Raw genomic sequence first — 72089 nt, 5'->3', positions numbered from 1 at the left:
AGTAACTAGTTCGGTTTCTTAGTTGGTTACTTTTCAAATGTTGTTTATTTTCACTAGTATGAGTTGTAAGGCCATTTATGGCTGAAAATTTTTGTCAATAAATATCAAGTATTGCTAAAGAAACTCGAAGTTTGAAGCTCGAAAAGGTAGTTTATTTTTCTAGCCAAGCCAAAATTCTAGCTTAAGGGAGACATTCCTTGACTTAACGAAAAGAAACTCAGAAAACAACTGAGAAAAGCACGACAAAGGGAGTCAAAATAATTCGTTGACTAAGACTTGAGACGGGCAAATATCCCTAACTTGATGTCGTTGCGAGAAAAGACTCAAGATCTGTTTGAAGAAATCTTAAGAAAGTGAACAACACACAACTTAAGAGCAAAATTCGACTCCACCAACTAGTTCGGCAAGACGGACTAATATGACTTCGCAAAAAAAAATTATAAAAGAAGTAAACATCTAAGAAGTATTGTTAAACAAATTTTCTTTCATTGATAAGAGTTATGAATTAAAAACTGGAAAGAAAACAAAATTCAGAAGTTCGGCACTATCGAGTTTAATCTAGTGCTAGAGTTGGAGGATCTGTTGGAGCCAATTCCAGTGTAGGAGTGTCCTTCATAGCTTCAAGGTCGTCAGTGAGGACCACAATTGGAGCGGGCAAGGTTGCATCGTCAACCAGGGGTTTTTCCTCATTCTCGTCCCCATCCTCGTCCTTGTCCTCGTCTTCAAACTCAGAGTTGTCCGAATAGACAAACTCCAAGCCCGTTGCTTCAACCTTCATCCTTTCCACCGCCATTTGATACTCCAAAGGAAGGCAGGAAAAGCTAAGAGTGGGATGGGCTTGCAAGGTATGTTGGATGAGGAAGATCGACGTATCCCAGGCATGCTAATCGACCTCTTTTGTCAGACGTGTGACCTCTGCTTTGACTTCCTCGCAATCTACCTTGGTGGTAGAAAGCTGTCTGTCTAGAGAGATCAGGGCTGATTCCAATTTTTTGACCTGTTTTCAAGCTTCATCAAGCTTAGAGGCCAGCTTGTTATTGGCACCTCATTGTTGCTCTAAGTCACTGTTTGCTTTATCCTTTGTGATCTTAATGCTGGAAAGCTTGTCTTCAAACTCCCTCTCTTTAGTAGCCAAGACATCCACATGCATTTGCTACGATTAATCGAGCTCGACCCTCAGCTCTTTGTTCTTGTCCTCTAACTCCATGGTCCTCATTAGGGCCACATCCAAAGCATTCTCTGATTCCATTTGGGCCTTGGTCGAGTTCATGAGGTCGGCGTGAATTTGGTGGTAGAGGAGTTGAATCATCATATAAGTCTAAAGGAAAAGAGACAGGATTAGCTTTAAAATAGAAAGGAAATCAATAGAGTGTAAAGCAAGCAATCTAACCTTTGTAGCCATGCTCGCAGCATGGGAAAGCTAGTCATGAGGAGGGAAGTTCTTGTACAGGCTGTAAACTCTTGCGGGCACCACCAAGTTCACCATATTTGCACCTGCGGAGAGGTGCTTTGAAAGTTAGCTAATCAACCTCTTGACCTCAGGCTCCAACTCGAGATTCCTCAGCTCTTCGTCGCGCTGTTGCGGTGAGCCTATCCTCTCACCCTCTTGCTCAGGGGCCTTCCCAGCCGGAGCTGGTTTATTCTTATCTGAACCTTTCATTAAGGCTTGGCTGTCCGACAAAACATTTTTTGAGCCCTCAGCAGGCTCTACAGATTTCCTCTTCGAGCCCTAGGTAGGCTTGACAGATTTACCCTTCGAGCCCTCAACAAGCTCGATAGTTTTTCCCTTCGAGCCTTTAGTTGGCTTGATCAACTTCTTCAAGCCTCCCTTTGGCTTAAGGGCTTTCTTTGTCAAGCTCTTCTAGAGCTCCAGAGTGCTCTTCCTCTTAGCCAACTTGGTGGCGGTTTTAGGCCTTTTGGAGCTCAGAGCTAAGTTACTTCTTCTCGGCAGCACGACCTGCCATGGTCTTCTTCAAACCTTGGGGTTCTTGGCCCACATCTCTGCAAGAACAGTGAACAAATTGGCATATAACCAAGAAGAAATTCAAAAGGCGAGCTGTTTAACTTACCAAAAATAGTCTCGAAGTTTGCTATATTTGGGCAAAACCTATACGCTCTCAAATAAGGAAGCGTGATTAGCTTCGTTACATTGTGACAGCCCTCAAGAAGGTCATTGAAAGCCGCTAGTCGCCTTTTGTGCTTGTAACTAATGTTGGGTTGCTCGACCTTCTCTGCAAAAGGAAACAAGAGTAATCAGAGGTTGACCAATGAAGTGAAACAAAAAGGAAAAGAGGGTAAGAATACCCATAGGCCTTCTTAGTGAAAACACCATCACACCTAAAGCGATAGAAAAAGTACTTGGAATCGCAACCTCCGAGTTTCTTAGGAACGTTAACCAACCCATCTAAATAGGATGATCTCGACTTGGAGAGATGGAAAGTGTCACCCTGGCCTTTCTTCAGCCTATACAAGTGAACGAGCTCCTTTACAGATAGCTCGCCAATCTTTTCTAAAGTGTAGGCAATATACATGCCTACGATTATTATGTAAGAATTCCCTGTGAACTGAAGGGGAGCGATGTTAAAGCGATCTAAAACATCGTTGACAAATGAGTGAGGTGGGATCGACATACCATACCTTAGGAGGGTTTCAGAGACCACCACCCAACTTGTAGAGGGAGACTACTGCAAGAAATTTCCCAAAGCGAAAAGATGACAGTCAATTGGGATTGCAAAGCTTCCCTTAATCCGCCTCAAACTAACCTTGGTAACCGAGGAGGTCGGATCTTTCCTAAACCTAGTTTGGCGTTGAGAGCTTGCGCCAAGGTTTTCCTCAGCTTGGCTTAGGGAGTTCTCAGCCCAACTACTTGCAAATTGCTCAAGAGCGAAGGTAGTGAGCTCATCATGAGCTTTCTCCCTACTATTAGTCGAAGTTGCTGGGGAGCCCTCTGCGAACAACCTCTCGATTCTGACATCACGGGAATACATTTTGAGTAAGCTCGATCGTGGATACTTGAAACGAGAAAACAAGTGTCAGAGAACGGGCGACCTATCCATACTTGCCTCTAGTTTAGGCATCCAGAAAGCTCACACAAAAAGAAATGCAAGTGAGCTATCAAGATTCATAGTAGCTGACGGAGAATTTCGGAGAAGGATTCTGGCGGCCACTCATCAAGACACTCTTAAACCCAAGGTTAGAGGGTTTTCAAAAACCCAAAAGAACTAACATAGCCGCAAATACGGCCACCCCAATAGTGAAAAATTTAAGAAAATAAGGAGTAGGTGTAAAGAGAACTTACTGAATGCAGTTACAGAATGTTTCGCCAGAATGTTGTCTTGAATGTAGGAAGTAGTGCTTGCAAAGAAGAAGGAGAATATCAAGTGAAAAGGTGGTCACGATTGCAAGAATGGAAGACTAAGGGCAAATAACACCCTTTTATAGTGGCGAGTAAGAAACCAAAACAGCAAGATTCAATCTAGGCCGTCGATTCGAGATGAATCACAACCCTCCATTCACTGAGCAATCTTGACTGATCAATGAGTATAGGTGGCAACCTTCTAGGAAAGGTGATCAATCATCGGATCGAGCAATGAGAATCACCGGCACACGTCACGTTGTTTTGGTAAGTAGTAACACATGTCTTTTTGCCTCTGTGCTTTGCCAGCTGTAATAGTCCATGTGCAGCGAAAAGTAACTGCCAGAAGTCGACTATATTTAATGTGATGTGTTAGTGCTGAAGTTACCCTTTTTGCCCCTCATTTCAAATTTCAAATTCAACGACAATGCAACGTTTGTCTACACCTCAGATACATCGAGTGAAGCTAAGGTTGAGTGTTGAAGCTCGAATAATCTCAGCAACCTATGTGCGAGCTACATCGAAACGAAGAAGTTTGATTTAAGTGGCAAATCAAGCACTTCAGTCTTCGAAGCTCGAAACAACCTCTGAATACTGGGGGGTAGATGTTGTGTGTGATTTTGCCATAAGGGCTCGCAGATCTTGGAAGCTTGTAGAGAGATAGTTTGGCCTAGAACAAGCTCGACCCAAGGGCAAGCTTGACCCAAAATCAGGTCGATTCAAAGTAAGCTCGACCAAGGTGAAGCTCGCCATAACGACCAACCTAAACAACTATTCAACGAAATCAAAAATAAAATCCAATCTCGGATATTTTGGAAGGAATAAAATCAACACTACTGGCAGCGCAATCTCAGCGCACGATCACGAAGATCACGGGATTGCAAACCCACTCTGATTGCAATCCCTAACTTATCTCTCCCCATTAATTATAAACTTGTATAAAAACTCCCTAAAATGAGGGGAGAGGGGTTAGCAAATTATTCTAGGCATATTACATTGTTCTTGTAATCACTCAATGCAATAAGATAACAGTGGACGTAGACTCAAGTTCTAACTTGCCGAACCACTTTAAAAACCATTTGTATTTTTTGCATTATCACGCATATTTACATTTAATTGCTGGTTATATTTAATCACACACACATCATTTCTGGTTCTGCTAAGGTCAATCGGTTCTCTCATGTTAGTGCGAATTTCGTATCAATAGTGTACAATATGATTCATTTTTGGTATATTTCTTATCAATTTAATGACAAATTCTTTGTGTTTTGTTGTCAGTAGGAATTTAAAGAAGATGAATGGAGCAAAATTTGAAGATTTGAGTTGTTTAAGATAAAGTTGTTAAGTTTGTTTTTTATGTAACTTTTGTTTGATATTTTGGGATTATTATATGTAAAAATTTTGACAATATTTTGTAATTTTTCATGTAAAGTTCCTTTTGTGATATATATATTTAAAAAAATAAAATTGAATAGACCTATTACGACCCCGAGATGAAGTCGGAATATGCTATTTATTATTTATTATTTAAACATATAAATATACAAATTTATGTGAAAAAAAATATCTACAGCGACTCCAATGGCGTCGCAAGAGCCTATTATGAGGAGTCTATTGCGACCCAAGTGTGACGTATGATTTTGTATTGCAGTAGGGTTTCTGTGACGCAAATCTGACTTATAGTGGAAGATACTAAATATTGAAAAGATCTAAATGATAATGGATTAGACATCATGACAAACCCAAGCCCAGCCAAAAATAACAAAACAAAGTAACTAAGAAGAAAATATAGAGGAGAGAGAAGGGAATATAGATTCACATTTGATTTAAAATTTTTAAAATTGACAATAACCTTAAGACGGCCAAACGAGTTCCTTTGTCGAGCATGGATGTGATGCTTCCTAATACCATTCCTTTGTCATATTGTAATTTTTTTTATGAGTCAGTTTCAATTATATTCTTGGTAATTATTAATATCATTTAATTCTGTCGGTAAGGAGTAGTATCATTTCAATTAATTAAAATGATATAATAAAATTAATTTCACATTCGTTAGTTCCAGGTTTTTTTTTTTTTTTACTTAAATACTTCATCAATTTGTATACATAACCTTATGTATTTATCTAGTGTATAAATAATAATAGCTGAAAAAAATACGGTATCTAATGTATGAAAACCAAAAATCGTACGTGGCCTTTTGTTATTACATAATAAGAGTAAATATTTTTATACAATTTTAAGAAAGGTTTTTGTTCAATTTCATGGAAGATTTACAGTGAATTTATTTAAAAAAATATAATTAATTAATTTAAAATACCAATTACATGGTGTTTGGTTGCAAGAGTTAGCTTGGGTTGATGCCTATGGGTATTCCTTATTGGAATAGGATTTTAATTAGTTGCACTATATAAATGCAACTTAATTAAAACATAAGTAGAGCTTTTTATAAAATAAAACCCTAGCCACCCTATAGCTCTCTCTCTCTCACGTTTTCTTCTTCAAGTGAAGAAGAAAATTTTTCAATTTTCATTATCTTTGATTCTAGAAGCCGGCAATTGTTCTAGCAAAACAATTGTTGATTCTTCGGATTATCTTCGTGTGGATTTCCATGAGTGCGATCCTACATTAGATCGATTAGTGAAGAAATCTGGTGAACAGTGTTGATGAAACAGTGCTTGATGAACAGTGTTCGTGAGCGATGAACGGTAAACCTGTTAGTATGTGATTAGGTTTGCGCAGCGGAAAAACGTAATTTTAAAAATAAAAGATCAGTTACACATCCAAGATTCGAGTACAGATTATAACGTTTTCATGCATAAACAAAAACGTAAAATAAAATCTGTGTAAAAACAAATCCATACAAGGATTTAGTGCATCCCCATGTTTGGAGGCTCTTTCGAATATCTCTGACTTCGCTTACAAACACTGTTCATAGCACTATTCATTACTACTATTCACCAGCTACTGTTCATCAACACTTTTCACTGAAAACTGTTCATCGACACTGTTCCTCGGAATATCTTTGTGTGGATTTTCATGAGTGCGATCCTACATTGGATCGATGACAACTAGTCGTGCCTTATAGGTATGCACTTTGCCATCCATGTCAGTCTTCTTCTTGAAGACCCATTTACACCCTATGGGTTTTACCCCTTTGGGTGGATTCACCAGAAACCATGACTGTACCTGGTACATGGAGTCCATCTCAGATTTTATGGCTTTAAGCCATTTAACAAAATCTGGATTCATATAGCTTCATCGTAGGTTTTGGGTTCATTGTCTTAGTAGACTAGTACGTCACTATGTTGTGCCACGAGAAAACCATATGTCTCGGGCTCATGACGTACTCTCCCAGATCTACGTAGCTCCTGTGTTACTTGAGGTGGTTCACTTTGATCCACAAGTTGTGGAGTAATCTCCTCCTGATGTTCAACCACTTCTTGTGGCACACATCCCGTCCTTCGTCTAATGCGTCTTATGGTAATAGAACTTCATCGAGTTCTACTTTTTCTCTCACTAGTACTTCTTAGAAAAAATTCCTTCTCTAGGAAGACACCAGTACGAGCAACAAAAATTTTGCGCTCTTCTGGATGGTAGAAATAGTATCATTTGGTCTCCTTAAGATACCCCACAAATATACATTTGCAGGATTTTGGGCCCAACTTGTTCGAAGTCGATTTCTTGACATAAGCTTCGCAACCCCAAATCCTTAGATAAGACAAGATGGGATTTCGCCCACTCCATTGTTCATACAGAGTATTATCTACAGACCTTGGTGATACACGGTCTAGTGTGTGAGTCGCAGTCTCTAAGGCATAACCCTAGAATTATATGGGTAGATTACAAAAACTCATTATGGACTGAACTCCCATATACCTTCAGGTATGTTTAACTCAACTTGCCACATTCGACATAGTTGTGACTTTGAGAATATTCTTATTGTCTATTTTTGAAAACATATTATTATGAAACAGTTCCATAGAATATTATTTATACTAAAAGACAAGAATCCATTAGTAAAGCAATATTCTTACTTGTCCAAAGTGGACACAGAAAATTTATTTCTAGAAACTGAACGAATATCATAATAATCCACAAGTTCCAAGTAACAAGCCCGTAGGCAAAATTAGACAATAAGATCCTACAGCAAATGCAGCATCATGTGTTCCATCTCAAACGGGTAGGTCCACCTCTCCCTTGACGAGCAATCTACTCTGTCGTAGTCCCTAATGAAGAAGTAATATTCTTCTTCCTTTTTGCTAGAAAGGCCTTGCAATGTTTCCTCCAATGGCTGGGATTCCCACAATGAGGACAAACACCCTTCCTATCTATAACAGTTATTCCAATGACTTCTGAGCCCTTACCTTCTCACTTGAGTTGGCTTCAACCAACGTCAATGTTTCTGACATTCTCATGCTTGACTCACTAGCATTCAACATATCCAGAAGCTCGGAAAAAGGTATTCTTCTTATCATTCTCAATGAAGTCATAGACAAATTGAGAGTAAGAATTTGGCAAAGACTGTAATATTAAGTCTATTGCTAAACCTTCATTAACTTTGCATCCCAAAATCTCAAGCTTGTTCAAATACTCGGTCAATTTGAGTATATGATTGCCAATTTTGGTACCCTCTTCCATCCTACATCTAAATAATGATTGAGACACCATATGCTTCTCATTTCTTTGAAGAAAATGAAGAATAGAAGCCAAGTCCATTTTCTGGCACTGTTGTCGTAATAATGGTGTCATTGATGCAAGCACAATGTATCTAGTCATTTCTGCTTTCGCATCATGTGTATGCTTCATATATACATACCCAATCTCATGGATAGAACTATCAGTAGACTCTAGTGACAAAGCCTGCTTAATGGTGTATAATCTATCGCCTGACTGAAGTATGTCGTTTATACTTCTATACCAGTCAATGAAATTCTCACCATTCCATTTCTCTCCCAGTTCAATGATTTGTCGCAGCAATGTTGGGATCATTTTGCTCAATTTAAGTGAATCTACAAAGTGCATAATCAAGCAAAATTATTATCATGTTTATTTTTATTTTAAAAGGCCTTTTATTAAATAAACACTCCCACTATTTTCCTCAAGTCAATAGCCCTCCTTATTAACTCGGGAAAGCCCGTTGGCTTTCCTTGTGGACTGAGATCCCATCTGACCCATTTCAAACCTTTGCTTTGGTGAACAAGCCAAAATGAGTTGATTAGGTAGGCCAACAAACTTACTCCACACTAGTGGATAGCTTCCACTACCAACCTCAAATGTGAAGCAAGCCAACAAGCTAATTACACAATACGATGACCAAAGCCATTGTCCTCATGTGTGATTCTCAATATCAGTAGAATGGACACTAAATGTCACCACGTACACATAACAAGTGTACTTCTCTACTATGCCTATGACATGTTTATCAACCTTTGCTTTGGCTAACAAGCAAAACTGTCATTTTAAGTCGACCCATCACCATTAAGAAAAACTCCAATGAGCTTTAACCTCCCACTGGTAGAAGTGTATACTTCGCTTTGATGAACAAGGTTCTGACGAACAATGGTTTGATTAAAACCATGGTGATGGAAGGCATACGTAACTTAATATACTTCATTTAAGGGTTTTATTTTACGTCTCACCAATTTATTATCTTTGTTAGAATGTCATTTTATCGACATGTTATTAAACATTCAACCTTAGCATGCATTCTAAACAAAATTAAACGTGCCAGTACATGGCCCACTAAAACTGATTTCCTCGAGCCTAGAGGAATTTGTAGGTCAACCTAGGGTTTAAAAGTTAATCTTGGGTCTTCAAGTTATTCCTCTTCATAGCTCCTTCGTTTCTTCTACTTGATCGTTACAAAGAATTTTATTATAACAATCCTATTCTAATTTACATCAATAAGATAGAAACCTCGCATTACGTACGAGGGGAGTGAGATGAGAAGAAGAAATACATGGAGATATGAGAGAGAGAGAGAGAGAGAGAGAGAGAGAGAGAGAGAGAGAGATGCAGGACCGCAGGTCCTATTTGTTTATAAAATTACAAACAAAACCCAATAAACAATAAACAATAGGTCTAAGGCTCATTTACCGGGCACCATGGAATTATCAAACAAGAATATTGCATACATTAAAAAACAATCAATTTTTGAATAGGGTAGGTTGAAATATTATCCTTGACTGGATTTATTTTTACATAGATTTTATTTTACGTTTTAGTTTATGCATGAAAACGTTATGATTTGTACTCGGATCTTGGTTTGTGTAATTGATCGATTCGTTTTAAATCTTTTTTTTTTCGCTGTGTGAATCCAATCAGTTACTTACAGTGCTATAAACACTTCCTGAACGAAGTATACACTTCTACCAGTGGGAGGTTAAAATTCATTGGAGTTTTCCTTAATGGTGATGGGTCGACTTAAAATTAAATGACAGTTTTGCTTATTCGCCAAAGCGAAGGTTGATAAACACGTCATAGACATAGTAGAGTAGTACACATGTTCTGTGTATGTGGTGACAAGTAGTGTCCACTCTACTGATACTGGGAATCACACTTGAGGATGACAGATAGGCCGTTAGATTTTGTGATTGGCTTGTTGGCTTGCTTCACATTTGAGGTTGGTAGTGGGAGCTATCTACTGGTGTGGATTAAGTTTGTTGGCCTACCTAATAAATCCATTTTGGCTTGTTCGCCAAAGCGACGGTTTGAAATGGGCCAGATGGGATCTCAATCCACTAGGAAAGCTAACGGGCTTTCCGGAGTTAATAATAAGGGCTATTGGCTTGAGGAAAATAATGTGAGCGTTTTCAATAAAAGACCATATTAAAATAAAAAAATACATATGATAATTTTGCTTTATTTTGCACTTGTAGATTCACTTTAATTGAGCAAAATGATCACAACATCACTACGACAAATCATCGAACTAGGAGAGAAATGGAATGGTGAGAATTTTGTTGACTGGTATAGAAGTATAAACGATATACTTCAGTCAAGCAATAGATTATACACCATTAAGTAGGCTTTGTCACTAGAGCCTGCTGATAGTTCTTTCCATGAGACTTTGTATGTATATGTGAAGCATACACATGACGCAAAAGCAGAAATGACTAGATACATTGTGCTTGCATCAATAACACCATTATTGCGACAACAGTGCTAGAAAATGGACTTGGCTTCTATTCTTCATTTTCCTCAAAGTAATGAGAGGCATATGATGTCTTAGTCATTATTCAAATGTAGGATGGAAGAGGGTACCAAAATTGGTGATCATTTACTCAAGTTGACCGAGTATATGAACAAGCTTGAGATTTTGGGATGCAGACTTAATGAAGGTTTAGCAATAGACCTGATATTACAGTCTTTGCTAGATTCTTACTCTCAATTTGTCTATGACTTCATTGAGGATGATAAGAAGAATACCCTTTCCGAGCTTCTGGATATGTTGAATGCTACTGAGTCAGGCATGAGAATGTCAAAAACATTGACCTTGGTTGAAGCTCACTCAAGTGAGAAGGTAAGGGCTTAGAAGTCATTCGAAGGAACTATTATAGATAGGAAGGGTGTTTGTCCTCATTGTGGGAATCCCAACCACTAGAGGAAACATTGCAAGACCTTTCTAGAAAAAAGGAAGAAGAATGTTACTTCTTCGTCAGGTATGTTCTTAATTGAGATTAACTTCTCCCGTCAACATCATGGGTCATTGACTCAGGATGTGGTACTCACATTTGTTCTAATGTGCAGGGACTACGATAGAATAGATTGCTCGCCGAGGGAGAGGTAGACCTACTATTTGGAGATGGAGCACATGATGTTGCATTAACTGTAGGATCTTATGTTAGACCGGTCGTCACGGTCACAAAATTAAACCTAAATACCGTAGTTAGCGGTAAGCAGGGTCGAATCCACAGAGAGCAAGACTAATGACCTAATGTATATTTGAGTTAACAAAAGAGAAATTGGCAGAATGATTGATTAAAATTAAGGAAACTAATTACTTGCAGGAAATTAAAAAGCATTAAATAAATTGCTAACTAAAACACAATATTAAAAGCGTTGTCGCTACGGGTTCGGTTTGACTCAAGACCAACTCTCACAATTCCTCTCCTCGCTCTTCAATTTCCTAATCCTACAAGGCTAGGCAAATCAATAGAAATATCTCCCGGCAATCTAGGCATAATCTATCCTGTCTCCCGTTCGTCTTAGTTACAGATCGATTGGTTAAAGACTATCATTGACTAACCGAAAAATGTTAAACCCTTAAACACCACTAGTTGGTACAACGCTAACAAGTACAACCTACTAACCTGTATCATCCAATCAACTAATTACACAATAAATGCATTCCTAGTAGAAATGATATTAAACGCTACTACAACTTGATTGCAATCAGTACCGAATCAATTTAAAGTCATAATCAACATTCAATAATCTCAAACCGACATTCAATTATGCGAAAAGTTATATATCAATAAACGTTCTCAATGGACATTATCAATTCAACATGTCGAGCATCAGAATAATATTAAAGTATCGTAAACAAACTGAAACGAAAACAAATATAATCTGAATACAAGAAACTAAACCAAATGTCCAACATTCGGGCTCATCCAACCAGTCGAGAGCTGATGAGGAGATCAGTGGAGTCAATCTCGATCTCGCCTACATCGTAACGGACAACCGGGAGCTTAGCCGCTCATGGTAGTGATGACGGAGGCTGAAACAGTGGAAACGGAGCTGACCATGGCAGAGAGGAGGTAACCAACAGCGATATGATGCAAAGGAGGGGCGAAAACGACCAACGGACAGCCCAGAATACGAATAGCCGTGGTTCATCAGAAAACAGTGGCAGAAATGGGATCTGAAGGTACCGATGAAAAGCTTTGGTGATGGGGAGTTCAGATCAGGTCCTGGGAAGGTGAGAAGTCGCTAGAAATGAGCAGGATCTGGCCTGGAAGATGAAGAGTCGCAACGGCTAAATCGCGGATTCCGGCAGTTTTCGCGGCGGCTGAAGCAAGGGAAGTGTAGATCCGGTCGTGGGGAATGAAGATCTACCGTTGGGGAGCTGGAACGTCGCTGGAAAACGGCCAAAACTGGCAGGGAAGACGAAACGACACGGTGGCGGGAAGTCGAATCGTCGCGGTGTTGTGTGGCGTTTCACGGTGGCGGCTTACGGTGGCTGATGGTGGATCGGTGCTTGGGAAGATGGATCGTTGCTGGAGGAAGACGAAGGGTCACTGGAGGGAGACAAAGGGTCACCAAAAAACTGGGTGAACAGCCTCCCCATTCACGCGATCTGCACTTTTTGTTTTATAGAATAAATTACAAAATTTCAGTTTAGTCCCTATGTAATTGAAAAGTGACAAAATCAGCCCCTTAAAACATGACATTTTACCCCCTAAACAGCATAAATGAGACAAAATCACCCTTAATCCATAAACCACAACCCAATATCAACTCATATACTTTCCAAAATCATTTCATACATGTTAAATTCATAAGAAAAATATTAGGAAGCGATTTTCGTGAATAAATTCATAAATTCTTTAATTGTCTCAATATACTTCAATTTAATCACAAATGGGGTATTTTTATCACCAAAATAGAGTCACTTTCATAACTCTAACATCTTATTGTTTGATTTTGCCTACGGGCTTGTTACTTGGAACTTGTGGATTGTTATGATATTCGTTCAGTTTCTAGAAATAATTTTTCTGTGTCCACTTTGGGACTACGGTAGCTTATGTCAAAAAATTGACTTCGAACAAGCAGGGCTCAAAATCCTACGAAAGTATATTTGTGGGGTATCTTGAGGAGACCAAAGGATGCTATTTCTACCATCCAGAAGAGCACAAAACTTTTTGTTGATCGTATTGGTGTCTTCCTAGAAAAGGAATTTTTTCTAAGAAGTATTAGTTGGAGAAAAAGTAAAACTCAATGAAGTTTTAGTACCACAAGATACATTAGACGAAGGACGGGATGATATGCCATAGGAAGTGGTTGAACATCAGGAAGAGGTTACTCCACAACTTGTGGATCAAAATGAACCACCTCAGGTAACACAGGAGCTACATAGATCTGGGAGAGTATGTCGTGAGCCCGAGAGATATGGTTTTCTCGTGACTCAACATGGTGACGTACTGGTCTTCCAAGACAATGAACCCAGAACCTATGAGACGCTATATCTAATCCAGATTCTGTTTAATGACTTGAAGCCATGAAATCTGAGATGGACTCCATATACCTGAACCAAGTATGGTCTTTAGTGGAACCACCTGAAGAGGTAAAACCTATAGAGTGTAAATGGGTCTTCAAGAAGAAGACTGACATGGATGGTAAGATGCATACTTATAAGGCACGACTGGTTGCCAAAAAGTTTCAAACAAATTCATGGTATTAACTATGAAGAAACCGTTTCGCTGGTTGCCATGATTAAATCCATTCAGATTATGCTTGTGATAGTTACATATCATGACTGTGATTTAGCAAATAAGTGTCAATGATTCTTTCCTGAATGGAAACCTTGAAGAGGATGTGTATATGACACATCCCGATGGTTACGTTCTTGATGGGCAAGCTGAGAAGGTATGTAAGTTGCAAAGATCCATTTATGGACTCAAGTAAGATTCAAGGAGCTAGAACATTCGTTTTGATGAAGCTGTAAAAGAATTCAGTTTTATTAAGAATGAAGATGAGCCATGTGTTTACAAGAAAGTGAGTGGGAGCGCAATGGCATTCCTAGTGTTATATGTTGATGACATACTTATGATTAGGAAAGTTATACCGAACTTGCAGTCGGTAAAGACTTGGTTATCCAAGTGCTTTTCTATGAAGAACTCAGGAGAAGCAGCTTACATTCTCGGAATGAAGATCTATCGTGGTAGATCGAGTAGGTTGCTTAGCCTAAGTCAGAGTACATGGACAAGGTACTGAATAGATTCAGTATGGAAGAATCTAAGAAAGGATTTCTTCCAGTGGCATATGTTATCTATCTCTCTAAGGATATGTGTCCTAAACCATACAATGAGAGAGATAGAATGAAAAGAATCCCAAATGCTTTAGCAATTGGATCCATCTTGTATGCTCGGACTAATATCTCATGTGCATTGAGCATTTGTAGTAGATATCGATTAGATCCAAGTGAACAATGTGATGTCATGTACTCGGATTGATGTCTTATATGCATTCAGTAGTTGTAGAAGGTATCAATCAGATCCAAGTGAGTAACACTGGATGAGTGTTAATAGACATCTTTAAGTACTTGAAGAGGACTAAAGATATGTTCTTGGATTATGGAGGGGTAGATGAGCTCACTATAAGAAGATACAATGATGCTAATCTCCAAAACAAATAAAGATGATTTTCACTTGCAATCCGGGTTTATATTTTGTCTCAGTAGAGCTGTAGTGAGTTGGAAGAGGTTGAAGCTAAGTATTGTAGCGGATTCTACAATTAATGCTAAGATATCGTATTGTTTAATGTAGCCGTATAGGCGGTTTGGATCAACAAGTTCATTACTGAACTTGATGTGGTTCCAAGCATTGGCGATCCAGTAAAGTTCTACTGCGATAACAATGGAGCCATTGTTGTGGCTGAGGAATCACGGTCTCACCAGTAATCCAAACACTTACTTAGTTGATTCAATCTGATCTTAGTTGATTCAATCTGATGAGTGTTAATGGACATCTTTAAGTACTTTAAGAGGACTAAGGATATGTTCTTGGATTATGGAGGGGTAGATGAGCTTTCTATAAGAAGATACAATGATGCTAATCTCCAAAACAAATAAAGATGATTTTCACTTGCAATCCGGGTTTATATTTTGTCTTAGTAGAGCTGTAGTGAGTTGGAAGAGGTTGAAGCCAAGTATTGTAGCGGATTCTACAATTAATGCTAAGATATCGTATTGTTTAATGCAGCCACATAGGCGGTTTGGATCAACAAGTTCATTACTGAACTTGATGTGGTTCCAAGCATTGGCGATCCAGTAAAGTTCTACTGTGATAACAATGGAGCCATTGTTGTGGCTGAGGAATCACAGTCTCACCAGTAATCCAAACACTTACTTAGTTGATTCAATCTGATCTGAGTAGTCAATCAGAAAGAGAATGTGCAGATTTGCAGAATACCTATAACCCACTATTGAAATTTCTATTGGAGCAGAAGCATGATGGGACCTTGGGTCATTCGATGTTAAATACATGAATGATTGGCTATAGTGCAAGTGGGAGATTGTTGGAGTAGGTGNTCGTCTTCCGTTATATCCTCTTTTCAGGTTCATGTCTTAAAAGAGAAAGAAAACTTAATGGATCTAGTTGATCCAAGATTGGGCTCAGACTTCAACAAGAAAGAAGTGATGGTGATGATCATTGTGGCTCTCCTGTGCACCGTTACCTCTTCTGCTGTTAGGCCGACAATGTCTTCTGTTGTAAGCATGCTTGAAGGCAGGGCTGCTGTTCCAGACTCGATTCCAAACTCAAGTGACTCCGTGGATGAGGCCAAGCTTGAAGCAATGAGAAACTATTATCAATACAGTAGAGAACAATCTAACGAAGGGAGCACGAGCCAAAGCCAGAGCCAGATCCAGAGTATGTCGATCGACGGGCTGTGGACAGGTTCTTCCACATCTGCATCTGATCTTTATCCAGTCAATCTGGATTCAGAATATCTGATTACTAGAAACTAGTTATTAGAGATGTCCAAATTTTCTCCGCTTGGTTGATAAGCTATTATCACTTCAAACAAGTATATTATCTTGTTTTATTTTGTTTTTCTTTTCCTTTTTAATTTTTCTAGTTGATCAAAACTGAAAATAGTTGAAACATGTACAATTGTATAAAACTTAAAGGATGATTCTATGAAAAATTCATATTTATACAATAATAGTTGCATGGAAAATGGTGGATTATTCTTTTGGTTTGAATAATAATAATAATAATAATAATAATTATTATTATATATATTTATTTTACAATAATAAAAAGAGGAATATTTCTTTTCGTCCCTATGTGAAACTGTATAAGCCACACTTTCTAATAATTTTCATACTGATAAATTTATTGTACATACATTTAATTTTTAAACTTACCTTTATTTTTGAATGTTTTATCACTTATTCACTTTATCAAGTTGATTAAACTTATGTGGAATGGGTTAAATATGTTCATTTGTGCTTATGGCTTATTTATCATCAACATAAACTAAACATCCATGACATAATGTAAAACAAGAATCATTTTTATATGGTTAGGCAACTTGCCTATATCCATGGGACCAAGTCCAACGAAGCTAATCCATTATGATGAAAAAAAATTAAAGTTCATTTACAATACCAAAGTTAAGCATCAGTTACAATGTCAAAGTTAAGCATCAGTTATAAAACACTCCTTGTTATAACAACACTTCAAACTTTACCTTTTGGTTGAATTTCGAACTACCATAGCTAGTTTCTCATCATGATAACACTTGGATAACATTGAGCTCCTCTTAAGGTTCAACAATGAAGACCCACTTCAGCTCCAATAGCTTGAAATCCCATCAAACGTCATCAAGGAAACCCACGTTCCAACAAAGGCTCAACAAAACAAATGGTTAACAAGGGTTATAAGCTTACCAAAGCATATGAAACCTGATTAAAAACAAAGAAAACCTCAAAGGATATTTAGAGAACATTCAAAGGTATATTCATGCTCAAACACGCAAGGAAGAAGAAGCTGGAAACAAACAATCTTTGCTTAACAAAACTCAAAGAAATGAGTAATAAAGAAACGGAACCTGAGTAAATGAATAAGCTCTAGAAAAATTCCAGAGAGCACAATAATGAACGCACTAGGCAGTGGCAGATCCAATGAATGACGAGTGAGGACCATAGTCGCCACTCAATTTTTAAAAAAATTCGATTTTAGATTTATTTAAATTTTGCTCCTATAGAACTTTGAGATTTTGGGAATAGAACGACCTCCACGGTAAGTTTGGATTTGTTTTTGTAAAACTGTGTTTTAATCATAATATACATATTTCATATTTTTTGTGATTATTTATTATTATGCAAGGAGATCTGTTAGTTTTTAAAAGAATTATTAGGAGCGAAAATGAAAGGAATAAGAGCTACTAAGTTTGCATGTAACTGAGGGGAGAAATCTAGGCATTTTTACAACAGAATGCTGATGTGGTGGGCTCATGGTGAGAATAAGAGAATTTTGGGACAGTTTCATAATTCAAGGAAGTTGTTTTATATATAAACTGGGTTGTTCGCCCAAAATAAAGAAGAGAGAAAAATTCATAAAGAATAAAGGAAGTAAAAGTAAAGGAAAAAGAAAAAGAGGAGAGAGGGAAGATGGGTTTGACCAGTTTTATCCATCTGATTTTTCTGCACTTGAGTTGATGGTACTTAAGAACTAGGCTGAGACTTATGTTATTGACATGTGTTCTTGTAATGAATTTGCTGAGTTACAAAGAATTGATGATTTGGCTAAGAATTTGGTTCGGTTTAAAAAAGACATCTTATATCCGTTGGTGTATAAGCTTGTGAAAATTGCATTGGTTTTACCAATTGCAACTGCAACCATTAAAAGGGCTTTTTTTATAATGAATCTTGTGAAAAGTCGGTTACGCAATCGAATAGGAAATCAATAGATGAATGATTGTTTGATCACCTATATTGAGAAAGATGTACATATTTGATACAATTGATGATGATATGATTATTTAACGTTTTCAGAATATGAAAACTCGTCGAGGACAACTGTAGAAAAATTGTTATATTTATACAAAAATTGTGTTTTTTAAGATATTTATTTGTACTTTGTAACTTTTTGTTGAAGCTCATCGTAATGAAAAAATAGCATGGCTATGATTGATTTTAATTTTTTTTTTTTTTTGCCCCTACAAAGTGAAATTCCTGGATCCACCATTGGCATTAGGTTCAAAGAAAATGCAAGGTAGAAGATGATAATATATAATCTTTGCCACTAGGTTCAAAGAAAATGCAAGGTAGAAAAGTGGCAGACAAACCCTTCTAACTTTTGTTGGGACCATAAAGAAAACCTTACAATTTTTGTTTGGACCACCGACAACCTTACCAACGTTGCAAGACTAAATTGGGATAGTATAACACTTGTAAAGTTCGCTCTCACAAAAAGTATGAAAGAAAATTAACTTGACAAACAAGTTAAAAACACCACTTGTACAAAATCGCTAAAATCATGAAAGAAAATTAACTTACCAACAAGTTAAAAACACCACCAGTACATAAAGAAATCTGATTGGGTCATTGTCTTCACACTGACACTAAATCTTACGACATTAGAAGACTATAAAACGATTGTACATAAACAATGTCATGTTGTGACATCCCAACTTAGTGTAGCCTCACAGAATTCATAAGTGGATAAAAATACTTACAAATTTTTTTTTTTTTTAATATTTTCCTCTTTTTGTGGATTGAATATTCCATATTAAGTTATTAGTAAAATAAGGGATAGACAAGAATAAAAAGTGAATTTTAAGATTTTTGTTAAAACATTAAGAGATGAGGAGAGTATCAAAAATTAAAATAATAAAAATCCATCAATAAATACTTAGATTTCTGATCCGGATTTTCTAAATATATTTTAAATTATGGTAAAGGATCAAATACTTAAATGAAGACGACAAAAAATAGATAAATAAATAAATAAAGTGGGTCAATTTTAAAGTAAGACATTTTGTAATATGTACTTTTTAAAGGTGAAACGAACGTAACAAAGGGATTAGAAGTGGAAGAATTTTGGGCCACCTTGCCTTTTAAAGAGAAGCAAAAGGTAGACGTTGACGAAGACAAATCAATTCTCTTGCGTATTAAATTTGAACTTAAACCCTAAATTTGAAATTACAATTTAAACCCTCAAATGATAGGTGTCTCTTATGGGTAAGTTTACACCAAATTTGAAAAGATTTTAACATAATTGATTATTTACACCTAAAAAGTGTTAAGCAATTGTCATATCATAGTCGGGGAAAATAGCATTGAAGGTCATAACTCAATAATAATGTGTGTATCTTTCATATGACGTTCTTCGGGTATAGCTAGACAAATTATACATCATACCAAAGGTCATCTTAATTTTAATAAGTTTATCAAATGAATATTCATAAGACAAAAATATTATCTCGTTCTTTTAAGAATGTAAATAATGGATTTACTTCTTAGAATCCAAATACTTTAGTGAGATATAATATAATGATGCTTATTTCTCAAGATTCTTTGCGCGGGGTATCTATAATATAGTAAGAAGAAGATATTTCCGCCTTTCGCCTTAGAATGGTCAATTTTGTATTAATAAATAATAATCGAGTTTCCAAGAAAGCGGCTATGCCTTCACCAAATGTGCTAAGTGAATTGAAGTCAAATGAGAACAACTATACTACCCGTGACTGATAATTGAAATTGTACCGTATCCCGTACAATAATTTTAAGATTTTATATATTAAAATTTCCAAAGTTCATGTTCTAAAATTTATGGCTCCGTTTGACTTATTATTTTTATCCATATTCTCAATTTTATTCCTTAAATATTATTTGACACATTATTCTAGAAATATTAGTATATTTTTTAAATTTTTTAGACCCCTTAAGTTTATTAATTTCATTAAATACCACTAGGAAAAAAGTTTAAAAATTAACAAAAATACCCTTACCCACCAATACTTGCCAGATTCTGACAACCACCAACGGTGGTAGCCAAAATCTCTCACAATAGCCAGAACTCCACTGAAAATGACCGATAATTCATTGATTTGGCCGAAAAATGTCAGATCCGGCCGTCAACGATGGCCAAAGAAATGGTGGTCGTTGACGGCCAAATCTTGGCCATCGTTGTGGATCTGGCCGAAAAATATCAGATCTAAGGCTGGATGTGGCCGTCGACGGCTAGACTGTCGTTGTCTGTCAAGATCTGGCCGGAAAAGGCTATATTGATCGAATACCCGCCAGATCCGACCGGTATGTGTCCTTAAAAAATTTTTCGACTAGATTCTTGCTGTGGTGGCAGGAATCTGGCACTGCTGGTGGTAGGGGTGTTTTTGTCATTTTATAATATTTTAATATATTGGGGTGTTTATCAAATTAGCAAACCTATGGAGTTTTTTTTTTTATAAATTTTACCTCTAAATACTCCCCTATTCAACTATCCAATACTATCCTTAAAATCATATCCAAAATAATAAACCAAATGCACCCTATTTTATTCGGTCTTTTTATCTTTTTTTTTTTTTTTTTNGCTGATTCCGGCGGTTTTCGCGGCGGCTGAAGCAAGGGAAGTGTAGATCCGGCCATGGGGTATGAAGATCTACCGTTGGGGAGCTAGAACGTCGCCAGAAAATGGCCAAAACGGGTCGGGAAGACAAAACGACGGGGTGGTGGGAAGTCGAATCGTCGCGGTGTTGTGTGGTGTTTCACGGTGGCGGCTTGCGGTGGCGGCTTGCGGTGGCTGATGGTGGATCGGTGCTTGGGAAGATGGATCGTCGCCGGAGGAAGACGAAGGGTCGCCAGAAAACTGGGTGAACAGCCTCCCCATTCACGCGATCTGCACTTCTTGTTTTATAGAACAAATTGCAAAATTTTGTTTAGTCCCTGTATAATTGAAAAGTGACAAAATCAGCCCCTTAAAACATGATATTTTACCCCCTAAACAGCATAAATGAGACAAAATCACCCTTAATCCATAAACCACAACCCAATATCAACTCATATACTTTCCAAAATCATTCCAAACATGTTAAATTCATAAGAAAAATATTAGGAAGCGATTTTCGTGAATAAATTCATAAATTCTTTAATTGTCTCAATATACTTCAATTTAATCACAAATGGGGTATTTTTGTCACCAAAATAGAGTCACTTTCATAACTCTAACATCTTATTGTTTGATTTTGCCTACGGGCTTGTTACTTGGAACTTGTGGATTGTTATGATATTCGTTCAGTTTCTAGAAATAATTTTTCTGTGTCCACTTTGGGACTACGGTAGCTTATGTCAAAAAATTGACTTCGAACAAGCAGGGCTCAAAATCCTACGAAAGTATATTTGTGGGGTATCTTGAGGAGACCAAAGGATGCTATTTCTACCATCCAGAAGAGCACAAAACTTTTTGTTGATCGTATTGGTGTCTTCCTAGAAAAGGAATTTTTTCTAAGAAGTATTAGTTGGAGAAAAAGTAAAACTCAATGAAGTTTTAGTACCACAAGATACATTAGACGAAGGACGGGATGATATGCCATAGGAAGTGGTTGAACATCAGGAAGAGGTTACTCCACAACTTGTGGATCAAAATGAACCACCTCAGGTAACACAGGAGCTACATAGATCTGGGAGAGTATGTCGTGAGCCCGAGAGATATGGTTTTCTCGTGACTCAACATGGTGACGTACTGGTCTTCCAAGACAATGAACCCAGAACCTATGAGACGCTATATCTAATCCAGATTCTGTTTAATGACTTGAAGCCATGAAATCTGAGATGGACTCCATATACCTGAACCAAGTATGGTCTTTAGTGGAACCACCTGAAGAGGTAAAACCTATAGAGTGTAAATGGGTCTTCAAGAAGAAGACTGACATGGATGGTAAGATGCATACTTATAAGGCACGACTGGTTGCCAAAAAGTTTCAAACAAATTCATGGTATTAACTATGAAGAAACCGTTTCGCTGGTTGCCATGATTAAATCCATTCAGATTATGCTTGTGATAGTTACATATCATGACTGTGATTTAGCAAATAAGTGTCAATGATTCTTTCCTGAATGGAAACCTTGAAGAGGATGTGTATATGACACATCCCGATGGTTACGTTCTTGATGGGCAAGCTGAGAAGGTATGTAAGTTGCAAAGATCCATTTATGGACTCAAGTAAGATTCAAGGAGCTAGAACATTCGTTTTGATGAAGCTGTAAAAGAATTCAGTTTTATTAAGAATGAAGATGAGCCATGTGTTTACAAGAAAGTGAGTGGGAGCGCAATGGCATTCCTAGTGTTATATGTTGATGACATACTTATGATTAGGAAAGTTATACCGAACTTGCAGTCGGTAAAGACTTGGTTATCCAAGTGCTTTTCTATGAAGAACTCAGGAGAAGCAGCTTACATTCTCGGAATGAAGATCTATCGTGGTAGATCGAGTAGGTTGCTTAGCCTAAGTCAGAGTACATGGACAAGGTACTGAATAGATTCAGTATGGAAGAATCTAAGAAAGGATTTCTTCCAGTGGCATATGTTATCTATCTCTCTAAGGATATGTGTCCTAAACCATACAATGAGAGAGATAGAATGAAAAGAATCCCAAATGCTTTAGCAATTGGATCCATCTTGTATGCTCGGACTAATATCTCATGTGCATTGAGCATTTGTAGTAGATATCGATTAGATCCAAGTGAACAATGTGATGTCATGTACTCGGATTGATGTCTTATATGCATTCAGTAGTTGTAGAAGGTATCAATCAGATCCAAGTGAGTAACACTGGATGAGTGTTAATAGACATCTTTAAGTACTTGAAGAGGACTAAAGATATGTTCTTGGATTATGGAGGGGTAGATGAGCTCACTATAAGAAGATACAATGATGCTAATCTCCAAAACAAATAAAGATGATTTTCACTTGCAATCCGGGTTTATATTTTGTCTCAGTAGAGCTGTAGTGAGTTGGAAGAGGTTGAAGCTAAGTATTGTAGCGGATTCTACAATTAATGCTAAGATATCGTATTGTTTAATGTAGCCGTATAGGCGGTTTGGATCAACAAGTTCATTACTGAACTTGATGTGGTTCCAAGCATTGGCGATCCAGTAAAGTTCTACTGCGATAACAATGGAGCCATTGTTGTGGCTGAGGAATCACGGTCTCACCAGTAATCCAAACACTTACTTAGTTGATTCAATCTGATCTTAGTTGATTCAATCTGATGAGTGTTAATGGACATCTTTAAGTACTTTAAGAGGACTAAGGATATGTTCTTGGATTATGGAGGGGTAGATGAGCTTTCTATAAGAAGATACAATGATGCTAATCTCCAAAACAAATAAAGATGATTTTCACTTGCAATCCGGGTTTATATTTTGTCTTAGTAGAGCTGTAGTGAGTTGGAAGAGGTTGAAGCCAAGTATTGTAGCGGATTCTACAATTAATGCTAAGATATCGTATTGTTTAATGCAGCCACATAGGCGGTTTGGATCAACAAGTTCATTACTGAACTTGATGTGGTTCCAAGCATTGGCGATCCAGTAAAGTTCTACTGTGATAACAATGGAGCCATTGTTGTGGCTGAGGAATCACAGTCTCACCAGTAATCCAAACACTTACTTAGTTGATTCAATCTGATCTGAGTAGTCAATCAGAAAGAGAATGTGCAGATTTGCAGAATACCTATAACCCACTATTGAAATTTCTATTGGAGCAGAAGCATGATGGGACCTTGGGTCATTCGATGTTAAATACATGAATGATTGGCTATAGTGCAAGTGGGAGATTGTTGGAGTAGGTGTCCTAGAGCCAATCAATTATTGTGGAATTGACTCTTTGTAATAATGTTTATTAATTAATAAAAGGCATTATCCACTATATCACGTAAATCATATTATATGTATTGATATATGTCCTTAGGATGGTAGAACCGTGACGAGGGTATCAAGTGTTTCAAATCTTGATAGTGAGAACCCTATGATCACATATGGTGACCATTCTAGAAATGTCTGTAACCCTAGTATTATTTTGACTAAGGACACAGATAATACGATAAGACCATCATAGTGTTGAACGACCCTGTCGAAAGGCAGTAACTTATCTCACTTGTTAAGGTTGTTTGCCGACAACCTGGTGCAACGCATGGGTGCTTGCTAGAGGCAAGTTCATTAGACAGGCCCATCAGAGGATTCCATATGGATGGTAACCCCAGTGTCTATGGAATAAATCCTCTAACGGATGATGGTGCATGTGATCCTTAGACTTGAGATCATCGGAGCGCCTTGTGCACCAATTGGTGTAGTTTGACCCTAGCCCAACGTAGTTCTATTTAGAGTTATCAACACAGTAGTAATTGGCTACATTGAGAAGTGTATCGAGACTATGGTGGATCGACAAAGGATTAATCACTCTCGGGTATGAGAAAAGTTATCTCACGGCGCAATTTAGTGAATGGCAATCACACTAAAGGCATGTACCTTACCATCCATGCCAGTCTTCTTCTTGAAGACCCATTTACATCACATAATGAGTTTTTGTGATCTACCCACATAATTCTGGGTTATGCCCTAGAGACTGTGACTCACACTCTAGACCGTGTATACCGCCAAGGTCTGTAGATAAGACTCCGTATAAACAATGGAGTGGCCGAAAGCCCAACTTGTCTTATATAAGGATTTGGGGTTGTGAAGCTTATGTCAAGAAATTGACTTCGAACAAGCTGGGCCTGAAATCTTAGAGATGCATTTTTGTGGGGTATCCTAGGGAAACCAAAAGGTACTATTTCTACCATCCAGAAGAGTGTAAAACTTTTAGTCTCTCGTACTGGTGTCTTCCTAGAAAATGATTTTTTTCTAAGAAGTACTAGTGGGAGAAAAGTAGAACTCGATGAAGTTTTAGAGCCACAAAATATACTAGATGAAGGATAGGATGATGTGCCACATAAAATGGTTGAACATCAGGAGGAAGTTACTCCACAACTTGTGGATCAAAGTGAAGCACCTCAGATAGTATAGAAGCTACGTAGATTTGGGAGAGTACGCCATGAGCCTGAGAGATATGGTTTTCTCGTGACTCAACATAGTGATGTACTAGTCTACCAAGACAATGAACACAGAACCTACGATGAAGCTGTATCAGATCTAAATTTCATTAAATGGCTTAAAGCCATAAAATCTGAGATAGACTCCATGTGCCAGAACCAGTCATGGTTTCTGGTGGATTCATCTGAAGGGGTGAAACCCATAGGGTGTAAATGGGTCTTCAAAAGAAGACTGACATATATGGCAAGGTGCATATTTATATGACATGACTGGTCGCCAAAGGTTTCAAACAAATTCATAATTGACTATAAAGAAACCTTTTGCCGGTTGCCATGATTAGATCCATCTGGATTATGCTTGCGATAGCTGCATATCATGACTATGAGCCTTTTGTTTACAAGAAAATGAGTGGGAGCGTAATGGCATTCTCGAGCCTAGAGGAATCGGTAGGTCAACCTAGGGTGTAAAAGTTAATCTTGGGTCTTCAAGTTATTCATCTTCATAGCTCATTCGTTTCTTCTACTTGATCACTACAAAGAATTTTATTATAAAAATCATATTCTAATTTACATCAATAAAATAAAAACCTCGTGTTACATACGAGGGGAGTGAGATGAGAAGAAGAAATACATGGAGAGAGAGAGAGAGAGAGAGAGAGAGAGAGAGAGAGAGAGAAAGGCAGGACACGTCTTTGAGTGAGATCCTACATTGGATCGATTAGCGAAGAATCATGTGAACAGTATCAATGAACAGTATTCAGTAAACAGTGTTGATGAACAGTATCCAGTGACAAGTGCTCTGAATAGTGTTTGTGAGTGAAATCAGAGATATTCGGAGGAGCCTCCAAATGTGGGTATGAACTAAATCCTTGTATGGATTTGTTTTTACACAGCTTTTATTCTACATCATTGATTTAGTAACTGAATACATAGATATTGAGGATAACTGAGGTTGACACTATTTCTGTACCTTAGTCTCGATGAGATAATAGTTGATAAAAAGATTTGATTGCACAGTAACCATACTATTGATAGGTTGTGGTTCGCTAAATCCGAATCTATCGGGTGACCATGATGTCTTGCTAGGGGCTAATCTTGGTCTGTGTGTAGTGAGATGATTAATTGGTGTTAATTGCAATACTACAAACTGCCGATATGATGAGGAGCCTACGGGTCACACACTTAGAAGATAATTTAAGAATCAATTTGTTAGAAAGGTATTTCGTGTTTCATGACGAAAGGGTATTTTGGTAATCTCGCAGTGCAATTAAATTTTTTGAGGTTGTTGCCTTTATTTAATTTGATATTAAAATTAAATTAGTGAGATTATATTTTAATATATCTATGCATATATTTAAATGAATTACCATTATTAATTAAATGTTAATATATTATTATAAATTAATTGATTTTAATATAATATTAATTAATTAATTTAAAATACCAATTATATGGTGTTTGGTTGCAAGGGTAAGCTTGGGTTGGTGCTTATGGGTATTCCTTATTGGAATAGGGTTTTAATTAGTTGCACTATATAAGTGCAGCTTAATTAAAACACAAGGAATGCTTTTTATAAAATAAAACCATAGCCACCCTATAGCTCTCTCTCTCTCACGTTTTCTTCTTCAAGTGAAGAAGAACATTTTTCAATTTTCATTATCTTTGATTCTTGAAGCGGGCAATTGTTCTAGCAAAACAATTGTTGGTTCTTTGGATTATCTTCATGTGGATTTCTATGAGTGCGATTCTACATTGAATCGATTAGTGAAGAAATCTGGTGAACAGTGTTGATGAACAGTACTTGATGAATAGTGCTATGAACAGTGTTCGTGAGCGATGAACAGTAAAGATGGAGCCTCCAAACGTGGGTATGAACTAAATCCTTGTATGGACCGAGTACATATTATAGCATTTTCATGCATAAACTAAAACGTGAAATAAAATCTGTGTAAAAACAAATCCATAAAGGATTTAGTTCATACCCACGTTTGAAGGCTCCTCTGAATATCTCTGACTTCGCTCACAAACACTGTTCATCGGCTACTGTTCACCAAAACTATTCACCAGATACTGTTCACTAATCGATCCAATGTAAGATCGCCTCACGAAAATCCACACAAAGATAATCCGAAGAATTGACAATTGTTTTGTTAGAACAATTGTCGGCTTCAAGAATCAAGAACAATCAAAGAAAAGAAAATTTTTTCTTTACACTCAAAGGTGAAAACATGAGATAGAGAAAAAGATAGGGTGGCTAGGGTTTTTGTTTTTATAAAAAGCATTCATTGTGTTTTAATTAAGTTGCACTTATATAGTGCAACTAATTAAAACCCTATTCCAATAAGGAATACCCATGGGCACCAACCCAAGCTTACCCTTGCAACCAAACACCATGTAATTGGTATTTTAAATTAATTAATTATTATTATAATTAAAATCAATTAATATATGTAATAATATATTAACATTTAATTAATAATAGTAATTCATTTAAATATATGCATACATATATTTAAATATAATCTCATGTATTTAATGTTAATATCAAATTAAATATAGGCAATAATCTCAGCAAATTTAATTGCATGTGAGATTACCAAAATACCATTTTGTCCTGAAAGACGAAAATACCACTCTCACAACATGATTCTTAAATTATCTTCTAAGTGCGTGACTCGTAGGCTCCTCATCATATCGGCAATGTGTAGTATTGCAATTAACACTAATTAATCGTCTCACTACACACAGACCAAGATTGGCCCTTAGCAAGGCATCATGGCTACTTGATAGATTCGGATTCAGCGAAACTGCAACCTATCAACAGTATGGTTACCGTGCAATCAAATCATTTCATCAATTGTTATCTCATCGAGACTGAGGTACATAAATAGTGTCAACCTCATATATCCTTGACATGTTTGTATTCAGTTATTGGACTAATGACAGGTATATCAAATTGGATTGAGCAACAACTCAATCCCATTGTGGCCACAGATTTAGTGTCATTGCCATTTACTGAATTACCTAGTGACATAACTTCTTCCGTACCCATGAGTGATGAATCCTTTGTCGATCCACCATAGTCTCGATACACTTTTTAATGTAGCCAATAACTAATGTATTGATAACTCTGAATAGAACTACGTTACGCTAGTGTCAAACTACACCAATTGGTGCACAAGACGCTCTAGTGATCTCAAGTCTAAGGATCACATGCACTAACATCCGTTAAAGGATTTATTCCATAGACACTGGGGTTACCATCCATATAGAATCCTCTGGTGGATCTATCTAGTAAACTTGCCTCTAGCAAACACCCATGCGTTGCACCAAGTTGTCGGCAAACAACCTTGGTAAGTGAGATCAGTTACTGTCTTTCGATAGGGTCGTTCAACACTATGATAGTCTTACCGTATTATCTATGTCCTTGGTCAAAATAATACTGGGGCTACGAATGTTTCTAAAATGGTCACCATGTGTTATCATAAGGTTCTCACTATCAAGATTTAAAACACTTGATACCCTCGTCACGGTTCTACCATCCTAAGCTCATATATATATATCAAGGGTGATCGAGACTGGGTATCTTGGAATTTTTGGAGGAACCAGAACCTGTTTTTATAGGTTTTGGTTTTGGGTACCCGAGACAATTACGATGGTCCCTATTAGTTTAAAAGATAACAAAAACACCTTTAAAATTTACAAACTCACCCCCATTTGTTTACATTAATACAAATATGATTGATTATTTATTTCAGATGGCCCAAATACAAATCATGACATTTTTTATTTTAATAAATTCTTTAACTTTTCTCTTTTTAATTAATTTAAATATTTTACATTGGGGATTTTGATTTGTTAATCGAATTGGAGATTTTGATTTGTTAAAGTAAAATTACTTAAAATCACCCAATGTTGTATATTATTTTTTTCAACCCTTACATATATGAGTAATCGACTTTTTCCCACCCAAGGTTTGTCTTCAAGGTTGTAGCCAGAAATGAAATGTAGATGAGTCAAAGTTGAAAGAACAATATAATTTTAAATTAAAATAAGCACTAGTTTTGTATTTATAAAATTCTCATTAATTAATACATTTATAATTGTCCTCGACGAGATTTCATCTTTTAAAAGTATCGTATAATACTTCATTATCAATACTATTAAATACATATTTCTCTATGTACACAACTAGGCTATCATTCAATCATTGATCACTCATTCTATTTTACAAATGATTCTTCACAAAATTCATTATTGAAAATGCTCTCTCTACACTGGCAATGACAATGGGTAGAATCAATGCTAATTTCATTAACAAATAAACTAATGGAAAAACTATCATTTTTAGTTTCAACTGTCATTTTTGCAAGATCTCCAATCCCATAAATTTGAAATTAGAGTGCATATCCAAAATGTAAACATCAAGTTCAGAATCAAGTGCCATGAGTTCTAAGTCAGAAAAATCTTCTAGATAACGTTCGACAAGGCACATAAATTTTTGTTTATCAAAAGCAACAAATGATTCATTTGGACATAAACATGCCAAACAAATTGAATTGATATTAGTAAAAAATCTATTCAAATAACCAAATACTTGTACAATTAAAGTTAACTCTCGTTTGACTCAAATACTTTTTTTATAACAAATATAAAAATGGGTAAAACAATGTGGTCCTAAGAACCCATCTTCTCCATAAAATAATAATACAAAATCGGCCAATATGGGTAAAACAATGTGGTCTTAAGAACCCATCTTCTTTGTAAAAAATAATACAAAATCGGCCAATATGGGTAAAACAATGTGGTCTCAAGGCCAACTCCAAAATAACTTTAAAAAAATATCTTTTTACTTCTTTTATTTCAATATATCATCATAAATTAAAAAAAAAAGGGTACAATTTATGGTTCCAATGACAATTTCATCTTCCTAAATCCTAATCTGTAATTTAATCTTAAACTTTCAAAATAAAAGAATACAAATATAAAATGTATTAGTATTACATGACAAATTGAAGAATAAGGGGGCTTGTTGGCTTGATAGGTGGGAGAAAACTAGACTTGTCTGGATAAAGGAAAAAAATTTGAAACCTAGGTTGTTGAAGAGAAAGAACCGATATGGGAAGGAGAAAGAGGGGTTTAGTTTTGAGTTTGAAAGAGTATACAAAAGAGAGAGTATAATTTATTTCGTGGATTGAAGTTTTTTGGTAATTTAGTTTTTATTTAACGGTAATTTCGTAAACTTTATAATAAAAATTAAAACTTAAGGGGGTCAACTGACCCTCCTTAATCCCCCTCCCTCCGTCCTTGTTTGCCTTGATGATACTTTCCTACCCAAAAAGTTTTAAAATACCACTTTTCCACACAAAGTTTATATTCCGTTAATACCCAAAATATACTTTGCTTTCTCAACTGGCATTTTGCAAGTCACCAGGAGCCATGGTAAAAGGTATTTTGTAGAGTGGAGGCCAATAGATTGAATGGTGGTGACCGATTGAATATTAACTTTTAGAAATCAGTTAGAAATCAGCTAAGAACAAAAAACCTTAGGTTTGCGATGGCTGACAATTGATAAGAATTTTCACCATTGGAATCAGCCAGAATCGGCTTTAGATAATAATAGAATATTAATTTTGGGTAAAAAAATGGTATTGTGAAACTTTTTGGGTGGCGAAGGGTCACGAAGGCAAACCTTGGGAGGGAACAAGGCGTTTACTCTATTAATATTACTAATAAAATCCCAAGAGGTTTCAAACTTCAACGCTTTGGGGCTTGACCTATTTAGCTGGCTGGCTTGCTACCAACTCACCGACTCGCCAACACGTCACCTAAATAGTTAATTTTGTTTTTACATTTTGCAACAGTTATTGACAATTTCACTATCAACATTTGAGCTGCCACAATTCATATAATTTTCGATAGAAATACTTCTTTTAAAGAAATTATTGATCTCAGAATAAAATTGTGGGACTACAATGGCATTGCTTATAAATAGTTAATAGGAAAAAAAGTAACATATGAAGCAGCATAATTCTTAAAATAAATAAAGGGCAAAGAAAAATATATCAACGCAATAAAAGAAAACTAATCAAAGTACAATTTTGCTAAGTTTGAACACCCAGGTTTGTGATCCCACATGTGTTAAGAAGTAATTAAATTAAGGAGGAAGTGAGTTTTTTTTTTGGTATAAACTCGCATCATTGTTCTATTATTAGTATTATTTTTAAATAAATGTCATATCAAAAGCCTCATTTTTCCTTTCTAGATACCTTACATAATCTTTACTTGATAAGTACCTTCTACCTAAATTCATATAAAAAAGTATACGAATTAAATTCTTTAATTAAAATCTTATACTTTTCAATAAATATTATATCTAAATTTCTTTTAAGACAGTAGAATTGTTCTTAATAGTAATAGTTGATGAAACGTTAAAGAAACAGCTCGAGTCGTGGCAATTAAATATATTTCTAATTTAAAAAAATTCTCTGAATTAAGTAAATTACACTTCAAATCAGAATTGTATGCATGAATTCACATACGATAATTAGATCAAATGATTAATAACATTATCTGAGGAAGAAGTATTATTATTCAAATATTACTATTACATCTTTATCTACCTCTTACTTTTATTTAACAATATTAAAATTTACCGATTTATTCTAAGATACTAATAAGTATATGGCGAAATTTTCAAATAATGGTCATTAGCTACAATTAATTACACCAAACTTTGCGGTGCATGTATATATGATATTTTCTGATTGAATTAAATATCAACACCCAGATATTTATTACAACAGGAACATCTAAATGACTTAAGTTTATTAATTATTCTTAAAAATTAATAATTCATTGATTAAATAGCTTTATTGTAAGGCATTTTAGTAATCAAAATGGCTGCTTTCTTACCAACAACACTTCATTATTTCAGGGACCACTTGCATTTATGTAGCTTTATTCTTTTTCATCACCATCCATAAATTGTAGCCGTTAATTGATAATTGTATATCTTGCTTTAGATTTAGAGTGCCGTTACTTATTTTTAATCTTCGAAGGAGACATTATTTTTCCTTGCTCTTTTTGGTTCACCCTTTTTTTTTAATGGTTGTCACAAACTCCGAAGGATTTTAGGGTAAATAATTAATAACGATTAGAACAATTAGGAGGGTAACAAAACGCAAAACAGAAAGTTTAAACTAATTTTGTTTTTAAAAAATGAATTAGCTCTCCTAACTAGTGGAAGTTAATTTAAGAAAGTTAAAATTAGGAAAGAATCCAATATTTTCCGAACTAGTAGGAAACTATTGAGTTACAAAAATAGACAATCACTGAAAGCATTAAGATAACATATCTCATTTCAACGATCGGATCTCTCCGTGCAAGAGATCCAACGGCTCAAATAGATTACTTTAGTGTGTGTGGCCCAATGAAAGTAACCTGTAATTTGGTTTACTGTTATAAATGGCGTTTCATGGAATTGGTAATTGTTGATATCAACTTTTCTATCGTATATTTCTGCACTAAGAAAACATAATTAATTAACAAACTACTTATTATAAAACACGCATCTTTCTGTACAATTTGATTACACAACCATAATTTAATCTCTTTCTTATTTCTCACCAAACATTCATCTCTCTCTCTCTCTCTCTCTCTCTCTCAAACTTTCTTCATCTTTCTTCATTATCTACTTTGATTCTTTTTTAGGTTTCATGGGACGTCTAACAAATCTAATTGGCACAATTAAAGACAAGGTCTCTCAAAGCAGAGTGGCTATGGTCTCCAATCCCAGAACCCTATCTCTTCACCTTGCGGTTTTACGCGCTACAACACACGACCCATCTTCACCTCCTAATCAAAAACACTTAACATCCCTTCTAGACTTCGGCCACAGCTCACGCGCCACCGCCTCCGCCGTCATCGAGACCCTCATGGACCGCCTCCAGACCACCCGCGACGCGTCAGTGGCCATCAAGTGTCTCATAACCGTCCATCATATCATCAAACATGGAAGTTTTATTCTTCAAGATCAGCTCTCGGTGTACCCTTCCACAGGCGGCAGAAACTACCTTAAACTATCGAATTTTAGAGACAATTCTACCCCTCTTACGTGGGAACTCTCTTCATGGGTACGATGGTACGCTCTTTATCTCGAACATGTTTTGTCCACTTCCAGGATTCTTGGTTTCTTTCTTGGTTCAATTTCAGACAAAGATATTAATAACGAAGAGAAAGTTTCATCTCTTATGAATAATGATTTGCTTAGAGAGATTGATTCATCGGTGGGTTTGCTTGAAGAGATGTGTAAAAGGCCAGATTTTTTACACATGCATGGTAACAAATTGGTTGAAGAGGTTATGGGATTGGTCGAAGAGGATTATTTGTCGGCGATAAACGAAGTTTCGATTCGACTCAGTGAGTTTAGGGAGAGACTGAGTTCGTTGAGTTTAGGTGACTCGGTTGAATTGGTGTGTGCTATGAAAAGGTTAGAGATTTGTAAAGAGAGGTTAGAAGTGTTGTCGAATAGAAAGAGGGTGATGATTGAAACGTTTTGGGGAATGGTGAATCAACTCAAGGATGTGGTGGGGAAGGAGAATAAGTACAGAGAAGAGAGATCAGTGACTGTGAGAAGAGATAAAGTGAGTGAGTCAGCTCGGTTCGGGGATCGAGTTATGAAGTATGGTGGTCACTCAGTCCGATTCTCGTCAGGAAGATTTGAATTGAATAAGTTTCCCGTTCTTGTTCTAGATTCGGTTCAATCATGTGCATAAAGTTTTTCCAGAATTTAAAGTAAAAGTTGATGTTTAATTATAGGAAATACAAATGAAGAAATTTTGTTATTTTCGGAATTTGAGTATGAATTGGCATTTAAGATAGATTTGTAAATTAAAGTAATTAATTAAGATGTTGTGTAGTTGACCAATAAGGCGGGATCACATTTGAATAAATTAATTCTTCTACTTTCTTTTAACTTTGAATAATTTTATGTGTTGTAGATATCCAAAAATTGATTTACTTCAATTGGTTTTGTTTATGTTTGTTTACTTCATGGTCGGTTTAAAGAGAGCAAATAAGAATGGATGTCCAGGAAATCTCATGGCAATACTTTATTAAAATGAAAGTCAAAAGACAATTGGACCCTCATTCTGTTATTGTTTCTTAGGTTAACTGTCAGCGCCGCAGCCACCGCTAGCACTAACTCAAAATTCCAACACGTCCTGCATATGATCTCAGGCTCACTTAGGCATTGCGATAGCCGCCCAATCGTTTTATTTGTTATACGTATAATGTAGTGAGGTGTATATATATATATATATATATATATATTATAAAACATTTTTATTTGTATCATTGCACTAATGAGGAAGTCGATCTATCTTAATAATATAAATATTCTTGGTGAAGATTTCTAAATCTTCAATAATCTTTTAAAATTACAATAAAGTTGCACTTTTTGTTACTTCTTGGACTTTTCTTTTTAATCTCGTCTCGTCAATAACTCTTTTTCTTTTTGCACATATATCTCTCCGAGCTTTGTTGAATGCTTTCTTTTAAGTCCAACTGAAATCAATCCAATTTTATTGAAACCAAATATATTTCAAATCCAGCTGGTACAGTTGGCTCATCCTAGCAAAGTCTCTTTCTTTGCCGCCAAACATCATCTCTTATGGATACTATTTTTCCCAGTCATTTTGATAATGATGGTATCGTCAAAGGAACACCATTAATAGTACAGTTTAGTGATAATCTATTTATATAATAAAGAAATTAATCAATTATACTTTGATCAAATTTCATTAAACAAGTTGATAGCTTTGTAATCCTATTGTTCGGATTGGCAATGCATTGTTTGGATCAATGAAGTGATTAATGTGATTTTATACGACTAGAACTTAAATTTACCACCTCCTTCCAAATGTGGTGAATACAAATAAAGAAACTGTGACATCCCATGTCGCTTGGAAAAGTTAAGTGAGATTAGTTAAATACTGTAATCTTTTGAGCTGTCAAGACAAGTTTTGGGTGAAAAGGTTGCATGAAGCTAAAATGCAAACTCATGCACACTGCAGGGTCCAAAGTGATCATTATTGATAGTGGGCCGAGATGTTATAGAAACATTGTAGAAAAAACTTCATGTTATTAGTACAACCCTAGGATTTACCTTGGACCAAGGACTCACTTGCCACACCTGTCATGGTCCGCATTTAGAGTCACAAACTAATAGTCTCGTAGGAAAATCTAAACAGATATTAGAGAGACACAACCATTTAAACAAAAAAAAAAAAAAAAAAGGTGTTGTGCACATCTGTTTATGAACATTTGTGTTCAGGAATCAGAATGTCAACTTCTGTTTGGTAAAGCGCAACTAAAAAGCATATTACCTTTCCAAGGTGCGCTCTACACCTTTTTGATGCCTTTTTATGATTTAAGTCTACTGAGTGGGAAATATGTTTTATATTTGGTGACCTCAGTTGAAGCTTCAGTAGTTACATTAGTGTTTTAAAACCTGGTCGCCCAATCGACTGAATCAATTCTACTGGGACCGGGCCTTATCGGGTGGTTACCAATTATTGTTTACGGTAAGCCCTAGAAATTAGGACGGCGATCGGTAAAAAATTGAAGGCTGAAATGTTGGGGTTTTGAATATGAAGGGCCAGTGAGTGAAAGGTAGTGACTGGGGTCATTTTTGGTGAGTGAAACAATCGAAAAATTAAGGCGGCAACAATCTGCTGTTACCAGCGATTGGTGAGGCGAATGAGGGTGGGGTGAAATGGGTTTTGGTCAGGAGGGTGAGAGGAGAGTTTTTGTGGTGATGGGGTGTGTTGTTGACACTAGAAACATGCTCTATTTGGCTTGGGTTGTGACGCAAGCAATGTAATTCAAAGTGTTTTTACAAGATTTCAAACATGTAGGATTATGGTAATTTTGATGGGTGTTTTTGCTAGATTTCAACTTTTACATGCCGACGTCACCGGTTTGACCGTTGGTCAAACTAGTTCAACTGGTCAACCAAAACTTGCCTACTTTGCCGGGTTTCACCAAGGGCCGAGTTTTAAAACCAGTTACATAGAATACATATATCCAGATGTAGTGGCCAATACAATAGAATTCAATTCTTTGTGCTCTCCCGGCATTCATTCATCTCACCAATAGTCTCCACAAGAGCAAATTCCCCATTTGAAGTGATGAAAATGGTTGGAGTCTTTGACAATGAACTCTCTCAGCAATTAGATCACGATACGAATTTTAGTTGCCTTGTGGCAATCACCACAAACCCATTAGTTCTTGAATATTCCAGTAGGACTTTCAAGAGGGGTGCCAGTATTTCCATATGCTACTGCCAGTTTCTCACTATGACAGGGGATATGCTCCTTTTCATCATCTTCAACATCCTGGAACGTAACCAACGATCTCATGGTATATTTCTTCACAATTTAGAGGAGTTTAATTAGCATTATGGAAGACATCAACCTTATTGTTTACTTATATTGAACTCCACCCAGGAGTCTTCATTGATCCTCTATCTCTAGCCAATGATCCCACTTCATCCAGTCCCTCACATTTCCCAACATTTGCATAATATTTGACAAAAGAACATAGTAGCCGGACATTCTCTGAATAAACTTCAAATAAACAATCTGAAGCAAATGCACCCAACGCAACCAAGATGAGAACCCCTACAGAGGCATGGGGTTGTTCCGACAATTTTTTTTTTAAAAAAAAAAAAAATCATTAGCCATGTCCACATGACCAGCCCTACAAAACAAATCTACTATGCAGCCATAATGCTTCAAATGAGGTTTGATTCCACACACTTCTAGCATCATACGAGAATAAATTTGACCCTCACTAACCAGACCTGAATGGTTACAAATTGAAAATAAAGATACAAAGGTTATATGATCTGGTTTGATTACCTCGTCTAGCATTTCCCTGAATAGATTCTGATTTGACAGGAAATAATGGCATTCCAGGGGACTAGACTCCCTCTTGGAATTTGGTGGAATAATGACGCATCTTCCCTACGCCAACGTCCCTTCATTATGAATCCATGTACTGAACTACTAATTTTAAGATCATTTAATTGACAAACAATGGAAGCCAAGCTCACTAATGTCAACAAGTCAGGTTGAATTCCAGCGCTTTGCATCTTGTTAAGGAACCCATGGGCAGTAATAGGAACATTAGTTTGCTCATAGGCAGCACTTATTGAGTTGCATTAAACAATTTTCTCTTAGTACCATTTGATTAAAAACTTTCAGTAACTGCCCCAAGATACCAAAATTTTGCATACATGATCAAGGCATTGGACACAAACAAACCATATTCCAATCCATGCTTTTACATGCAAATGAATTTCATTGAGCACAAACAAGAAGAACACTTGCAATAGTAACTGAATCAAAGTTAACTCCGTCAAATCTCATTTCATCCAACACATCTAAAGCATCTGTAGCATTCCACTTTGACAATAACCAGAAATTATTGGATTCCAAGAGCACCTATCTCGTAATGGCATATCATCAAATAATTTACCTGCAACACCTGCGAGGTCAAAATGGGGATACCATATGTAACAAGGAAGCAGCCACAAAAAGATCCCATTCAAAACCTAGCTTTAAAAGTAAGCAATGTATTTATCTTTTTCCAATCGACTACATTTCTACAAAGTTTCAGCTCAGGAGGCAATATAGAAATCAGGTTGGAGACTAGAGAGAAGCAAGAATTGGGAGAAACAATAAGCTTTCCAGAAATTGCCACTGTGAACATAAGCATAAACCATTGAATTACAGGTGTAGACATTCTTATTTTGGATCTGATCAGAAGTGCCGCAAGAGAATGAGACCTCACCTAGGTTGGCATAGTGATTGAAAAGTCTGAATCTTCCTTGGCACCACAAGTACGACATGCAGGCACTTAAGAGGGTGCAAATTGGTGCACAATTCAAATAGAACACCGAAATCAATGTCCCTGTAGTCATTTTCAGGTCCATCTGATGTAACTTGCAGAGAATTTACAGGTGCTCAAAACAATGGGCAATGAGCTTGAAGTAATGGGGCAAGAACTTGGAACCATAACTACCTCCGCACATTGGTGCCAATCTGAGTATTAACATTAAGCAAATTAGCAACAGGTGAAAAAAACTCGAAATAAAACTACATACTCAATAAATACCCATCACAAAAAATCAGTTGCGTAGATTGAGAAAAGTATATTAACTAAAAACAAATGCCTTTTGACAAGCAATTCGCGACAAGGAATTGCACTAGTGCTTTGTAGCTAAGAATCGTCTATGCATTTCATTATTCTAAATCTAGCAATAGCAACAATCACACCACAATGCATTACATCAAAGTATACTACCTTATTTTGCTCCAATTCAAATAGCAGAATGATGGACTCATTAGGCAACAAAATATTACGCAACGAAAGTAAGCGCAATTTTGAAGCCTACAGTATCAAATCATCTAAGTCATGAAAATTATATGAGCTTTGCTATCTACAGCCACATGGTTGATGAATTCTGATCACAGCAGATAGATGTCAAATACAAGGAGAACAGAACATTACAAATCTCTTCTCTCTTTTCTTTTCACAAAAGAAAAGAAATTCAATGAAGTAAAATGTTTGCACCATGTCACATGAATATTTCATTGATTATCCCACAAAGAAAATAATCTAAGAGAACGCCAACATCAATCACAAACATTTATGATTTTCTTCATGCAACTAAAATGAATGTGGCAAACAAATGACTACATATTTTTTGACAATTTAGACTTCTAAAATTTTGCAAGGGCTAGGAAATTTATGAATCTTAACACAATATGCATTAATTTAAAACAAACACATCTACACTTTTTAGTTTCTAAATAATAAAACAATCAAAAGCTTGGTTAGTACATTTTTCGCAAATTCAAAACATAAACATCAACAATTTACTCGAATCACAATCGTCTTATTAGAAGTCAAACGCCTTATTCATTAGGCCACGGGTGCCCAGTTGTCAGTTTTTTTTGTACAAGCAGAAAATCGTAAAATGGTACAAGTAACATTTAATTGCTTTTAGGAGCTTTTGGATCACATAATATTTTATTAGAAGGATATATTATATTAACGGAAAGGAAGATTATCTTGAAGATTACTAGGAATGTTTAAAAAATGTGTTTGGTTGGTTCGAATAAATTGGTGAATAATATGTTTGATTGGGATAATAAATTGATGGGTATATTATATAGATTACTAAATTGCCCTCATTTTTAAATATAAATATAATAGTATTTTTATTATTATTTTTTGAATTATTTCTTTTAACCCCCTACATTTGAAATTTTGCTAAAACACCCCAGCCATATAAAACTTTAATTTGTAGCAAAATTACCCTCACCCACCCCAACCCCCTGCGGTAACCAACCACCACCGCCGCCGGCAGTCGATGAAATGGCGCACGATTGGCCATATATGGTCGGCTGTGCACCGGTAAAGCCGGAAATGGCCATGGATAACAAATCTATGGCCAGAAAACGACCAAATCCATGGCCATTTCACGGCCAAAGATATGGCCGTGAAAAGGCTAGATCTTTGGTCGTGAAATGTAACGACCATAGAAACCCTAGATCTTGTCGTTTCTGGCCATGAATTTGTGATCCATGGCCAGAAAAGACCTTATCGGCGCATGACCAGTCAAATCTCGTCGGTCATGCACCATTACAGCGATTGACGCCAGCGATCGACTGTGGTGAGTCACGGCTAGTGGTGATCTTGGGTGGCTGGGGGTATTTTGTTAACTTTTAAACTTTTTTGTGGCTGTGGTGTTTTAGCTAATTTCTCAAATGTAGAGGGGTGCGTAATTATTATTTTGTAGACATCTGAGGGCAATTGTGTCCTAAATGGTTTTTAATTAAGGGAAAAATGGGATTAAAAATCATATTATTCTAGTAATGTTTTAATAACACCCCTTAGCAAGGTAATAAGATTACCCTCCACATTACCAATAGTAACTACTATTTGCAATAAAAGATTACTGTAATATTTTATTACTTACAAACTAAACATAGGAATCTTGTAAAATAAACGAATATTACCCCTATTATCTTATTTACGCCCGATCCACACAGTCCCTTAGGAATATTAATCCGAACCTCTGATTAATAGTGAAATAGTGAAGCTGACCTGCATTTTCTGAAAAGTATTAAATAACTCCTTACAGTCAAGTTAAATTTTAAGTTTCATCAAGTTCATGTATTTAATATTTGTTAAAATAAGTATTATCCATTTTACCCTTCTACATCACTTAAAAAATTAAAAACAAAATTCTGGACTGTTTCTAATTGCTCAAGAAAATAAGAAAATCCTATTTTCTTTTTCTTTTTCTTTATTCTTTCCCTTTTCTCCAGCAAAAAAAAAAAAAAAAAAAAAAATCTCTATTCACCTTATAAATTTTAACTCAATGAGAATCTCACTATAACGTCAAATCTCCAACCCAATTAAAGTATAACAAAGTTTTTCAATCTAACAAATCAACTAAAAAAAAACTCACATGCATCTCCTTACAACTGATTCAAACTCAATTACAAATTCAACAAAATAAATTTTCAGAAAACACGATTTAATTGACGATAAAATGTTATTTAATATTTTCAGAATGACTCGCAACGTAAGAAGCGCCTAGCGGATTTAGGAATACACGTGAGGATCCATGAGATTTGAATATGGAGCTGAGATTTATATTTTGCAGAAAATATAAATGAAAGATTGGCAGAGGGGGTTTTTATAGTGGTTCGGATGTCAACAGCGACTTCTACATCCACTGTATTTTATTGATCTCTGACTATTTCTATGATTTTGCCCGTAAGGCTACAAAGATGAAGAAAATAGTGTTTTTACAGAGAAAAAATGAAGCTCCAATCTCGATCCAGCCTTCTCCTTCAAGAAGAGGATTGCCCATTTTTATTCACATTTGCACTCATGTATGAGTGTTTGTGCAAGTTGTCTTGACACATAGAAGGCTCTCGTCCATTCATCTCTTTTGAAATGAGATAAAGTTTGTGAGAATCTCTTTGGAGATATGGGCTTGGCAGTTTGGTACAAAGAGACATTAATTGTGCTGACATAGGCTTGACTTTTGAGACATAACATTCCTTTTTTCAGTACTTTTTGAAATATTTGACCATGATAAATAATACTCTATTTTTTTTTTTCTTTTTTAGAATATACTATATTGCAAAGTGTATACCAAGTTTGTATTTAAAGTAACAAATTCTGAAAACCAAAACCGAGCCTTGACCTGGTCAAGGGCGCCGTTTTTTGGTTGACTGGCTGATTGGTGGATCATCGGTCAGACCAGTAACTCAACATGTTAGCAGGTTTGAAATCCTACAAACACACCTTACAAAATACCATTCGTCCCATAGGTTTGAAATCCATCAAAACACCCCTAAGAAATTACTCATTTGTCCCTATGGTTTAAAATACAATAAACACACCCCTATACTTGGACAGTCATGCAAAGTAGACTAGTAGTAGCGACGACGATGGACGTCAATCAAGGTTGTGATGATGGGACTTTTATGAGATAAAGAACATGCTTATAGTGGTGTCAGGTGAATGGTTGGCGCGAAAGCTACCTGAATCGGGAAGAAGGCAATAGGTTGGCAAACAAGAGGTGGAACGAAATTGACGAGCGACTAGTGCATTTGGACTAAAAATGCAGGTTTTTGTCATGAGGTGATATTGAAGTTATGGGTGGTGTCTGAGCAGATGTGAAGTAGAACATATGTGAAAACAATGTGAAGCAGATTGCAGATCGCAAGTGTGAGTGGCGACTGTGATGTTAGGGATCAAAGAAGGAAGAAACTTGCTCAAATTTGGAGGCGAATTTGTGTTAATTTAGTTTTAGTGAACCACGGTGAACTAGAACTAACGGTTTTAGGCGTCGAATCTGATCCAAAGGGTAATACGCTTTATTAGTTGTAATCGGACCGGCTTGGCTATTGGCTCCCATTCATCGATTGGTCAGGTTTTCAGAAAGTGAAAGTCATGGCACAAATTGAATGAATTAGTGTTGATATAGAAAGTTAATTTGATAAATAAAAAAAAAATAAAATCTAGAATAAACTAAAGGTACGACGTCTCACACGACAACATAATATCTTTACGTCACCTATGCATTTTGTTTCTCTTCTCTATCTTTACATTGAATGCAATTCATAGTTATTAAATTTAATAATAATGAATATGCACTGTTTGGTTTGTGTTGTCGATATTGATATACCATATACTTTCTCACTTAATAAATGTACGATAAATGAGAGAACGAGCCACATCCTTTATATACAAGGTCTTGTAAATAACTTTGCATATACTAGTATATGCATCACTTTTTTTTTTTTTTTTTTCCTTTGTGATTCTATTGCTATGTTTTACCTTTTATTATTATTGTTGTTGTTATTATTATCATTATTACTTTAATGAAAATTTATTTGGCTCTATTGTCAATTGTCAATTCTTTTTAACCAGTATGCGTGAGCAAAGCCAATGGCGCAGGATTGCCTTCTAAACTGCATCCATGATTTTAGTAGCAATTACTTTTACCCAGCTAGGAAAATTGACTGCACCCAGGATTTGAATAAAATTTGTTTTGGTCATCTCCATTATTTTCATAGTCAACTTAATGAAATTTGACTTCTAAATGCTACCATTCATTTCAGTTTGACAATGGGTTTGGCGGGACTACTTTGAAATGAAGCTCAATTTTTATATAAACACTCGTGACATGAGTAAATAAACTATCAACAAATTTCGAAACCTAAGCGAGTGACTGTGTGCGTGCGTACTTGAGTCTGTGGAGTGAGTTGTGGCCTCACACTTCATTCAAATTGAGAATAAAAAAAAAAAAAAAAAAAAAAAAAAAAATTAATTTGAACCAGAGCATAGGAAAAACTTGAAGAGAAACCGATATTACCGCGCCGGTTTTTCTTTTATCAGTTTCAAAATACAATAAGTAGGGAGGCCCTATATAGATTAATGTAAAGATAAGGTAAAAAAAAAAAAAAGAACTTCTTTTTTCAAAATCCCTCTGCTCAATTTTTGTCACAATTATTTGAAGTGAGCAAATGGATCAAAGTCAGGCACATTAGATCCACCACCAGAACTTGAACCAGATCCATCCCTGAAGTACAATCCAGTATAAGGATCATAAAAGCCTTGATGGGGACCCAAGTTATAAACAGACTCATGAGGCCCAGGCACCCCAACCTGCCGATAGTCCACTGCACGATGCCCCATGTTGGGTTCTCTACGCGTAGAATTACGTTGATTCTCACCCTCTCTATAGCGGCTCAGGAAGAGAGTGAGAGGCTCAAGGTAGTTGTCGAAGCCCAACTTTCCCATGGCCCAAATAATATCCTCAGCAGTGATGGTCTTACGCAATTCATGATGGCAACGATCATTGGCTTCCCCAGTAATGAAGCTAATGAATTCAGAGACACATTCTTGGACGGTCCCTTTGGCATCATCAGATATCTTGGCGTGTGGAGGGAGGCCACGACGCATGATGCGTATTACATTGGCGATGGGCAAGTATTGATCTTGTTCACGTAGAAAGCATGATGGCGGTTGTGGGGCTTTTTGTTGCTCACTCTGGTTATTGTTGTCGTTCATGTTGATGATGTTATTGTCGCTGGTGGTGATATTTGTTGCGGCGGAGGTAGGTGTGACGGCAGGGGCGGTAGAGTCATCCCTTGGATGAATATTCAAGGCTGAAACCAAAGAAGATCATGTAAAAATGTTAGTACATGTAACTTATTTTGTATGAAAAGTGCATCATCAACATAAAAGTTTTTTGATATCAATAAAACGACGAAGTTAATTTCTTTTATTTTCATCTTAATAAAAACAAATGGATGCATATCATATAATGGAATTTGGTAAATATGGCAACCTATTTAAGTGCATATACATAATTTAAACAAAAGCTCATATTATTAAATTAGTTCTACAAATGGTTATTAATTTAATGCCACCTCTCTAATAAGGTATAATTTCATTTCTATTTCCTTTTTAGGCACCACTTAATAATTGCATAATGACCATGACCATGACCGTGTGAGTATCATTATCTTAAAGTGGCCCAAATAAAAAAAAAAAAATTATATAAAAAATAGTTAACTTCCACGTCAGCACAAATTAAAAATTAAAAATAGGTTAACTGCCACGTCATAGGATTGCATGGCAAAGGTGGCGACTAGGAGGCCATGCCAAGCGCAAGGTGTGGGTCCAGAATGGGTCCCGAGCCCACCTTAAACCTACCACTGCTTAGATTCTTTTGTCTGCTTGTTCCTCCTTACTCTTAGAAAGAAAAGTCAAAGCCTTTCTCTGCGAGATTTTAACCAAATTTATTGCTTTGATAGCAAAAATTAGCATTGAGATAATTTTTTTTTAATTAAATTTTATAGAAACTAAATTAATTTTTTTCAAGAATTTGAAAACGAACAAGTTTGTGTGCCTAATTTATATTTCTATTTAAAAATATTTGTTGGATCATTTCAGGTCTCTCTAAAGAAATATAAATGCCTACATGCAAGCCAGGTTAGTAAAGAACAAAGGAAATTGAAGATTAGATGTATCATTATATCGATCTCACATATCGTAAGATAAATTCAGATATTGAAACCAAAATAATAATAATAATAATAATAATAAGACAAAATGAGAGAGAGAACCCACCAACCGTTACCAGTGAGATGAGCAAGAACAGAGAGCAAGAGATAAGGCTCAAAAAGGTGGCGACAATATATGTTACATTTGCATCTCAGTTGAATTCACGTCCGAATTAAAATGAAAGAAACTTAGCTAACAAAAAAATTAATTTTTAATTTAAAATCCTGTTATATTAATAATAATTGTAACGATTCCGTCAACAAAACAAATAATATACGCAAATATATGAACTCAGTGATGTAGACAAAAAAAAAAAAAGATCGAAAGCAATATTCACCATAAAAATCAATCTACGCATGCAATAAACTATCATTGCTCAAAAACCTGATAAACACACATGCATGCATATGAAGATCGACAAAGAAAATGGAGATAAATGAGGATCATAGCCTGAAAGCCAATGAATATATATGCGATTAATTTACCAGAGCTAGTTCTTGCAAGCTTGTTGGGAAATTGACTGAATCCGTCTGCACGTTCCATAGCTTCTCACTATTGATCAATCTCTCTAACCTTCTCTAAATGTCATATTTTTTCTCTTTTTCTAAAGAGCCTATAGCCTTTGTCACTTGAGTAGGCAGCCCTGTGAATTTATAGAGGCTTCAAGTGGTAAACCACACATGGCTAACTGGCGTTTTCATCGAGGTAACTTAGTATCGCCTGAGATAACAGCCTCTTTGGCTGGACAAGAATGTGCCCTTTATGGGTTGTCACAGGTTATTTTCCTTATATACGTAACTTATACATTTCAAATTTTATATAAATCAAGAAGTTTTACTATGACCCTTGTTTAATATGTAATACCTAATTTTGGAGAGTAATTGAAAGAGAGTGGTAAATTTGGTTGAAAATTTGAGAAATTTTAATACGGTTTAATTAATTATTTAATCTAGAAGGTGTTGGATAAAGTATTTTGGTTAAATATGAACTTACTTGGTGCATATAATTTATGAGTGTTACTGCTTCATTTAGGTTTAAGTATTACATCTACTGTTTTCAAAACCTAATAAGGGCATTTCTCATTTCATGAGTTGGAATTATCTTGTTACCATTCCACTACAACAAAATTATTTTACAGTAACATGTAAAAAATGTTACCAAAGGTAAATAGTAGCATTAATGAGTATATTGTTATAACCCATGTTACTAAAAAAATGATACTTTAATAACATTTAAAACCTGTTACTACTAATTATTTTGTTGCAAAGTTACAAATGAACTTTCAATAAATGTAATACTATTGTTGAACTAGAGACCCACCACACCAACACCCCTCTATCCCCTATCCCATAGATCCCACAATTCGCTGGCCACCTGCAACTTTTTGATTCACACAATCATTGTTGTGGTGGCCGCTTTGTCCCACTTTCTTCTCCTTTTTCTGGTTGGCCCACTCACCGGAAACGTCTCCAACCATTGCCATTCGAACTAGTTGATATTCCATTTCAAAACCCCTCTCGGACCCGTTCTCCATTTGTCGCCGATTTTCCACCGCCTCCTCCAAAGGTAAGCATCAATGAGCGGCTTTGAATTGGGTTTTTTGTTGTTGTTTTGTTTGTGAAATCTATGTAGTTGTGGTTTTGTTTAATTGAGTTTCGAAAGAATTTACCTCTTTGAAATTGAGAGACAGTGTTGTGTGGGTTGTGCTAGGGAGGAGTTGAAGGATTCTGGATTGTGTGGGTTGCGTGGGTTGTGCTAGGGAGGAGTTGAATGTCGTTTGCTATTTGGTTTGGTGGAGTGGATTGTGTGGGTTGTGGTTGGGGAGGAGTTGAATGACGTTTGTTGTTTGGTTTGGTGGAGTGGATTTGTTTGTTTGGGATTTTTTGGAGTTGATTGGTTGATTTATGGAATCTTGGGTTTGTCGTTCGGCGGCATTGGCTAAGTGGTGGTAATTTGGGGAAGAGTTCCTACCATGATTGGTTAAGAAAATCGGCTAGGAGGCAGCCAAAAGGCCGACGACAGTGAAGAAGAGGAGGGGAGATGAAGAAGAAGGTCCAAGGGCATTTTGGTAAATAAATTTGCTGCCCCTGTGTTCGAACCCATCTGTCACTAACACGTCCATTTAAGGTGGGAATCTAGAATTTATGAAATCAATACCAACCGAAGATTTCATTACACCTTGGTTTGGAATATGCCGTTTACTCTGAGAAAATAAAATTATTGTTAGTTCACTAAATGAAGTGACAAATTGAATTCTATATCTTAATTTATTTCTTCAATTTTATTTATCGTATGAAATTTGTCACTATAAATATCTGTCATACCTAAGAAAATGTGTATTATTAATTATTTGCCAGGTGTACTAACTAGAAAATACTCTTAAAATTAATATATAGATATCGATGGATGTTGCTTTCGAAGGTCATAAATCTTAGATTTATTTTTGTTTCAATTTAAAAAGTAAGCTCAATATCAATTGATAATATGGGGCATATCAATAATTTTTATATCAATTAGAATGTACTAATTTCATTATAGGAGAGTTATAATCAAACGACCAACTAGATCCATCAATTAATATGGAAAAGAAAAAGAGTGGATCTATGACACTCCTCTCCTACTAATGGACTAAAGAATCTCCATTTTTTTTAATAAATTTTATAATGATAAATTTATTCCTATATTAAAGTTTAAAATTAACTTTAATATCCTATTCTTTACAAATACTTTTGGCACCTGATAATTTTCTCATAAACCCTATTTCGTTTTATGCCATTCAAATCATTTTTAGAACAAAAAAATAGTTTAATGGAAACACTACAACAAATTTTTAATTTATGGATGAATTCAGTTTCGTCCTAGAATGGTCATTTTAGGGGATGAAATTGTAATTTTAACAAAAAATGCTTAGCACTCAATTTCTAACCCACACCAACAATTGATTTCGCCAGCCATATGGAGGGAACGATGAAATAATATGGAGAGGAATCATTCTGGGACGAAATTTATTATTTTTTAACGAAAAATTTTGTAGCTAAAATCCTTTTCTTTGGGGACAATTTTTTTTGTCTTTAATTATACAAAATTTGGAAAACATATTTGGGACGAAATATGATTTTGTCATCGACGGTGAAAAATACATTTTTAGGGATGAAGTTTTGAAAACCAATTATTTACTGAGAAGAAAATATTATTCCTGCCAACATGAAATGAGGTTGATTTTGTCTTATTTTTATTGTTTAGGGTCCAATAATTTGTCACTTTTCATTCATGCAGGGGCCAAGCTGAATTTTTTTACAAATAGTATAAAAGAAAGATGGAAAGTTGTGCAAAGCCAAAAACATCCACCCATCTTCATCCATTTTCCAACGATCGTCCAACTTCCACCTCCGACGACTATTTTCCTTCTCCAATGGTTGGGCATCATCACCCAAGATCTTCTTGGATTCCTGCAACTGTTAAGCTTCCTTTATCCACGACCGTTCATCTTCCCAATGGCTTTTCTTCGTTTTTCAATGACTTCTAAACATCCTAGGCGTCAGTCCATACTTCCTAAGGTCAAATCCACCTTCCCCAAGGTTGACTCGAAATCTCGTCGAAAATAGCCATTTCACCGCCATGACTCTTCACCTTTTTGACATGATTTCACTCACTTTTTGGTGTGTAGCACCGAATTAAAATGAAAGAAACTTAGCTAACAAAAAAATTAATTTTTAATTTAAAATCCTGTTATATTAATAATAATTGTAACGATTCCGTCAACAAAACAAATAATATACGCAAATATATGAACTCAGTGATGTAGACAAAAAAAAAAAAAAAGATCGAAAGCAATATTCACCATAAAAATCAATCTACGCATGCAATAAACTATCATTGCTCAAAAACCTGATAAACACACATGCATGCATATGAAGATCGACAAAGAAAATGGAGATAAATAAGGATCATAGCCTGAAAGCCAATGAATATATATGCGATTAATTTACCAGAGCTAGTTCTTGCAAGCTTGTTGGGAAATTGACTGAATCCGTCTGCACGTTCCATAGCTTCTCACTATTGATCAATCTCTCTAACCTTCTCTAAATGTCATATTTTTTCTCTTTTTCTAAAGAGCCTATAGCCTTTGTCACTTGAGTAGGCAGCTCTGTGAATTTATAGAGGCTTCAAGTGGTAAACCACACATGGCAAACTGGCGTTTTCATCGAGGTAACTTAGTATCGCCTGAGATAACAGCCTCTTTGGCTGGACAAGAATGTGCCCTTTATGGGTTGTTACAGGTTATTTTCCTTATATACGTAACTTATACATTTCAAATTTTATATAAATCAAGAAGTTTTACTATGACCCTTGTTTAATATGTAATACCTAATTTTGGAGAGTAATTGAAAGAGAGTGGTAAATTTGGTTGAAAATTTGAGAAATTTTAGTACGGTTTAATTAATTATTTAATCTAGAAGGTGTTGGATAAAGTATTTTGGTTAAATATGAACTTACTTGGTGCATGTAATTTATGAGTTTTACTGGTTCATTTTGGTTTAAGTATTACATCTACTGTTTTCAAAACCTAATAAAGGCATTTCTCATTTCATGAGTTGGAATTATCTCGTTACCATTCCACTACAACAAAATTATTTTACAATAATATGTAAAAAGTGTTACTAAAGATAAATAATAGCATTAATGAGTATGCTGTTATAACCCATGTTACTAAAAAAAAATGATACTTTAATAACATTTAAAACCTGTTACTACTAAATATTTTGTTGCAAAGTTACAAATGAACTTTCAATAAATGTAATACTATTGTTGAACTAGAGACCCACCACACCAACACCCCTCTATCCCCTATGCCATAGATCCCACAATTCGTTGGCCACCTGCAACTTTTTGCTTCACACAATCATTGTTGTGGTGGCGACTTTGTCCCACTTTCTTCTCCTTTTTCTGGCTGGCCCACTCACCGGAAACGTCTCCAACCATTGCCATTTGAACTAGTTGATATTCCATTTCAAAACCCCTCTCGAACCCGTTCTCCATTTGTCGCCGATTTTCCACCGCCTCCTCCAAAGGTAAGCATCAATGACGGCTGGTAATTGGGTTTTTTGTTGTGTTTTGTTTGTGAATCTAGTAGTTGTGGTTTGTTATTAGTTCCGAAGAATTTATCTCTTTGAAATGAGAGACAGTGTTGTGTCGTTTGTGCTAGGGAGGAGTTTGAAGGATTCTGGATTGTGGTGGGTTGCGTGGGTTGTGCTAGGGAGAGTTGAATTGTCGTTTGCTTATTGGTTTTGGTGGAGTGGATTGTGTGGGTTGGCTGGGGAGCAGTTGAATGACGTTGTTTTTGGTTTGGTGGATTGGATTTGTTTGTTTGGATTTTTGGAGTGATTGGTTATTATGGAAGGAAAAGATAGAGTTACCGAAAAGTTTACACCGAATTGGTGCACCAAATGACGATCAAAATCCTTACCGTTATAATATTAACTGATAATAAATCACGGTCAGGATTTTGTCACGTCATTCGGTGCACAAATTCAGTGCACACCCAGCTATAACTGTAGCATTACTCTTTATGAATCTTGGGTTTGTCGTTCGCGGCAATGCTAAGTGGTGGTAATTTGGGAAAGTTCCTACCAGATTGGTTAAGAAAAACGGCTAGGAGGCAGCCAAAAGGCCGACAATAGTGGAAGAAGAGGAGGGGAGATGAAGAAGAAGGTCCAAGGGCATTTTGGTAAATGAATTTGCTGCCCTTGTGTCCGAACTCATCTGTCACTAACGACGTCCATTTAAGGGTGGAAATCTAGAATTTATGAAACAGGTACCAACCTAAGATTTCATTACACCTTGGTGTTGGAATATGCCGTTTACTCTGAGGAAAATAAATTATTGTTAGTTCACTAAATGAAGTGACAATTGAATTCTATCTTAATTTATTTCTTAATTTTATTTATCGTATGAGATTTGTACTATAATATCTGTCATACCTAAGAAAATGTGTATTATTAATTATTTGCCAGGTGTACTAACTAGAAAATACTCTTAAAATTAATATATATATATCGAGGATGTTGCTTTCGAAGGTCATAAATACCTAGATTTTTTTTGTTCAATTTAAAAGGTAAGCTCAATATCAATTGATAATATGGGGCATATCAATAATTTTCTTATCCATTAGAATACTAATTTCATTATAGGAGAGTTATAATCAAACGACCAACTAGATCCTCAATTAATATGGAAAAGAAAAAAGAGTGGATCCATGATACTCCTCTCCTACAATGGACTAAGAATCTCCATTTTTTAATAAATTTTATAATGATAAATTTTTCCTATATAAGTTAAAATTAACTTTAATACCTATTCTTTAAAATACTTTGGCACCTCAGAATTTTCTAAACCCTATTTCGTTTATGTAATTCAAATAATTTTAGAACAAAAAAATAGTTTAATGGAAACACTACAACAAATTTTTAATTTAGGGATGAATTCAGTTTCGTCCTAGGATGGTCATTTTAGGGGAATTAATTTTTGTCAAAAAATGCTTAGCACTCAATTTCCAACCCACACCCAATTGTTTCGCCAGCCATATGGGAATGATGAAATAATATGGAGAGGAATCATTCTGACGAAATTTATTATTTTTTGACGAAAAATTTTGTAGCTAAAATCCTTTTTTTGGGGACAATTTTTGTCTCTAATTGTACAAAATTTGGAAAACATATTAGGAGGAAATATGATTTTTCATCGACGGTGAAAAATACAGTTTAGGGATGAAATTTTGAAAACCAATTATTACCGAGAAGAAAATTTATTCCCCCAACATGAATGAGGTTGATTTGTCTCATTTTTATTGTTTAGGGTCTAACATATATTATTGGGGATTAATTTGTCCTTTCATTCAGGCAGGCCAAGCTGAAATTTTTTACAAATAGTATAAAAGAAAGATGGAAAGTTGTGCAAAGCCAAAAACGTCCACCCATCTTCATCCATTTTCTAACGATCGTCCAGCTTCCACCTCGCGTGACTATTTTCCTTCTCCAATGGTCGGCATCATCACCCAAGATCTTCTTGGATTCCTGCAACTGTTAAGCTTCCTTTATCCACGACCGTTCATCTTCCCAATGGCTTTTTCTTGTTTTTCAACGACTTCTAGACATCCTAGGGTGTCAGTCCATACTCCTAAGGTTAGTCCCACCTTCCCAAGGTTGACTCGAAATCTCGTCGAAAATAGCCATTTCACCGCCATGACTCTTCACCTTTTTGACATGATTTCACTCACTTGTTTGGTGTTGTTTCGTCTCCCAAGTCACTATTTGGACTCCTTGTACCTATGCTATCCCTCACAGTTTGGAGCTATTTCATCATCGGCTGCCCTTGAATGAGTTTTTATAAGGATGTTTCTTCTTCCTTCTTTGTTGGGTTTGCAAGACACTGTTCATCATTTTATTTCCCTACTTTGTTTCTTAACTGCTTATACTTTTTTTTTTTCTTATGCCATGGTTTAATAGATTTGAAACTAATATTCTCTTCTTTGAATTAATATATAGGCAATTGACTCTTTGATTTGTTTATTAGTATCTTAGAAGTCAGAGTTAATGTGTCTATCATGGGAGATATGGAAATATATAATATTGATATATCTTTTAAACTTGCATGGTGCCTTTTTAGAACTAATGATTGTGAAGTTGGAGATTTAAATAGTTCTTTTCCTCTTTGTTTTGCATTAAATTATCTGGGTGTTTTGTCTTCATTTTTTCTTGAATTTACAATATATATGTTGTCGTCTGTAGATATAAATGGGAATTGAGATGTCTTTTTTTAATGGTTTTGTAGGTTGTGAAAATGCAAGAGTACATTTTTGTTAAAGCATAATTGCAATGGAAGATGGTATGCTATATATATGTTGTCTTTTTACCTGGATTGTTTCGTTATTAGTACAAACATATATAAAATCAAATTTGATTAGTCATATAAATTCAGTTTTTTGGAATTTGAATTGTAGTACGACTAATTTAGATGTACATGAATTAGGAGGAGAAGGAACTTAATAGGAGGATGTGATCGAATTAGCTTTTCAAATTCACTCATTTCAAAGAAGGAAATGTGTTGGATGCCCCCAGAAGCTAAGGCAAATATGTAAGTGAAACTACTATATTCAATGATTGTATGTAACAACGCTGTATTTGTTTACTATGATTGTTATTTTTACCTAATTTGATGTTCATATTGAATGTCCTAAAATGTAGAATGAATGATGAATTGAAGGAAAAGAGTTCATCAATGACAACCATTAACTGTAGGTAAAATTTGTGATCAAGTGCTTGAAACTCATCAGGATATATTAAAGGACTGGGTATGGTCCAAAGCCTAAAAAAAAAAAAAACAAGATCAAATCTAAATAAGAGACTTGTAGATGCTTTTAAAGAATCTGAAGATAGATTTAGAATCAGATGATATAAATCTCAAATCAAGAGAAAGTAGATGAACTCAATTTATGCTTATAACGTAAGAAAAGTGTTTGAGATATGGTTTGCTGCTAAAATCATCCACCTACTCCTTGAAGGTAAAAATCATTAGCAATATGTCTCCCTAATGTTTTATGTTAAATTTATCTTTAAAACTTTAGACAAATATATAGTTGAGTATATTGTTAATGATGATTGCTATAGACTGTCTAACATGCATATACCTAATGTCAACAGCTTCAAACAATTTGCTTTTTTGGTTCTTTTGACATGCAGCTATTAAGGAGGTACCTTGTTTGACATCCAAGTAGTGAAGAAAATAGTAATATTTTGACATCCACCACTTTAGAAATTGTGCTTTTTTTGGGGGGGAGGGGAGAGACGAATAGTTTATCTTTGTGGACAAAAAATTTCATCACACAATAAATACTCTTAATGATGAAACCGTATTTCGTGCCCAATGACGTGGCTTTCAAGTTGATTGTTTTTTCGTGGGCATTACCCTTGGAACACATGGCTTTGGGACGATTTGGTTTGACGTCCCGCATTACTTTTAGGACAATATTTTCACATTCTATGACAAAAAATTTTCATCACCTTTTTTTAAATATCTTGTAGTGAAGAAGAAGATTTGCAATGGGATATATCAAGTTATAAAACAATACAAAATTGTAAGTCTTTAATTGCTTCACAATAAATTTATTGTTTTTTTTTTTCCAAGTATTGGTAGCTATTATAATCTATATATATTTTTTTTTGTTTTAACTGTATTATGTTCTTGGGATTATTGTTAAAGTTTTTTTTTAGCTTTGATTTTTTTTTTTTTTTAATGAACTTTCAATTTAATTTCTAAAATTTTACTTTAGGAATAAGTTTGGTAGAGCTATAAGTGAAGGGAATGAATTATTAACTCTTTAAAATATTAAAAATTGAATAAAAGGCATTATGGAATTTATAGGTTCATAAGACAAAATTTAATTCTAAAACTTTGAAATGTGATGTCATAAACACTGGGGCTTCGTTAGTCCATAAATGGGGGTGCCTAAAGCTCCACTATGAAGAAAACTTATAGTAGGAATAATGAACATCATTAATTGAACCTATATTTTAACTTTAAATTAAGTTTAGAAATAGTTAAAGTATCATTGTAGTGCTAGAATTTAACAAAGGCAAACGGTAATTTCAAGGCATTTCTTAAATTTTATATATATTCTCGAATAATTTTTGGATAACTACTAATTTATAAAGAATAAAGAATTACAACAAACGGGGAAACACCCACAAGCACTACAACCCTTGGATAGAGAATACGTTGAAGAGGAACACAAAAACACAAAGAAGGACAGGATATACAATCTTTTATAACTGCTCACGACCAAGCAGCAAACAACTAGCTCATAATCCTATACATGACCCCCACAAACGAAAGGAAAGCTAGCACAAAACTGACGAGGCTAGTCAAGATATTACTGCCAACTGACAACAACCCTACACCTATCACCGAGGGGCACTTACAAACTGCCTTTCAATTGGACAACCACACAACCACAAGCCCAAACAACCCAACAAAGAAAGGTACACCACCCACACAGCAAAACCACAAGTCACTCCACTGCCAACCAACACCAAAATTGGATCACCACCCAGCCTGCCCATGTAGCCACCCAATAGTAAATCCCACATTCCAGCAAGGGACAAAAGGATTGCACCCGAACATCCATCTAATGTCCAAATGGCCTTGCCTAGAAGGCCACACATAAGTAGAGAAAACAATGGGCACCTCCACCTCAAAGCAAGAATAAAAATAAGAAGTGATGACCAAGATATATGGCTAGATCTGACTGTCAACGGCCAGATCTTTGGCCAAAAAAGGCCAGATCAGCGCATTGTCGGCCAGATCCAGTCAGTCGTGTGCCATTTTGACGACTTCTAATCATTGTCCAATGGTGATGGTCAGTTGCCGTCATTTAATTGGTGGGTGGGTGGGTGGGTGGGTAGGGGTATTTTTGTTAATTTTAAAACTTTTATTGTAGGGAGTGTTTAGCTAAATTAACAAATGTAGGAGGGTTAAAAATAATCTAAATATTTTCAGAAAATGTTTTCCAAAAATTTACCCAACACATTTTCAAATTCAAATTCAAATTCTATTCTCGTAATAACAAACCCACTCAAGTCAACCCAACTTTTTCAAAAATACTATTCTAAATACTACACCAAACACAGCCATGATTATTGTTGATGGTTTATGCCCCATAATTTTATTTTAGTTAGTATATATGTTGATATACCTACAATTGATCAAACTTTGATGATGGATGATGATAAAGTTCCTTACTTGAGTGGTGACAACTACAAAAGGTGAAAAGAGGCTCTCATTCTTCATTTAGGGTGCATTGATCTTAACTATGCTCTTCATAAGGAAGAGCCAACGGAACCTATGAACACTAGTACTTAGGCTTAGATTACTTTGTATGAACGGTGGGAGCGATCCAACCATTTAAGCATGATGTTTATCAAATCTCACATAATGACTAGAATTCGTGGGTTGATATCAGAGTGTCAGATTGTCAAGGATCTTATGGATGCTATTCAAGCTTAGTTTGAAACATCTGATAAGTCATTAGGTAACACACTTATGAGTAGGTTGACATCCATGAGGCTCACCAATATTTAAGGTTTCCATGAGCACATTATGAAGATGAGGGACATTATTGCTCAGTTGAAGTCCNGTCGGTTGTGCTAGGGAGGAGTTGAAGGATTCTGGATTGTGTGGGTTGCGTGGGTTGTGCTAGGGAGGAGTTGAATGTCGTTTGCTATTTGGTTTGGTGGAGTGGATTGTGTGGGTTGTGGTTGGGGAGCAGTTGAATGACGTTTGTTGTTTGGTTTGGTGGAGTGGATTTGTTTGTTTGGGATTTTTGGAGTTGATTGGTTGATTTATGGAAGGAAAATGATAGAGTTACCGAAAAGTTTACACCGAATTTGTGCACCAAATGACGTGACAAAATCCTTACCGTTGATTAATATTAACTGATAATAAATCAACGGTCAGGATTTTGTCACGTCATTCGGTGCACAAATTCAGTGCACACCCGTCGATAACTGTAGCATTACTCTTTATGGAATCTTGGGTTTGTCGTTCGGCGGCAATGGCTAAGTGGTGGTAATTTGGGAAAGAGTTCCTACCATGATTGGTTAAGAAAAACGGCTAGGAGGCAGCCAAAAGGCCGACAATAGTGAAGAAGAGGAGGGGAGATGAAGAAGAAGGTCCAAGGGCATTTTGGTAAATGAATTTGCTGCCCTTGTGTCCGAACTCATCTGTCACTAACGACGTCCATTTAAGGGTGGAAATCTAGAATTTATGAAATCAGGGTACCAACCTAAGATTTCATTACACCTTGGTTTGGAATATGCCGTTTACTCTGAGAAAATAAAATTATTGTTAGTTCACTAAATGAAGTGACAAATTGAATTCTATATCTTAATTTATTTCTTAAATTTTATTTATCGTATGAGATTTGTCACTATAAATATCTGTCATACCTAAGAAAATGTGTATTATTAATTATTTGCCAGGTGTACTAACTAGAAAATACTCTTAAAATTAATATATAGATATCGATGGATGTTGCTTTCGAAGGTCATAAATACCTAGATTTATTTTTGTTTCAATTTAAAAGGTAAGCTCAATATCAATTGATAATATGGGGCATATCAATAATTTTCTTATCAATTAGAATATACTAATTTCATTATAGGAGAGTTATAATCAAACGACCAACTAGATCCATCAATTAATATGGAAAAGAAAAAAGAGTGGATCCATGATACTCCTCTCCTACTAATGGACTAAAGAATCTCCATTTTTTTAATAAATTTTATAATGATAAATTTATTCCTATATTAAAGTTTAAAATTAACTTTAATATCCTATTCTTTAAAAATACTTTTGGCACCTCAGAATTTTCTCATAAACCCTATTTCGTTTTATGTAATTCAAATAATTTTTAGAACAAAAAAATAGTTTAATGGAAACACTACAACAAATTTTTAATTTAGGGATGAATTCAGTTTCGTCCTAGGATGGTCATTTTAGGGGACGAAATTATAATTTTGTCAAAAAATGCTTAGCACTCAATTTCCAACCCACACCAACAATTGATTTCGCCAGCCATATGGAGGGAATGATGAAATAATATGGAGAGGAATCATTCTGGACGAAATTTATTATTTTTTGACGAAAAATTTTGTAGCTAAAATCCTTTTTTTGGGGGACAAATTTTTTTGTCTCTAATTGTACAAAATTTGGAAAACATATTAGGGAGGAAATATGATTTTTTCATCGACGGTGAAAAATACAGTTTTAGGGATGAAATTTTGAAAACCAATTATTTACCGAGAAGAAAATATTATTCCCGCCAACATGAAATGAGGTTGATTTTGTCTCATTTTTATTGTTTAGGGTCTAACATATATTATTTGGGGATTAATTTGTCACTTTTCATTCATGCAGGGGCCAAGCTGAAATTTTTTACAAATAGTATAAAAGAAAGATGGAAAGTTGTGCAAAGCCAAAAACGTCCACCCATCTTCATCCATTTTCTAACGATCGTCCAGCTTCCACCTCCGGTGACTATTTTCCTTCTCCAATGGTCGGGCATCATCACCCAAGATCTTCTTGGATTCCTGCAACTGTTAAGCTTCCTTTATCCACGACCGTTCATCTTCCCAATGGCTTTTCTTCGTTTTTCAATGACTTCTAGACATCCTAGGTGTCAGTCCATACTTCCTAAGGTTATATCCACCTTCCCCAAGGTTGACTCGAAATCTCGTCGAAAATAGCCATTTCACCGCCATGACTCTTCACCTTTTTGACATGATTTCACTCACTTTTTGGTGTTGTTTCGTCTCCCAAGTCACATATTTGGACTCCTTGTGACCTGATCTATCCCTCACGAAGTTTTGGAGCATTTTCATCATCGGCTGCCGCTTGAATGAGTTTTATTATAATGGATGTTTCTTCTTCCTTCTTTGTTGGGTTGCAAGACACTGTTCATCATTTTATTTCCCTACTTTGTTTCTTAACTGCTTATACTTTTTTTTTTTTCTTATGCCATGGTTTAATTAGATTTTGAAACTAATATTCTCTTCTTTGAATTTAATATATAGGCAATTGACTCTTTGATTTGTCTTATTAGTATCTTAGAAGTCGAAGGTTAATGTGTCTATCATGGGAGATTTGGAAATATATAATATTGATATATCTTTTAAACTTGCATGGTGCCATTTTTTAGAACTAATGATTGTGAAGTTGGAGATTTAAATATGTTCTTTTCCTCTTTGTTTTGCATTAAATATCTGGGGTGTTTTTGTCTTCATTTTTTTCTTGAATTTACAATATATATGTTGTCGTCTTTGAGAATATAAATGGGAATTGAAGATGTCTTTTGTTTTAATGGTTTTGTAGGTTGTGAAAATGCAAGAGTACATTTTTGTTAAAGCATAATTGGCAATGGAAGATGGTATGCTATATATATGTTGTCATTTTTTACCTGGATTGTTTTCGTTAGTTTAGTACAAACATATATATAAATCAAATTTGATTAGTCATATAAATTCAGTTTTTTGGAATTTGAAATTGTAGTACGACTAATTTAGATGTACATGAAATTAGGAGGAGAAGGAACTTAATAGGGAGGAATGTGATCGAATTAGCTTTTTCAAATTCACTCATTTCAAAGAAGGAAATGGTTGGATGCCCCCAGAAGCTAAGGCAAACTATGTAAGTGAAACTAACTAGTATTCAATTGATTGTATGTAACAACGCTGTATTTGCTTACTATAATTGGTATTGTTTTACCTAATTTGATGTTCATATTGAATGTCCTAAAATGTAGAATGAAATGATAGAATTGAAGGAAAATAGTTCATCAGATGACAAACCATTAACTGTAGGTAAAATTTGTTATCAAGTACTTGAAACTCGATCAGGATATATTAAAGGACTTGGGTATGGTCCAAAGCCTAAGAAAAAAACAAGATCAAATCTTAAATTAAGAGACTTGTAGATGCTTTTAAAGAATCTGAAGATAGATTTAGAGAATCAGATGATAGAAATCTCAAATATCAAGAGAAAGTAGATGAACTCAACTTATGCTTAGAACGACAAGAAAAGATGTTTGAGATATGGTTTGCTGCTAGAAATCATCCACCTACTCCTTGAAGGTAAAAATCAATAATGTTGGTACGAGCTATAAGTGAAGGGAATGAATTATTAACTCTTTTAAAATATTAAAAAATTGGAATTAAAGGCATTTATGGAATTTATAGGGTGTCATAAGAACAAAATTTAATTTTAAAACTTTGAAATGTGATGTCATAAACAATGGGGCTTCGTTAGTCCATAAATGGGGTGCCTAAAGCTCCACTTGAAGAAAAATTATAGTAGGAATAATGAACATCATTAATTGAACCTATATTTTAACTTTAAATTAAGTTTGAGAAATAGTTAAATATCACTTGTAGTGCTAGAATTTAACAAAGGCAAAACGGGGGAAACGCCCCACAAGCACTACAACCCTTGGACTAAGAACAAGTGAAGGAGGAACACAAAAACACAAAGGAGGACAGGATATACAATCTTTTATAACTGCTCACGACCAACCAGCAAACAACTAGCTCATAATCCCATACATGACCCCCACAAACGAAAGGAAAGCTGGCACAAAACTAACAAGGCTAGTCAAGATGTTGCTGCCAACTGACAACAACCCTACACCTATCACCGAGGGGCACTTATAAACTGCCTTTCAATTGGACAACCACACAACCACAAGCCCAAACAACCCAACAAAGAAAGGTACACCACCCACACAACAAAACCACAAGTCACTCCACTGCCAACCAACACCAAAATTGGATCAGCACCCAGCCTGCCCATGCAGCCACCCAATAGTAAATCCCACATTCCAGCAAGGGACAAAAGGATTGCACCCAAACATCCATCTAATGTCCAAATGGCCTTGCCTAGAAAGCCACACATAAGTAGAGAAAATAATGGGCACCTCCACCTTAGAGCAAGAATAAAAATAAGAAGTGATGACCAAGATATATGGCTAGATCTGACTGTCAACGGCCAGATCTTTGGTCAAAAAAGGCCAGATCAGCGCATTGTCAGCCAGATCCAGTCAGTCGTGTGCCATTTCGATGACTTCTAACCACTGTCCAGCGGTGATGGTCAGTTGCCGACATTTAATAGGTGGGTGGGTGGGTGGGTGGGTAGGGGTGTTTTTGTTAATTTTAAAACTTTTATTGTAGGGAGTGTTTAGCTAAATTAACAAATGTAGGAGGGTTAAAAATAATCTAAATATTTTCAGAAAATGTTTTCCAAAAATTTACCAAACACATTTTCAAATTCAAATTTTATTCTCGTAATAACAAGCCTACTCAAGTCAACTCAACTTTTTCAAAAATACTATTCTAAATACTATACCAAACACAACCATGATTATTGTTGATGGTTTATGCCCCATAATTTTATTTTAGTTAGTATATATGTTGATATACCTACAATTGATCAAACTTTGATGATGGATGATGATAAAGTTCCTTACTTGAGTGGTGACAACTACAAAAGCTGAAAAGAGGCTCATATTCTTCATTTATGGTGCATTGATCTTAACTATGCCCTTCATAAGGAAGAGCCACCGGAACCTACGAACACTAGTACTTAGGCTTAGATTACTTTATATGAATGGTGGGAGCGATCCAACCGTTTAAGCATGATGTTTATCAAATCTCACATAATGACTAGAATTCGTGGGTTGATATTGGAGTGTCAGATTGTTAAGGATCTTATGGATGCTATTCAAGCTTAGTTTGAAACATCTGATAAGTCATTAGGTAACACACTTATGAGTAGGTTGACATCCATGAGGCTCACAAATATTTAAGGTTTCCATGAGCACATTATGAAGATGAGGGACATTATTGCTCAGTTGAAGTCCTTTTAGATGGAGATTAATGATGATTTCCTAGTGTATTATATCCTGAACTCTCTCTCATCTCATTATACTCCTTTCAAAATATCCTACAACACACAAAAGGCTAAATGGTCAATCAATGAACTTTTAACTATGTGTGTTCAAGAGGATGAGAGATTGCTTTAGGAAGTTAATGAAACTACACATTTGGTAACAGAAAATGTCAAGAACACTTCGAGCAAGAATAGGAAGTGGAAAGGGAAAGGTAAGTTGCATGAGGTTACTAGAAAAGGAAATAAGGACAACACCAAGTGTTTCTTCTGTAAGAAGAAGGGACACATAAAGAATGATTGTCCTAACATAAGGGTTTGGCTTGAAAAGAAAGATAATCTCACATCTTTTGTATGTTATGAATATAATATGATCTGTGTTTCTCATAATGATTGGAGAATTAATTCTGGTTCTACAATCTATGTTTTTAATACAATGCAGAGTTTTCTAAGTCAAAGGAAACCGATGGGAAGTGAATGCAACATCTATTTAGGAAACAGGAGGCCTTCATGTGTGGAAGCTGTGGGAACATACAAACTTATTTTAAGTACTGATTTTGTTTTGGATTAAGAATGAACATTTCATATTCCTAGTTTTTCCAGAACTTTTGTTTTTAGACTTGTACCGTTTAGATACTCTTTCAACTTTTCTGGGAGTTCTCTTACTTTATTTAAGAACTCATCTATTGTTGGATATGGTACTGTAGATAATGGTTTGTTTAAAATTCATTTAAGTGTTATTGTTCCTTATAGTTTGATGACTTCACATCCTAGTGCTGGTATTAAATGTATTGTTATGAATGATAACTTTTTATTTTTTTTTATTTTTTTTTATGTGGCATCAGAGATTAGGACACATCTCCATTGATAAGATCAAAAAGTTTATAAATGTTGGAGTTGTAGAAACTCCTGACTTTGTTGAATTTGATACTTGTATAGATTCCATTAAAGGAAAGCCTAATAAATCTAAGAAATGTGCCAGAAAGAGTACCAAACTTTAAGAAATCATACACATAACATTTGTTGGCTTGACATGATCTAGTGGTAAAAAATACTTCATCACTTTTATTGATGATCACTCACGATACATGTATCTCTACTTGCTTTATCACAAGGATGAAACATTGGCTGCTTTGAAAACATTTAATGCAGAAGTAGAGAAACAATATGGAAAACAAATTAAAATTGTGAGATCCAATAAAGGTAGTGAATACTATGGTGGATACGCTGGTACAAGACAAGCACTTGGTACATTTGCTAAATTTCTTTGGGAGCAAGGTATTGTGGCTCAATACACTTTGCCTAGCACACCATCTCAGAATGGTGTTATAGAACAGAGAAATGGAACATTAATGGATATGGTAAGGAGTGTGCTTAGTAAGTCCAAACTTCCTCATTCTTTGTGGATTGAAGCTCTTAAAATTGAAGCATATATATTAAACCAAGTTCCAACTAAGGCGGTTCCTAAAATGCCATTTGAATTGTGGAAAGGCTGGAAACCAAGTTTAAGACATCTATGCATTTGGTGTTATCCAGCTAAAGTTAGAGTTTATAATCCACAAGAAAGGAAGCTAGACCCAAGGGCTATTAGTGCATATTTTATTGGATATGCTGAAAAATCTAAGGGATACAGGTTTTATTGTCCGAACCATTCAAATAGAATTGTTGAATTAAGAAATGCCATATTTATTGAGAATGATGTGGTCAATGGGAGTGATCGACCCAGAGACATTGTCTCTAAGAAAAATGATTTTTAAGATAATGCTCGTACATTGGATAAAAGATTAGTTATTCATCCAAGCAGGGTGAATGATGAGAAACCAATCATTCAACATCCACGTTTTGTTGAAATTGCTTTAGAAAATCATTTTGAACAACCTTCACCACATGAGGAATAACCAATTGTGCAACAGTCTCGACAAGGGACTATTGATATAACATTAAAGAGATCTACTAGAACAAAGAAATTGCAAATTCTTACTGATTATGTAGTGTATCTATAGGAGTCTGACTATGACATAGGTGTTGAAGATGACCTAGACATGTTTTCACAAGCTATGAACAACAGTAAATCTAAGCTGTAGTATAACGCTATGATTGATGAGATGAATTCTATGACAGATAATAAAGTTTGAGACCTTGTTGAGTTGCCTACTAGAAAGAAACCTATTAGTTGTAAATGAGTATTTAAAACCAAGAAAGATTCATTTGGCAACATTGAGAGATACAAGGCTAAACTTGTTGCCAAAGGGTTCATGCAACGAGAAGAGATTGATTATAAAGAGCCATTTTCTCCAGTTTTTAAAAAAGATTTCTTTCGCATCATCATGGAATTAGTTTCCCATTTTAATTTAGATTTACATCAAATAGATGTAAAAACAACTTTCCTTAATGGAGATTTAGAGGAATATGTTTCCATGAAACAACCTGGTGGTTTCATTTCAAGTGGTGGTGAGCATTTGGTTTGCAAGTTTAAGAAGTCTATATTTGGACTTCCCGATAGTGGTATTTAAGATTTCATAATGTTATCTCTTCATTTGGTTTTGTAGAGAATGTTATAGATCAATATATATACCACAAGGTTAGTGGGAGCAAAATCATATTTCTTGTGTTATATGTAGATGATATTCTGCTTGCAGCCAATGATCTGAGTTTGCTACATGAGGTGAACCAGTTTCTCTCTCAACATTTTAGTATGAATGATATAGGTGAGGCATCTTTAGCATTTGCATTAGGATTCATATGGATAGATCTCAACATGCTTTGGGACTATCTCAGGAAGCCTATATTAATAAAATTCTTAAGTGATTTCAGATGAAGGATTGTTCACCCAATGTTGCACCCACTGTTAAGGGTAAAAGGTTCAATTTGAACCTATGTCCTAAACTTGAGATTGAAAAGGAACAAATGAAAAACATTCTTTATGCTTCTGCTATTGGAAGCCTATGTATGCTCAGGTCTATACTAGACTTGACATTGCTTTTGCAGTTGGAATATTAGGAAGTTATTAAAGCTATCCAGGTTTATATCATTGGAGAGCATATCTTCAAGGAACTAAAAGTTTCATGCTTACATATAGCTAGTCCCACAATTTGAAGGTCGTTGGATTTAGACTTAGACTTTGCTGGATATGTTGATTCTTAGAGATCAACATTCGAATATGTTTTTATGCTTGCTTGAGGTGCTATATCTTGGAGAAGTGCCAAACAATCCTTGGTTGCCATTTTTTTCATGTAAGCTGAGTTTGTTTCCTATTTTGAGGCTACTACAAAGTGTATTTGGTTAAGAAGTTTCATTTATGGTTTTGTTTTTTTTTTTTTTTCTCTAGGCCAATAAGGTTATATTGTGACAATTCAGCTGTTGTGTTCGTTGCTAAGAACAGTAAGATTGGAATCAAATAAGTAAACACATCGATATTAAGCACTTAGCAATAAGAGGCACATTAAAGCCAACGAAGTGCTTATTGAACACACACATACTAAGCAGATGATTGGAGATCCTCTAACAACAGGCATGCCACCAAAGATGTTCAAGGATATGTAGTTCAAACGGAACTACATCCAAATCAGTCACTTTGAGAGGTCTTTCATATTTTTATTCTATGAAACTCTGAAGTTTAGTCTATTTTTCTCTTTTCTAGTTGTACATTTATATGTTAGAGAATAACAAACATTCTGAAGGGCGTAGAACAAACATTTGAGGTTTTTTCATAAAATAATATTCCACATTTATGAGTTTATTTAGGAAGAGAAAAATTGTATAGTAATACATGGAAGGTAATACTTGTTTATAAGGGACTTGCTCTATAATTCATGCAATTCTATTTTTTTTTTTTTTATTAACTATAAAGCATATAAAACTACTATGTTGTGAATTGTCTAATAAAAGTTGGGACCAAGTGGGAGATGTTAGAATTTTAATTAATTCAAATTGATTATTCATTATTTGCTAATTGGTCTCGCTCTTTTTATTAAATTGTAGTTTTAGTAAATAGGTAGCTGCTGAACAATTGCAACCCATTGATAATTGTCTTTGATGGAAAGAATTATGTGTATTTAAAAAGAGAGAAGTTATAGGTCCCCAATACACGCAATTCATTTTTATATGATATACCCAAAAACCATCGCTCAGATATTACAGTGCATTGGAAGTATCTGTAAGACAAAATTTTGAAGATAAGAAAGCCAAAATCTTGAACAAATTGCTATGGCAGGAGGTTAGTGTTGATTTATTTTCGCTGCATTCTATAATTGTTTATAAACACGTATATGAATAGTAAGTTATGATGTTATACATGTTGATGATATGAATGAAAAATTTCTAACATTATGCACATAAACATAATCCAATACATGAATAAAATGCATAATTAATTACAAATAATTAGGCGTACCTTAATTGCACGCTTAGTGATTGAGGCGTGATTGAACGTGATAATAGCAGAAATTTGAATATAGCGGTTTCCTTCTCTTAGCATTAATTTTGTATGTGAGTGAGTAAATCGTTAACTCATGAGCACTGATATTTTATAGGCAGAGAGATGACTAGTTACCCAATCTAATCACTATAGTCCTATTTTCCATAAAAGTAGGATTAGATAAAATAATTAAACTCTACTCCTCTAAGAGTTTACTTGAAAATAAACTCATAGTATTTAACTAATTCCTAAAAGATTAATCCATATAATTGTATTTATTAAACTTGATAAATGTCACTTATATATAAGAAGTCATGTGGGTCATATAAAATTCTTACATGTTAAGGATTTACTTAGTAAAACAAGAATGCTCGAAGCAAAGCCATGTCCTACTCCATTGTCACTTGGAACTAAGCTTAATTTAAAAGATTGTGAAGATTTTGATACATTTGGTTTATACAGAAGTACTGGAAGGACATAAAAGTATTTGACATTAACCAAACCAGATATTATTGTATACTCAATTCACAACCTGAGCCAATTTCTTAAGCAACTAATAACAATTGCATTGGTAGGCCTGTAAGAGAGTTCTAAGATATTTTAGAGGAACTTTGAAACATGAAATTTAGTTTAAACTAGCTTCAAAATTGTAGTAAGGCTTGCGTTTGGTTAGGGCCCTTGGAAGATTACTCTGGTAATCTATCTTTTAATCTGGTCATTACCTTGTTTGGTTCAACAGGTAATAAAAGATTCCCGTAATCTTTTATTACTCTGGTAATAAGAGAGGTGATATAGGGTGCGTTTGGTTAAGAGAATGTTGTATTATTGGAAATGTTATATTAATGGAAAAATATATTACCTTGAAGATTATTGAGAATGTTTAGGAAAATGTGTTTGGTTTGGTTGAAATAAATTGGTGGGTATGTTTTATTGATATGTTTGGTTGTGAGGTAAGGGGTGGGTATTTTATATAGATTGCTAAATTGTTCTCATTTTAAAATATTAATATAATATTATTTTTATTATTATTTTTTGAATCATTTCTTTTAAACCCATACATTTGAAATTTTGCTAAAACACCACAGTCATATAAAACTTTTATTTGTAACAACATCAGCCCCACCCACCCCAAGCCATCGCCGGCAACTACCACCACCACCGATCTGATGTAACAGCTGCTTTCTACTCATATAGTCAGAAAATTATAATAAAATACATGTATTATAATATAAATAGAGGGGCCCAAAATTTTATTTTATTAAATATACATATACTTTACACAAATATAAAGTATTATATATACAAAAGCTCTTAAAAACAGGGTGGACAGTGTAACTATTTCTCTTCGCTTGCTGACGCCCATCCGACTGCATCCTTACCTAGAACCTGCAACCACAAAGGAAAATGACAGGGTGAGCACAAAGAGGCTCAATAAGTAAACCCTCTACTAATCTATCCCCGTAACTCTTTCTCTTAATTCTTTTTCTTATAATACTCTCTCGTTGTCTCTGTTTCTCTTCCACATAGCTCTTTTTCTATCAACTGTTTCTTAAATGTCACGGCCCCATCTTACAGGAGGCACGGTTGGAACTCGCTCCACTCTTCGTGACTTATACTTTTCTCTCTCTGTTCTTTCTCATTTGAATGTCACGGCCTCATCTCACCGGAGGCACGGTCGGGAACTCAAGCCCGCTCTACGTGACTTTTACTCACTCATATGTCACGGCCCCGTCTTATCGGAGGCATGGCCAGAAGATCACAAAGCTCCCACTACTCGTGACCTTTTCTCATTTCTGTTTTCTTTCTGTTTCTATTTCTATTTTTGTTTCTCATACTCTTCTCTATAAGTTCTCTGATGTATGTCACGACCTCTTTTGACCGGAGGCACGGCTGGATGGCGTTCACACAATACCATCTCACTCTTCATGACTGTCGGGTGGAGTTCACACAGCACCAACCCACTCTTAGTGACTACTGAGTGGGGATCACAAAGTATCTACCCAGTTTTCATAACTATCGGGTGGAGACCACAAAGCACCTACCCGTTTCTCATGACTTTTGGGTGACGATCACAAAACATCAACCCTTTTCTAATAACTATCGGGTGATGATCACAAAGCATCAACCCGTTTCTAATGACCATCGGGTGACGATCACAAAGCATCAACCCGTTTCTAATGACTATCGGGTGACGATCACAAAGCATCAACCCGTTTCTAATAACTATCGGGTGATGATCACAAAGCATCAACCCATTTCTAATGACTTTCTCTACTCTAGCACTTCTCATTCTCTCTACCCGTAGAGTAGTTGCATTCACAAAGTTCTCTACTCGTAAAGCAAGTGCATACACAAAGTTTTCTACTCTTCTTAAGTCACTTCTCAATGCACAAATAATGCATATGGATGGTTCATCTCCACTAATGCACTTAGGAAATGCCAACATGCAATATTGCAATAATTAAGGTTCATAACTCATTCTCATGCTTCTCTTAGGCATTTCATCAAACAACTCAAGTGCATATATAAACTCTACTATAACAATAGCTCTATTTCTTTCTCTAACCATCCAAAATGGGAGAAAACTCCCTCACAAAGCTACAATTCCTATCAAGGAAAAACACTTCTAAAAAGGTTCACTCCAAACCTTCCAAACTCCATCCTCTCATCACATTTTAACACTTCTCTTAAATGAAGTGTAATCAATTACAACATGGATAAATACTCATAACATCTCAACTCAATTTCTCAACAAGCTTAATACATACAAACATAAAGAAATCTCTACTCAAATGATTTCTTAAACTTTAGCTTGAGTTGGATTTTACTTACTTGTGATGGAGTGATTCCACTAGCACTTCTCTTTACCTTTGATAACTTGTCTATTCTCTACAATTTTAACCAACCATGCTATAAGACTTCACTTCATATAAAGGTAAAATTAACATCTAAAGCAAGAATCCTTACCTTAGGATGTTTTAGATTAACTTCCCACTTCCAACTACTCAAAAAGTCTTCTTGAATCCTTGAAAGATTGAAGGAAAACTTGAGAGGAATTGAGAATGAAGGAGGCGGTGAAAGAAGAATGAATGAAGGGTTCACTAAGCTTCAACCCTTTTTAGCTCAAAATATCCTCATTCATTCCCATAATGCCCTTGCTCTTTCTTGGAAATTCCACCTATATCCTTTGATTCATTACAATCACACCCCTACACTAACATATTCTCCATGAAATTTCCTTACCTTTTACTCCCCACTTTTCCTACTAATTAGGGGTAGAATGGTCAAATTGCCCTTAGGGAAAAAAATATCTAAAACTTAACAAATTTTTCAGCCGGCCCGTCGCCACGACGAAATACTCCAGCAGCTACTCCGTGGGCAGCAGCCCCTCTTCGCCGCGGCGAAGCTTCTTCTTCGCCCCGGCGGATCCTGTAACCCCAAAATTTCGCCAATTCTTCATAATTTTCAGGGCAAACACTCAACCAAAGCAACTCATCAATCCAACTAAGGGCCAACCAACCAAAAATGACAACATGCAAGCTCCAATGAGGACAAATCAATAAACATTCAAGCCAATCATCAAATCTTAGCTATGTACCTCAAGTGGGGTGTTACATCTGACTAGTAAGGCCGTTTAATGGCTAAAGATGTGGTTGTAATCTGGTTGTTTTCGGCTAGATCTTTGGCCATGATCTGACTATTTTCGGCTAGATCTTTGGCCAGAAATAGCCAGATCGATGCATGGCTAGCCAAATCCAGTCGGTCGTACCATGCGTCAATAAGGCGATTGCCACCACCAACCCGTGGTGGTCTTGGGTGGTTAGGGGTATTTTGTTAACTCTTAAACTATTTGTGGTTGGATTGTTTTAGCTAAATTTTCAAATGTAAGGGGTTTGGGTAATGGTTATTTGGTAGACATTTGAGGGCAGTTGTGTTCGAAATGATATTTAATTAAGGGCAAAATATGTATAAAAATTAGATTATCTTGGTGGTAATCTTTTAATAACACCCGCTAGCAAGGTAATCTAATTACCCCATATATTACCTACAATAAACATTATTTGTAGTAAAAAATTATCGTAATATTTTATTACTTGCAAACTAAACAAGAGAATCTTGAAAATTAAATGAAGATTACCAGAGTAATCTTATATGACCTCGAACCAAACACACCCATAAAGGGTTATGTGATTATCGACTCAGAGGGTGGTATTTTATAATTACCGTGGTAATCCTATTTTTTTCCAATTTTGCCCCTAATAAAAATTTCGGACACAAATGCCCTCCTATTGATGTCAAATAACAATTAACCCAACTTGTTGAATGACTTCTTTAACCTCATTAATTAATTATTTGGACAAAAATGCCCCTCATGTAACATAGAACTACTCAGAGATAAAGTCCCATTTAGAAACTCTAACCTAGAATTTCATTTCTCTTCTTCGAGCAGGTGTTTCGAAAGATAAAAGATTCGATTCAGGTATTTATTATTATTATTATTATTATTATTATTTTTTGGGAAGCCTTAAAGATGAATTGTAGTACATCAAATTATCAAGTTAAATTTGATTTTGTTAAATTCTTACGTCATTTCTTCATCTATGCAGGGTGGGATTATGCCATTTACCAGTTATTATTTTGAATTTGTTCTACTTCGAAATTTCTTAAAAGTCACAGAATGCATCATTTTGTCTGCTTGGAGAGTAAGAAGCTCTCTTCATACTTTGTATTCATCTGCTGAAATTTTGGTGCTGCTGTGTAAAATTCCTCATTGCTTGCCAATTTGATTATAGTAATAGCTTTTCTCTTTAGTTACACGGAAGCAAGTGATATATCTTGTGCGCGGGTTTGAATTTTTGAAGAAAAGCGAAAGATCATGCTCTACACCGAGAGAGCACACTTTTACCATAGATACAATGTTTTTTAAATTGCTTTTATCTCCTTTTTGTCAAAATGTTAATTATTTCTCGTAATGGTTGTACTTTTGAGTTGGACACTTGTGAATTATGGAGTAGAAAAGTGTAATTCATAATAAAAATATTTTTGACAATTGAGAAAAATAATAGCGATGTAACTATCACTTAGGTTTTTTAAAATGTTTAAAATGCATGGGAAAGTAGGGGGAAATGGAGTTGTGGGTTTCACCATGCATTTTTGTGTTTATGTAATCATGTAGCACTCTCAGATCACACACCTCCAACATGATTATTAGTGGTTAATTATGTTTTCTGAGGAACTCTTAAAAATAAAATGAGAACTTGGATTGGTTTCTCACATAGAACAATTATGAAGATTTTGGACTGTCCTTCATTGATGTATATTGTTAATGCATTTTTTATTTTATTTTTTCATAATTGGTAAATAGATTCGTGGAATTCAAAATTTGATCATCTATTCACTCCCTGAAAGGAAAGAGTTTTACCCTGATGGTCTGCTTGGGAGTTTTATGGTAGCGGTTATGAGGGTAAACCATCATAACGGTTTTGAGAGCAAACCACCGTAGCGGTTTTAAGAGGTTTTTAGTAGTGGTTTTTAAAACAATCAACCTGTGCTTGAGAATTTATTTTCTAGCAGTTCTGACAGTTTTTTAAAATGATAAATTTACATATATGCCCATAAAAATACGCCAACCTAAACATTTAAATGAAGAGAAGTACATTTATCGTAAAAACTATATAAAAACTATATAAATTATATGTTTCATAGTAAAAACTTTGTTTTGTACATAAATATCATCCTTATTAATCAAGCTACACAATTTGACCTCTTGCTACTAGGATTGTTAAGGTTAAATGCCTTCTTTCTTCTAGGATTGTTAAGCTAAAATGTAAATTCATCCATTACTATATGTGTTAAAGCAATAGGGATAAACAGGGGTCTGACATAATTTATGTTTCCAACAGCCCGGGCGCCTCAAAATGAAATCTGGCTTAAGAACACCAGTCACTGTTTGGTGGGGAAAGGAAATTTTGAAAAAGCAACATGGTGAAGTAAATTAAGAACCATCTTATGTGCACAAATTATAAACCGTTAGTGAGGCTAAATTGACACTTGAATGAGATTGTTTTTGGCATAGAATTACTCTCTCACATACATAACAACAAAATTGGTATCACAATAATTCTAACGACCAGTAAACTTATATGTTATTAAAAAAACAACCCTCAGCTGGATCAAACAATGCTCAATCTCCCATTTCTATAACGAATTCGCAAGCCTAGCCAAGCTAATTCATTGCATGCCTTAATTAAGATTCCCATTCTCTCTCTCTCTCTCTATGTCTCCTCCGTGCATGGTCTTAGTTCTCCCTAGGGAAAAATGTTTGTCAATTTGTGAAATTTTTCTTGGGGAAGAAGAAGAAGAAGAACCCTCCTAGACATCGCATCTTCTCTTGAGTTT

At 35.4% G+C, this 72089-nt stretch overlaps 3 protein-coding genes and 1 pseudogene across 3 annotated transcripts; 2 read left to right on the top strand and 2 right to left on the bottom strand.

Annotated features, from left to right (window-relative positions):
* Positions 1 to 15665: 15665 nt before the first annotated feature.
* LOC116136424 (probable leucine-rich repeat receptor-like serine/threonine-protein kinase At3g14840) lies at positions 15666 to 16046 on the top strand. The gene has a single exon (XM_031422135.1). It carries the CDS (start codon positions 15666 to 15668, stop codon positions 16044 to 16046), a length of 381 nt encoding a protein of 126 aa, XP_031277995.1.
* Positions 16047 to 32724: 16678 nt separating this feature from the next.
* LOC116136444 (putative clathrin assembly protein At4g40080) lies at positions 32725 to 34098 on the top strand. The gene has a single exon (XM_031422148.1). The coding sequence runs from the start codon at positions 32833 to 32835 to the stop codon at positions 33889 to 33891; it is 1059 nt and encodes a 352-aa protein (XP_031278008.1). The 5' UTR covers positions 32725 to 32832; the 3' UTR covers positions 33892 to 34098.
* A 1990-nt stretch (positions 34099 to 36088) lies between these two features.
* On the bottom strand, positions 36089 to 38943 carry LOC116136448 (annotated as a pseudogene).
* A 4276-nt stretch (positions 38944 to 43219) lies between these two features.
* On the bottom strand, positions 43220 to 45325 carry LOC116136449 (nuclear transcription factor Y subunit B-9-like). Its single transcript, XM_031422154.1, has 2 exons — positions 45268 to 45325; positions 43220 to 43881 (listed from the first exon to the last, which is right to left on the bottom strand). Exons 1-2 carry the CDS (start codon positions 45323 to 45325, stop codon positions 43220 to 43222), a joined length of 720 nt encoding a protein of 239 aa, XP_031278014.1.
* Positions 45326 to 72089: the final 26764 nt, after the last annotated feature.

This window comes from Pistacia vera, unplaced genomic scaffold (genome assembly GCF_008641045.1).
Source record: "Pistacia vera cultivar Batoury unplaced genomic scaffold, PisVer_v2 Contig313, whole genome shotgun sequence".
NCBI lineage: Eukaryota > Viridiplantae > Streptophyta > Magnoliopsida > Sapindales > Anacardiaceae > Pistacia > Pistacia vera.
The sequence above is the reverse complement of the archived record's forward strand: the minus strand, read 5'-3'. Positions and strand labels throughout refer to the sequence as shown.

Excerpts from the sequence above, each read along its gene's own strand:
- LOC116136424 (XM_031422135.1), top strand. The coding sequence starts at position 15,666 with ATGGATCTAGTTGATCCAAGATTGGGCTCAGACTTCAACAAGAAAGAA.
- LOC116136444 (XM_031422148.1), top strand. The coding sequence starts at position 32,833 with ATGGGACGTCTAACAAATCTAATTGGCACAATTAAAGACAAGGTCTCT.
- LOC116136449 (XM_031422154.1), bottom strand. The coding sequence starts at position 45,325 with ATGGAACGTGCAGACGGATTCAGTCAATTTCCCAACAAGCTTGCAAGA. Across the intron at positions 43,882-45,267 it reads GCTTGCAAGAACTAGCTCTG|CCTTGAATATTCATCCAAGG; the intron begins GTAAATTAATCG and ends CTTTGGTTTCAG.